The following is a 72,089-nucleotide window of genomic DNA, read 5'->3' on the forward strand; positions in this document are numbered from 1 at the left end:
AAGAAGATTATATATTGGATAACCACAGCAACTGCATAGAAGCGATGGAAAAAACAGTTGCCTATAAATATCTAGGATTCAGACAAAAAATAGGAATAGATAATACAAATATTAAGGAAGAACTAAAAGAAAAATATAGACAAAGACTAACAAAAATACCGAAAACAGAATTGACAGCAAGAAACAAGACAAATGCTATACCAATATTGACCTACTCATTTGGAGTAGTGAAATGGAGTAACACGGACCTAGAAGCACTCAATACACATACACGATCACAATGCCACAAATATAGAATACATCACATACATTCAGCAACAGAAAGATTCACATTAAGCAGAAAGGAAGGAGGAAGGGGATTTATTGACATAAAAAAAACCTACATTATGGACAGGTAGACAATTTAAGAAAATTCTTTATAGAACGAGCAGAAACTAGCAAAATACACAAAGCAATCACTCATATAAATACATTGGCTACACCATTGCAATTTCATAACCACTTCTACAACCCTTTAGATCACATAACATCAACAGATACGAAGAAAGTAAATTGGAAAAAGAAAACACTACATGGCAAGCACCCGTATCATCTAACACAGCCACACATCGATCATGATGCATCCAATACACGGCTAAGAAAAGGCAATATATACAGTGAGACAGAAGGATTCATGATTGCAATACAGGATCAAACAATAGACACCAGATATTACAGCAAGCATATTATTAAAGATCCCAATACCACAACAGATAAATGCAGACTTTGCAAACAACAAATAGAAACAGTAGATCTCATCACAAGTGGATGTACAATACTGACAAATACAGAATACCCCAGAAGACATGACAATGTAGCAAAAATAATACATCAACAACTTGCCACACAACACAAACTAATAAAACAACACGTTCCCACATACAAGTATGCACCACAAAATGCACTGGAGAATGATGAATACAAATTATACTGGAACAGAACCATTATAACAGATAAAACAACACCACATTACAAACCTGACATCATACTCTCCAATAAAAAGAAGAAATTAACACAACTAATCGAAATATCCATACCCAATACAACAAATATACAGAAGAAAACAGGAGAAAAAATTGAAAAATACATCCAACTGGCTGAGGAAGTCAAAGACATGTGGCATCAGGGTAAAGTTGACATCCTACCAATTATACTATCAACTACAGGAGTCATACCACACAATATCCACCAGTACATCAACGCAATACAGCTACATCCAAACGTATATATACAACTACAGAAATCTGTAATTATTGATACATGTTCCATTACCCAAAAGTTCCTAAATGCAATGTAACATATACTGTACAGTTAAAAGGAGGTCATGCTTGATCAAGGTCCACGTCACTTTCCATTTTTAACCAGACGTAACGTCTGAGACAGGAAAGAGAAATGATAATAATAATAATAATAATAATGAGTATTAGTATTTTATATATATATATATATATATATATATATATATATATATATATATATATATATATATATATATGTAGTTGGATTGCAACTTTGGAAACCTTACTAACTGTAGTCTTGTAAATCGGTACACATTTAAGATTGCTTGAATGCCATATATGATATAATTTATGAAAAACCGTGCTCTTCATTCTGATATTAAGCAATATCTATGTAAAGACACGTTTTGTAGAGAGCAATAGTAGAGTTTATGACTCTGAGTTTGGCTCTAGGTGTTATTAAGGGAATACGAGGGGAAGATGACCTTGAAGAGGCTTTAAGTAAATTCAGTGTGGTAGACAGACAAAGTTAGGCACCTCGTCATGTGGAAATATTACGTGACCCGGATAAGCAACGACTGTAGCTAGTAGCAATGGTCGGTCCAGATTTCAGCTACAACCAGAGAGGAAGATGCGGACAGGCTCCAATTAAAACAGCACCCAGCCAAGAAGACCCAGAAGCTGTAACGAGTTCGAGTGCAGAGCTTCACATAATTCCAGCTAGGGACGAAGCTTTAGCTTATGCAAATCAGTAATCGATAAAACAACAGCTAGGCAATAAACTCATGAAAGCTTGACAAAACACTCCAAAGGACTGAAAGTGGCTTCGGATTCAACACATGCTCCTGTAGAAATCGTTGATAACACAACAAATCCTGATGTCAAAAGAGCAAAAGCATATCTCCGCAATATTATTGGAGTGGTTCTTCAAAAAGATGAACAGAGTGTGCTCAAGACTGGAACGAAATACGGCTTATTTGACAATTTGTATTTTCTTGTATGTATTGTTGAATATAGTTCAATAATTAGGGACGAATGTCGTTCCAAACACTTCTAGTCGATGCATTGTTGAATAGATTTCAGTAATTAGGGATGAATGTCGTTGCAGACACTTTCAGTGTCTTTTTGATTCAAAGCATTGAAAATGCGCCACTGTTTAATGTTGCTAACTGTAAGAATAATTCGTTGATGTTGTAAGGTTTAATATTTTTATTGCAATATGCTTAGTGCATGTAAGTCCCTGTTAAATACCTAATCGCTTTTTAAGTAAGCTAACTAAAAGTGCTTTTTCATGTATAAATTAGACATGTATAAATTAAAATTCTTGCTAGTAGAAGATTTGCCAAGGATAAATTTATCTTGGATTTTTTTTGGATGTGAGGTCCACCAGTTACGCAAAGCACCATTTTTCTCAGTGCCCAAACATGTTTCGGCACCACTGTGCCATCATCAGTGGGTTTTCGTTTATATTTATTCTTTACATTTGGTATGCATGAATTTTCAGGAGCACTTTTGTGTTAATTACTACAGGTAGCTTGTCATGTTTTCGTGTGGCAAGCACTTTCATTCTCCGCATTATGCTGAGATGTTGTGATGAATACGTTAACTATAACAAGTATTTTCCACAAATAACGTAGTAAAACACTTTTCACTACACCAGAACACAATCACACTGTGTTCTGGTGTAATGAAAAGTGTCAATATTCTTGCATAATGTATTATTTTACTCTTGGCGGAGTATATGCAGCACTTTCTAGTAGAGACTGGACGTCAGTTGAGTGGCGACAGCTGGTCTTTACAGATCAATCACGTGTTATGCTCCATCGGACAGATAGCCGTTGGGGAGTACGACATGAAACGTATGAAAGTAAACACCCTGGAACCAGGAGGGAGCGTTATGGTCTGAGGAATGTTTTCGTGCAGTTCCCTGGGTGATCCCGTGATTCTAAAAAGCGCAAGGCGTCAACACATGTATGCATCTATCCTCGGGGACCATGTCCATCCCTACATCCAGTTTGTTTTTCCTTGGCGTCGTGGCATCTACCAGTACGGCAATGGAACGTGTCACACGGCTTGCAGCTTACGTGCGTGGTTCGAAGAACGTCAGGATAAGTTTACTGTACTCTCCTGGACAGGAAACTCCCCAAATTTAAATATAATAGAGTATCTGTGGATCACCGTGGATCGCAAACCGAGAAGTCCAGCACAGCTGGCCACTGCAGTTGAGTCAACACGACCCAACGTCTCTGTCGGTACCTTCCGGAACCTCATTCACTCTCCTCCTGCACGTATCGCTGCAGTCCGCACCGCAAAAGGTGGTTAATCTGGCAGGACAGGTGGGCACATTAAGGTGGCTGAACAGTGCATAATGCACAGACAATAAAATATGATTGTCACTGTTAAGGGTAACTCTGATGGATTTTCTTTTGCGCTGTTTAAGTGTTTCTCCTGATTCAAACAAAACAAACAGAAAAGTGACCAAGATTGCAGGAAGGAAATGAGACTCGTTTAAACACCAAAACTGAGAATACGACGTGGAACTGAAAACAAAGTCTCTGAGGCAAGACTACACAAAGATGCAAAACCAATAAGGTGCCACAGCACGTACGTGAAACTTGGATAGTGGGAAAACTAGAGAAAGAATGGCAACTGAAAGCACTTGTAATTTTCTATCATAAACCAAAGAAAATGTGTTCATTACAGTTAAGTGCAGAATGACAAGATTTTTGTTATAATGTTGTGAAACTTCACCATCAGAAGTGACAGCTCAATGGAATTCCACACCGCAACATTATGCTAAAGTTATGTTTCACATCCAATAATCGTTTGTCCCCTCAAACGGGGTGTTGCCACTCAAAATGTTCACTTGATAATTCATTAAAGCTGAAATTGGCCGGTCGTTGGGATAAAGTTACATAGTCGAATTTAGGGAAGATATTTTAATTCAAACAACTAGAAACAGTGTTACCTCACGATAAGGCCGAGAGACCGAACTAATCTGGTACAGCAGGTACTAAGATATTGGTGACAAAACTAAAGCAGTCATCAATGCGAGGATTTTTTTTTTAAGACACCAGGGCTTTTAATAGACATGGTCCTGTTGGAGGTAGTATACTGCAACCTTCCTTCGACCTTTGAACTTAACTTACAGATGGACCTACAGATTGATGTCGGTTATGGACCACTGTGTAACTTGGCATTTACACACGGACAAACACTGCATGAGGTGAATGAAGTGATAGGCGACGGATAAACGTTGTAGAACCAACCGGGTATCGAACCCGAAACCTTTGGATTTGTAGTTTGACACTCTAAAACCTTTTGTTTTTCTTTCTTTCTTCCGATCTGTTTCTTCGTCGTTATGGTGTCAGTAGTTCTTTGCGTGTGTTGAATGACATCTTTCAAGTTCTATCGATGAGCACTTCACACAGATTTTTAGTAAGTGAGGGTTTCCAGTATCCTGACCGAACACGCTCAGGTATCACAGACCCACAGAGACACTCATGAATGATTTATATAGTTTGTGCATAAACCTATGTATACATATTGTTATTCTTGCGGTTTTCTTCAGCCCAAAAACTGTTTGATGCAGCTCTTCTTGCTGCTCTATTCCATACAAGCCTCTTCATCTCCGAGTAACTACTGCAACCTTCATCCTACTAAATCTCCTTACTGTTACTATATTCATGTCTTAGTCTCCCAGGATTTTTACCCCCCTATCTCCACTTCCCTCCAGTACTGAACTGGTGATCCCATAATGTTTCAGAAAGTGTCCTATGAATCGATCCCCTCTTCTAGTCAGGTTATGGCTCAAATTTCTTTTCTCCTCAATTCTATTCAGCACTTCCTCGTTAGTTACGTGACGTACCCATCTAATCTTCAGCATTCCATTAAACTGGTGAACAACATGTATATATATCTGACAAAAAGGTATTTTTACATTTCGTAGCTACAAGAAGGATATAAAATGTAGACTGGCAATGGCAAGGAAAGCGTTTCTGAAGAATAGAAATCTGTTAACATCGAATATTGATTTAAGCGTCAGGAAGTCGTTTCTGAAACTATTCGTATGGAGTGTAGCCATGTATGGAAGTGAAACATGGACGATTAATAGTTTAGACAAGAAGAGAATAGAAGCTCTCGAAATGTGGTGCTACAGAAGAATGCTGAAGATTAGATGGGTAGATCACATAACTAATGAGGAGGTATTGAATAGGATTGGGGAGAAGAGAAGTTTGTGGCACAACTTGACAAAAAGAAGGGACCGGTTGGTAGGACATGTTCTGAGGCATCAAGGGATCACAAATTTAGCGTTGGAGGGCAGCGTGGAGGGTAAAAATCGTAGAGGGAGACCAAGATATGAATACACTAAGCAGATTCAGAAGGATGTAAGTTGCAGTAAGTACTGGGAGATGAAGAAGCTTGCACGGGATAGAGTAGCATGGAGAGCTGCATCAAACCAGTTTGAGGTCTGAAGACCACAACAACAACAACAGCTGCAAGAAGTATTATACTTACCAAGACATGACAGAAAGACTTTACTATAGATGCAATATGTTGTCACTTCCGACTAGACGTCACTTGATAATGGCAATAAGCCGATACAGACCTGCTGTGTAAAACATTATAACGGCATATTACCTTATTGCATCTAGTTTTGGAGTATTAATTTCTATTATATCTAATACTGACGTATACTATGTTGCGGGCCCAGAAGAACGTAAAATATCATAGAGAGTAACGATTTTTTGATCGGTACAGAGCTGTACGTTCCACGTGCTTCGCCGACTTTCTCAGCAGTCTTCATATCGAGTACTGCGAAAAGCGTAATTAGCGTAACAGGATATCTCACTGTACTGTTTTCCCGTGACGTCATCTTCTTGCGTAGCTTCTGCTCTCTACGTCGATAGCAAGCGGGGTGGAAGGAACTGTGGCAGCTGCGAGTCCTTGGCCGTGACAGAAGATTCCGGGTGAGGATAAGCGAGGTGACGCCCGCCCTGGCCGGTCAATGGGAGCGACTTATTGTGGTGGGAGGGGGATTCCCGAGGCCATCCGAAGTCCGGCTATATATACAGGTGGGCGGCAGCGCGCACGCCGGAGCGCAGTCAGCAGCCTGTGGTAGTCCTCGCAGCAGCAGCAGCAGCAGCCAGCAGCCAGCAAGCAGGAGCATGGCCAACGCCGCAGCCACCGCAGTCTTCGTCGCCGCTTGCCTGGGCTCCTGGTGGGCCCTGGCCGCAGGTACGTGTCCGCACACCAGTTTCAGCTTGAGATCCCCCCAATGCTGTCACTGTGCTATTAACGTTTCTCAGCCTCCCCATTGTCAGGTGACCTCTGACCTATTGGGCAAAGCGTGGTTTACTCTGCTCTCATGTTAATTTTTTATTGTTGCTCACATCTGGAGGTTGGCGATATTGAATGAAACGAGGTGTGTTTCATGTTCGGCATCCATAAGGAGAAATATGTAGATTTTCTTAGCTGTCTCACCCAAAACCTGATCATGATCATTTTGAGAAAGGATTGTGCCGGCCGAAGTGGCCGTGCGGTTAAAGGCACTGCAATCTGGAACCGCAAGATCGCTACGGTCGCAGGTTCGAATCCTGCCTCGGGCATGGATGTTCGTGATGTCCTTAGGTTAGTTAGGTGTAATTAGTTCTAAGTTCTAGGGGACTAATGACCTCAGAAGTTGAGTCCCATAGTGCTCAGAGCCATTTGAACCATTTTTTTTTTTTGAGAAAGGTTACGACCGAAACCGACAGCTTACATTCGCAGGATTTCTGCGATACCTTTCTCTGTGAATTACAGAAACCCGAAACCATTAGTACTTCCGACTCCAAGATTTTAAACATGGCTGAAACAGCAACTGTTGAAATTCTTCACGGTAAATGATGACAGCCAAAACAGTTGCAGGATAAAGATTTATTAAAATTCTTGACCTCGGTTTCGGTATATCTAAATATACCTTCATCAGAAGTAAAATATTCTCAAATCACATCCTGCAATGGAGATTCATAAAACAATTGCGCCAAAGGGTCGATGCGAACACAGCTTAGCATCAGTACTAATGCTAAGCGGTGTTCGCATCGACCCTCTGTCCATAATTATGTTGTATAAATGGAGATGATGTTTTAACTACTGACGACGCCTTTGGCACAGTTCTTTTATGAATCCCCATTGCAGGATGTGATTTTAGTATATTTTACTTCTGACGAAGGTATATTTAGATATACCGAAACCGTGGTCAAGAATTTTAATAAATCTTTATCCTGCAACAGTTTTGGCTGTCATCATTTACCGTGAAGAACTTCCGACTCTGTTAATCTCCCCACATCTCTTTATAATGATCTGGCATTTATACAATAAATTCCAATAATATGTTAGTATGACTGCATCGTAAAATGAATACAGTTACTCTTTATTTAAACACACTACTGAACGTACATTCCCATAGTAGTTTCATACACAGGATTGTCAGAAACAGTCTGAAAAACTTGCATTACTGTCGCAGGGTAGGCTGTATCGAGAAATAATTGTTAAGAGAAAAAAAATTCTATACGTCGCGCTGTTTCCGAATTAATTAACAAAGAGATTAGCCAATCAGGCCTTTGGGTGCTTAAATTGAAGCGGCCTGCCAAGGACTGTGCCCCCAAATGTGTTCTTCGTTTGTTTACCTAAAACCGAAGAAGACAGAAATATAAAAATTGGACATGGATCGTTAGTAAGAATCGAACGCGAGCCACAGGCTGAGCAGTCTTGCGTGCTATCGTGTACGCATTAGTCCGCCCCTGGTAGCTGAATGGTCAGCGTGACGGATTGTCAATCCTCTGGGCCCTGTCATCCTCATCGACTGCAGGTCGCCGAAACGGCTTCAAATTGAAAGACGGGCACCCGGCGAACGGCCTGCCCGACGGGGGGCCCTAGCCATACGAGTAAATAATAATAATAAAAAAAACGTACGCTATGTGAACAACCGACACCGAGTGTCTCTGGCGGGCCGCTTGAATTTGCGCGCGCAAGGGCCTGATGGGCCAACTTCAATTCTAATTAACTCGTAAACGGCGCAACGTATAGAATTTGTTTTCTAACAGTTATTTTCTAGCACATCTTACCTTGCAACACCCTTACAAGCTTTTTACACTTTTTCCTGACAACCCTGTGTATAAGCAGCGTTACGTCCAATTTTTTAGAACGATGGGCAATTTATGTGGGAAAAGATTTCAATCTTCTTACGTCAGTGTTGTGTTCTGCATGTAGTTCTTTGGTATTTTCCTCTTCTGGTTCGGATTTCATTAGTGTCTTACTGTGATACTATAGTATTATTGTGTTAAAGGTGGTTTTACATTTACTGCTAAGTGATTTTGTACTTGATATCTGCAACTTACTATGAATTTCCTATCGCTTGTCACTGTGGAATCAATGGCTTTTCAAGACAACACTATGTAATTAATAATCTTCCAATTTCGTTGCGGCTGCATCCAGTATCGGAGTATACACAGACCTTCACGGGTAAATTTTTAACATTGCAGAGCAGCAACGGACCCAGTTACTTACTGACTCTTCATGTCATATGAGGAACTAATAAAAATGTGATTTCATGTAGTAAAGTGTATTAACAAGACTTGTTTCGAATTTCATGAAAGAATTGCATCATGATGTCTGTAATTGAAGAACTATGTATGTGTGTGCGTGTGTTGGGGCTTACGGGCGCTCAACGTCGAGGTTATCAGCGCCCTGACACATATTAAAAGGAACGAATGTGGACAGACCTAATAAAACTGAAGCACATACGCAAAGAAAGCAGAAAAGAAGGAAAATGCTACATAAGAAATTAAAACGTAAGGAAAGGGAAAACGTAGCAGCAAGAAAGCCACAGGAAATTGTCAAAGGCTGGCCACTTACATAAAACATGGGCGAGCTTGTCACACAGTGAGCAAATTAAGACCCTCTCCCTAAAATCTCGGGAAAAACATTAGACAAGTCACAGAACTTTAAAACTTTAACCACAGTCGTTCGGGTATTTCCTAAAAGAGATGGCAGATCCGCCGGCAAGTCAGCCGCTGCCCGCTGCTGAGAACATAAAACGCAATCCAATAAAACGTGGCGCACAGTGACCTGGACGCCACAAGCACCACACATAGGAGGGTCCTCTCGCCGGACCAGGAAGCCGTGCGTCATACGACTGCGGCCTATCCGAAGTCGAGTGAGAAGAGCCACGTCCCGTCGACAGGGCTACAACGAAGTACACCATACACTCGTTGTGGGATTGACTAAACGGAGCTTATTGTCAGTCATTTCCAACCACTCATCCTCCCACAGATGGACGGCTCGTGAGCTGAACAGCCAGGTGAGTGCGTGCAGAAGACGGATGGCACACTGAAATACTTGAGGATCGAGACAGGCCTCCTTGGCTGTTGACTAGGTTTTTAGAAAAAAAGTACCGTGTCATCTAAGATCCATACAAGTAGACGGACGAAAATTAATCTGCTGTTTTCTTTCTCAGCATTATATAACACGTTCTGGCTGTTGAAGAAACTGCAATAAATGTTTGACTCTCGGCGTGGAAACAAAGTCTCCATACTGAGGTTCGGTAGTCATTCACTCCAACACAAAATTCAGTTCACGAAACACTATATTACTTAATGTTCTCGCAAATCTGTAGTTGTTGGTAAGTCCAGCGAGCGTGAAACCACGCCGATATGACCGGTCACGATTCGTGGAATGCCGCTATAGCATACCGTTCAACAAAGGATCTTCCACGACGTCTTGACATGTTTGTGGTTGGAAGACAGAGCCGGAATCAGTACGATTTTCACGAGTCGCCTTGACTGTCATACTGTCGTCATTTAACAGACTTTTTCTGACTTTCATACGTTCCTTCACCTCTCAAGATACCTCCAACTCGCAGAAGAGTCTAACTTGTCACTTTCAATCGTATACTTGTAACCGACAGTTAATCAACTACCTAACATAGTACTATGGCACCGGGTGTCAATATCCTCTGCTCTCGATAAGACTGTTCGAAATCCATTTGCAGTATGGTACTTCAGCCGGCCGTTGTGGCCGAGCGGTTCTAGGCGCTTCAGTCTGGAACCGCGCGACCGCTACGGTCGCAGGTTCGAATCCTGGCTCGGGTATGGATGTGTGTGATGTCCGTAGGTTAGTTAGGTTTAAGTAGTTCTAAGTTCTAGGGGACTGATGACCTCAGATGTTAAGTCTCATAGAGCTCAGAGACATTTGAACCATTTTTATGGTACCACAATTTTCATAATACTTGTGAAATTCCTAATATGGGACATTTTTTTCAGGTCAGTTGTCTCAGGAGTGCCTCGGTTGCATATGTGAGGCGGCGTCGGGATGCGACGTGAACTCCGGCTGCAACGGCGACGTGTGTGGTCCGTTCAAGATCACGTGGGCCTTCTGGGCGGACGCAGGCAAGCCCGTCATCTCCGGGGACAATGCCAACAGCGACGGAGGTCAGTCACGTCACTCACTCTCTGTGAAGGCAACGCACTAGCTAGTTTTAATTCGTCACTGTATTCATTTATGTAGAGTTCCTTCAGCGACAAGGAAGTAGTAATCTGAAAGATGCACACTGCCTTGCAATAAGCAACACTGCCCAAACTCCACCTCGGTCGCACAAGGCAAGAGACCCTCGCCTACACGTAATCTCTCCTTCTGAGATGCAGGCATGCTTATGGCGTAACTGTCCTCTGTCCCGCAGTTCCAGTTAATTAAACCGCATATTCCTGTAGTGTCAGTTCCGTGTTGGGCAATATATGTTACGATAAATTTTTCAGTTCTGCTATCTCTAATGTATTTTGTTAAAAACGAAATAATACTACAAAATCAAGTTATAGCGAATAGTTGAAATATATAAGAAATTTACACTATATGCTTAAAGACTTACTCGTTCTGTTGAGGTATACAGATTTATTATGCAGATTTACACTTCTGTGCCACTGTTACCTTAAAGAGCCGCTATTGCGCATAGCCACAGATATAGTCCTACAAAACAGGTTTATTTATCCCTACTGCACCCATCAAACTTGATATTTGCTAGAGGTAGTAACCTCAGATTGCTTTTCAGTTAATACAGCTTTCTTGGTTCATGAACAAAAATATATATTTGTATGTTCTATACGTCATGAAGAGAATCATCTCCTGTAGGTATCGCAGAGTGATGTCTCTCGGACGTGGAAAGAAGTCGAACATTTTATTTAAGTATGAGGCAATGTGATGACGTAATTATTTTTAATGTTTTGATATAGAACTAGTGCTGTGAACTGTATGGCAAATATCAGTACCAATATTTGATAAGCAACTCCAGAATACGATTTGGAAGCTAACGCTAATTTTAGTAAGTATAGCACAGATAGCGTGACAAACATGGATTAATGCCTGTCTGGGATCCATGTTTTTGAAGTAAAAGCAGGATAAAACTTTCTGTATGATAGCGAGTAAACTGAAAAGGATGCTCCAAATTTGAAATACCGACGAGGAGTAAAATGAAACGCTGAGACAGCCGCAAACGAAGTTACTACGCAAAGTTTCTGGCAGATTAAATTTGTCCGCCGTAAAGGACTCGCATTTGAGAAGTTTGTCTTTCGCCCGCAAGTATTCCATCGACTGTGCTATTCAAGTACAACTTAGGTCCCGTTCTTCCAGCTTTCCTTTAGCCAGTATGATGCCAGCTCCTTCCTTGTAAAATTCAGAGTTCTCCTGCACAATTTGCGGTACTACACTCCTAGAAGAAAGGTCATCACGGATACACGAATTATCCATGTTGTTTCCAGAAATAATTTCCACTCTGCAACGGAGTGTGTGCTGATTGGAAACTTCCTGGAGGATTAAAACTGCGTTCTGGACTGAGACTCGAAGCTGAAAACAATCTGCAAGGCTGTTGCTACGTCACACCTCGGTAATATCCATTCTCCCAATGTCCGGCAAGGTATTCATTAGAACTTAGGAGAAGTTTGAAAGTTAGGAGATATGGTTGGTGTAAGCGGGTAGCTCAATCGGTTGAGCATTTTCTTCTGAAAGGCTGAGGTTCGAGCTCTGGTCCGTTACACAGTTTTAATCTATTCCACTGCGGAGTGAAAATAAATTCTGGAAGCTGGAATTCAAAAATTTTAAGTTTTATATTCAACATAGTCGCGGTATCGAATTATAGCACATCTAGTGTGAACCTCTATCGTGATTCCCATGATTCACAGAAACAAGACTTAAACTCTAGTGTGAAAAATGACCCCTGACCATCATAAGACCGCTGTGCAGAATGAGCCGTCAAATGCATAATTTCAGTGAAATTCCTACAAAAATTCGAAGGTTACACTGTTCTAAATTGAGAGACAAAAACATAACACTCAAGCAGCGAAGACGCTGTACCATACACTGTGCAAGATTAAAGTAAGAAGATCATGTAAAGGAGAACCAAATCGGTGAGCAAGGAAAGGCAGCCATCTAGTTCCAGAAGCGCAGTAGCAGAAGAAGGAAGAACTCCATAAGTGTGTAACAATAACAGAACAATACCAAAATCTTAGCTTTAGTCGTTAATTGTGATTTAGTAATCAGGCTCTCTACTTACGGGTTGTATCCTACACTACCTCGTTTCCTGCAGCGTTCTTTTCATACCCAATACTCTTAATGTACTTAATTTAGCTCTGATAAGAATTCCACTTTTTATTTCACGTTGCATCACTGATATCGAAATTATTAGCCGCAGCTGAACAAGCATGCTGACGAACATTTGCTCTTCCCCAGTCATTGCGAAAGAACGCGCAGGAGTTGCTGTCGTAATATCCGACAAAAACAACGTTGCGTCATCACTTTAAAGTCAGTATTTATTTATAGAGACTGTGTACATAACGCTGCTGAAGAAACACCGCTATTAAGCAGAACCATTTTACCCCGAGGCCGGACAAAAAATCCTGTGTCTCGCTTCATTGTAAGCACCTACAACATTTAGTTTTACTTTCAAGTAAAGAGTAACCGCCGTTGGGTTCACAAAAAATAGGTCGAAAACTTCAGATCGTAGAGTGACACACGTCTGTTATGTGAAGCGTATTTTAATGTGTTTGATACATTAATGTTCCCACTGAGATTCTCGAATATTCTGGAATACTTTAAAACCATCTGCCTTTAAGGATTTTCGAATGTGGAAAATGTTAACAATACCCTACCAATAAGTAGATCAACGATTACTCGGAGACTAAACGAAAAGTCTGTATGGTTCAAATAACATTTTCCTACACACAGATTTACCAGTTTTCCTTGAAGTTTTGACCAACGGTTCAGACACCTTAAACTGTCTAAATTTTGGTGTTTAACTAAAACATGATGACGAACTTAAGTTACTTGCCAGAACCTTCTGTATTAGGATGACCTAAGTTATTCAAATTGCATAGGCTTAGAAATGGTTGGCTAAATACTTGTCGAACCCAAATCTGTTCGTTTCTCGTGTCTGCCATTTGTCACCAAAGCGTCTTCATTTTCGCAGATCTTTGTGTTCAAATGCAGTCAGGCTGTAGGTCTTCGGATATTCAGCCAAATGAAACATGCCAGCCACTGTGGCCGAGCCGTTCTAGGCGCTTCAGTCCGGAACTGTGCTGCTGCTACGGTCGCAGGTTCGGATCTTGCCTCGGGCATGGATGTGTGTGATGTCCATAGAAGTAATTTTAAGTCTAGGGGACTGATGACCTCAGATGGTAAGTCCCATGGTGCTTAGAGCCATTTTCTTTGAAACATGCCTGTATTATCAGTAGTGCCAACTTCCGGCACCTTCAGCTTGCCTTGATTTACTGTGTGAAACAAGTACCTTGGGATCACATAATCGACAGAGCCCAGTGTGCTCACATCGCCCACTCACTTACTTACCAGAGTTGCGTGTGCCACGTACTTCTTTGGCGTGTAGACTTTCCAATGGTCATAAATATCTGTCCGTAAGTACAGGGTGTAATGGATATAAGTGTGATATTTTTCAATGTTGTACTTTAATATGTGCACACATCGGTGTGTTGGTTGTTCTTGGTCTGCGTCAGTCATCCCACAAACACATCACAAACTTCATGATCTGATGTTTTCTGCATAGTCGTTACTGCACCACTAAGTGCACTACTCCTGTCAGTATAGACTAGCCGTCTTTCATCCATGTGTTCGCACTTGAACACCTGACCTGTGCCCTGGGGAAAATATTAATGGCTCGCTCTTGCCATATACACCCACTGAGGGGGGGGGGGGGGGGGGGGGGGGGGGAGGGGGGGGAAGCAGGGCACCACCAAGAAGTTGTCCGAATGAGATAGAAATCTACAGTTGTGATGTACTTGAGCAGTCAGACAAATGATTACAATTTTTAAAAAAATGTATGAGTTATTCAAGAAAAAGAGCTTTACAAATTGAGCAAGTCACTAACACATTGGGTTTTTATGCAAGCAAGTATTAGGCTTGCTAATGATTGATATAGTTTTTGGATGTCCTCCTGAGGAATATGATGTCAAATTTTGTCCAGCTGAAGCGTTAGATCGTCAAATTTCCGAACTTGTTGCAGGGCCCTGCCCACAATGATCCAAATGTTCTCAAACAGGGGAGACATCTGGTGCCCTTGCTGGCCAAGGATGGGTTTGGAAGCATAAAGACAAGCTGTAGAAACTTCAGCTGTGTGCGGACGGGCACTGTCTAGCTGAAATATAAGCCTAGGATGACCTGTCATGAAGGGCAACAAAACGGGGCGTAGAATATGTGGACGAACCGCTGTGCTGTAAGAGTGCTGCAGATGATAAGCAAAGGGATATTGCTGTGAAATGAAACGGTGTCCCAAATCATCAGTCCTCGTTGTCGGGCCATAAGGCGGGCGACATTCAGGCTGGTAACCCACTGCTGTCCTCTGCGTCTCCACGCACATCTTCGATGGTCATCGTGGCCCGGTTTAAAGGGATATCCATCACTGAAGCTTCTACTACGTGAACAATATTCCACGTCTGGTTTTGTTGCCCTTCATGGCAAACCACCCTGAGCTTACATTTCAGCAAGATAATGCCCGCTGCATATGGCGAGAGTTTAGAGTGCCTGTCTTTGTGCTTGCCAAACTCTGCCTTGGACAACAAGACCTCCAGATCGCTCCCCAAATGAGAACGTCTGAAGCAATTATGAGCAAGGCCTTCCAATCAGTTTGGAGCTCTGACGATCGAAACCTCCAATTGGGCATAATCTGGCATGATATCCCTCATGAGGACATCCTGCAACTCTGTCAATTAATGTCAAGCCGAATAACTATTTGCATAAGGGCTAGAGATGGACCAACACGTCATTGATTTGCTCACTCCGTGAAGCTCTTCTCTTAAATAAATCAGCCAATTTTCTAAAACTGTAATAATTTAGTTGTCTGTACTTGTATATCACAGGTACCGATTTCCGACCAGTTCGGAAAATTCTTTCGGCTTAGATTCCTTTTTCTTAGAGTGTATTTGGAGGTACTAACCAACATAAGATCATACGAATTGTAACAGGCTTAATTATTAGTCTGAAAATGACGTAAATACTAATGTAACGTTGTTCAGTACACGTCCTCAGTCACCACAGAATTATCTGCACTTATACCCGTTAAGCATGAATGTAACATGCAAAAACGTAAATCGTAACATTATAAAGTGCTTTCGCTTTCTCTTTAGAATAACAGTGTTTAGACGAAGTTGTTCTGTATTTCAAGCATTCGACTTCTCTGTCCCAAAATGTCAGAAAGGGCACACATTTTACGTAGTTCCAAAGTAAACTAATATCTTTTCTCCGTAAATAGTCGGAGCTCTGCCATTACTTCTCATCGACTGCATAGACAGAAACTTTGCAGTTCGATATTGTTAGACAAGAAGGACAAACACAAGAAGGACAAACTTTTCTCCTCCTTTTTTTCGTATTCAGAAGTTTTACTTATAGTAACACTGATAAATATTGAAGAAAGAACTCTCCATCAACTAATAACTGTTAGTATCTACAAATAAGCATCTTTAAGTTGTAAAATGGGCTGATGTAATATCGTAAAAGGAAATGAAGAAGAGAAAAAAGCTGAGACAGTTTTGCTATCATCATTAGCGTTAAGCACTTTTCCTTGAAGTACTCATTATTTTAATTGGAGTCCTGAATCCAAGTAAAGCAATCATCCTCATTTTTACGTAAACAGTCTTCAGTTTAACTGTTAGTGAAACTTTGTACCTAATAACTTACCAAAAATTACTTGGTCTCAAACGACCTATTCCTTCTAAGCTTTAAACATTTATTGCGGTAGAATCTGTCGACATTTTGTGTTGATTAATTAACTGTGATGCCTCGTTACAGCTTACGTGCGATGTTCGTCAGACGTGTACTGCGCAGCCTCAGCTGTGGGAGCCTACATGTCCAAGTACGCCACGGTAAGTGCTCCGTCTCATCAGTATGTATACGACTAGCATATATATCACTTATCTGGTAGGAGAGCACAATGCAGTGATACTTACACTTGCTCGGATATATATACAGGGTGGTCCATTGATCGCGACCGGGTCAAATATCTCACGAAATAAGCGTCAAACGAAAAAAACTACAAAGAACGAAACTTGTCTAGCTTGAAGGCGGAAACCAGATAGCGCTATGGTTGGCCCGCTAGATGGCGCTGCCATAGGTCAAACGGATATCAACTGCGTTTTTTTTAAAAATAGGAACCTCCATTTTTTATTATATATTCCTGTAGTACGTAAAGAAATATGAATGTTTCAGTTGGACAACTTTTTTCGCTTTGTGATAGATGGCGCTCTAATAGTGACAAACATATGGCTCACAATTTTAGACGAACAGTTGATAACAATAGGTTTTTTTAATTAAAATACAGAACGTAGGTAGGTTTGAACAATTTATTTCGGTTGTTCCAATGTGATACATGTGCCTTTGTGAACTTATCGTTTCTGAGAACGCATGCTGTTGCAGCGTGATTACCTGTAAATACCACATTAATGCAATAAATGCTCAAAATGATGTACGTCAACCTCAATGCATTTGGCAGTACGTGTAACGACATTCCTCTCAACAGCGAGTAGTTCGCCTTCCGTAATGTTCGCACATGCATTGACAATGCGCTGACGCATGTTGTCAGGCGTTGTCGGTGGATCACGATGGCAAATATCCTTCAACTTTCCCCACAGAAAGAAATACGGGGACGTCAGATCCGGTGAACGTGCAGGCCATGGTATGGTGCTTCGACCACCAATCCATCTGTCATGAAATATGCCATTCAATCACTCTTCAACCGCACGCGAGCTATGTGCTGGACATCCATCATGTTGGAAGTACATCCATGCTGTCATGCAGTGAAATATCTTGTAGTAACATCGGTAGAACATTACGTAGGAAATCAGCATACATTGCACCACTTAGATTGCCATGGATAAAATGGGGGCCAATTATCCTTCCTCCCATAATACCGCACCATACATTAACACGCCAAGATCGCTGATGTTCCAGTTGTCGCAGCCATCGTGGATTTTACGTTGCCCAGTAGTGCATATTATGCCAGTTTACGTTACCGTTGTTGGTGAATGACGCTTCGTCGCTAAATAGAACGCGTGCAAAAAATCTGTCATCGTCAGGTAATTTCTATTGTGCCCAGTGGCAGAACTGTACACGACGTTCAAAGTCGTTGCCATGCAATTCCTGGTGCATAGAAATATGGTACGGGTGCAATCGATGTTGATATAGCATTCTCAACACCGACGTTTTTGAGATTCCCGATTCTCGCGCAGTTTGTCTGCTACTGATGTGCGGATTAGCCGCGACAGTAGCTAAAACACTTATTTGAGCATCATCATTTGTTGCAGGTCGTGGTTAACGTTTCACATATGGCTGAACACTTCCTGTTTCCTTAAATAGCGTAACTATCCGGCGAACGGTCCGGACACTTGGATTATGCCGTTCAGGATACCGAGCAGCATACATAGCACACGCCCGTTGGGCATTTTGATCACAATAGCCATACATCAACACGATATCGACCTTTTCCACAATTGGTAAACGGTCCATTTTAACACGGGTAATGTATCACGAAGCAAATACCGTCCGCACTGGCGGAATGTTACGTGATACCACGTACTTATACATCTGTCACTATTACAGCACCATCTACCACAATGCGAAAAAAGTGGTCCACCAGAACATTCATATTTCTTTACGTATGTAATGAAAAATCGGGGTTCCTATTTAAAAAACGCAGTCCAAATCCGTTTGACCTATGGGAGCGCCATCTAGCGGGCCAACCATAGCGCCATCTGGTTTCCCCCTTCAAGGTAGACGAGTTTCGTTCTTTGCAGTTTTTTCGCTTAAAGAGAAAGAATGTATATGGAAGAAAAAATTTCTCTACTGGTTTACATGCCCTCCTGTCATAGCTGAAATTTGCAGCGAGAAAGAAATGGGAACCACACATTTTAACAGGACTATATTGCATTTTCTTTTTTGCAGCCAGTTTTAATAGAAAACCTTTACACGGTAGCTTATATATGTTTATTAGAGTATCGTGTAAAAATTTGAAGTTCATTGCTCAAACACTTTTCGAGAGTTTTGTAAACAACTTTTCCTCCTTAAAATATACATATCCGTCAGGATGTTCATTTGAGTATCGTGTAAAAATTTGAAAGTATATTGCTTAAAGGAAGGGGAAAGTGAAATGGATCGCAGAATGAGAACTGACGAGATGTTGAGCAGGGTCGAAGAGGAGAAGAACTGCATGAGGATGATACACAAGAGAAAAACATCTTGGGTGGGGCACATGTTACGTAGGAATTGTGTGCTATAATCTTGGAGAGAAAAGTAGAATGAAAGGAGGGAGAGAAACAAGAAGGTCTGGAATACTAACAGATGTGAAGAGAGGAAGAAGTTACAAACAATGAAAGAGGATACTCAGGACAGGAAGACATGGAGGGTGTCAACTTGGTTCATGTCTTAGGGCAGATTTATTGAAAGAGCGAGCCTGTGAAAATAAGTAAAAAAAAAAAAAAAACCAATTAATTGTAGCTACATGAGTAGAGTGCATTACTGTTACACCAATCACATATACATATCATGTAAACTGACTCGTTCTTCATCATTTCGATAAAAGTATCATTCAATTGATCTATGGAACATGCAACTAAATCTTGTAACTCTTAAATCGAAAATATAAAATTACACACGTTTACAATATGAACTTGTACTTTTAAGATATACAATAAATACTCAAAGGCGGGTGTGCATAAAAATAAAGTTCCACTTTCACGAAATAATTTTTGAAGTCATAACTGGTATAATCTAACAAAAACAAACAGCCTAGATCGAAAAAAGTGTTTATTTTTCTGGTAACCGGTTTCAGTCATAGAACGACCGTTTTCAAACCAGTACGTAACACTGCTGATGACGCGTGTAGCCAGTAAGTGGAACTGCTGTACGTGCTAAGAGGCACCAATCAACAACACCGTTGTCGGCTAGTGCTTCTTAGCACGTGCAGCAGCTCTTGTTGATTGGTGGTTCTTAGCACGTACAGCAGCTCCACTTACTGGCTCCACGCGTCATCAGTGGAGTTATGTACTGGTCTGAAAATGGTCGTTCTATGACTGAAACCAGTTACTGTATCGGAAAAATAAACACCTGTTTCGATCTAAACTAGCTGTTTTTTGGTTAGATTAACTGCACGAGATTTTACATAGTCCTCTGATGTCCACTTCAAAGAACATTGTAACGTAGATAACAATAAAACAGCTTTGGTTCTTATTTGAAAAAGTACAGTCCAGAAGCACAGGCACAGATTAAAGCTTTGATTTCTGTCTTTGTGTTCGTAAAAGAAGCCACAATATGAGATTGAAAATTTTACTATTTTTTTTAAAAAAGAAACAGCAACATCATTTGTTAAACGAAAAAGTGATTCCGGCAACAAAGCCATTTTCGAAGAATTTCCTGATTTGCTGCGATCTCTGTTTGCTTTTTTTTCCTTTTTTGAGGTTCCTTTTTTCTTTTGTTGAGGGTCCCTTCTTCGTCTATACGCATTTGTTCAGCGGTAGCAGATGTTCAACAGCAGATGTTTCATACTGGCTGTTTTGCTTGGTGTATTCTGGTAACAAGACGTGATCAGTATACCACTCGAGGATTGCAGTTCTAGACGGGCGCCATTTTTAGTAGTTTTTTCTTCATTGAGGAGGATATATCTTAAAATCAATTTTATATCCTAAATATTTTTAATCTCACACTCGCAATTTTAGAATTACAAGCTTCATACTTATGTGCAGTTATCTGTTGCCTCTAGTTCCACCAATCAAAGCGCAAATAAATTTACACTGCAGTCACAAAATAAGGAGCATACAGAATAGAAACTCGGCTGCAAGTCAAGCGTCAAAATTTAAGGCGCATGCGCGAAGTCTGCCATATTGATACCGAGTAAACAGCTACACTATGTGGTCAAAAGTATCCGGACACCAGGCTGAAAATGACTTACAAGTTCTTGGCGCCCTCCATTGTAGTGCTGGAATTCAATATGGTGTTGGCCCACCCTTAGCCTTGATGACAGCTTGCACTCTCGCAGCCATACGTTCAATCAGCTGCTGGAAGGTTTCTTGGAGAATGGCAACCCATTCTTCACGGATTGCTGCACTGAGGAGAGGTATCGATGTCGGTCAGTGAGGCCTGGCACGAAGTGGGCGTTCCAAAACATCCCAAAGGTATTCTATAGGATTCAGGTCAGGACTCTGTGCCGGACAGTCCATTACGGGGATGACGTTACTGTCGTGTAACCACTCCGCCATAGGCAGTGCATTATGAACAGGTGCTCGATCGTGTTCAAAGATGCAATCGCCATCCCCGAATTGCTCTTCAAGAGTGAGAAGCAAGAAGGTGCTTAAAACATCAATGTAGGCCTGTGCTGTAATAGTGCAACGCAAAACAACAAGGGATGCAAGACCCCTCCATGAAAAAACACGACCACGCCCTAACACCACCGCCTCCGAATTTTGATGTTGACACTACACACACTGACAGATGACGTTCTCCGGGCATTCGCCGTACGCACACCCTGCCATGGGGTCGCCACATTGTGTACCGTGATTCGTCATTCCACATAACGTTTTTCTACTGTTCAATGGTCCAATGTTTACGTTTCTTACACCAAGCGAGCCGTCTTTAGGCATTTATCGGCTTCTTGTGTGGCTTATGAGCAGCCGCTCGAGCATGAAATCCAAGTTTTCTCATCTCCCGCCTTACTGTCATAGTACGTGCAGTGGATCCTGATGAAATTCGGAATTCCTGCGTCATGGTCTGGATACATGTTTGTCTATTACGCATTACGACCCTCTTCAACTGTCGGCGATCTCTGTCAGTCAACAGACGAGGTCGTCCTCTACGCTTTTGTGCTGTACGAGTTCCTCCACGTTTCCACTTCACTATCACATCGGAAACTGTAGACCTAGGGATGTTTCGGAGTGTGTAAATCTCGCGTACACACGTATGACACAAGTGACACCCAATCACCTGACCACGTTCCGCGAAGCGCCCCGTTCTGCTGTTCTGCTCTCTCACGACGTCTAATGACTACTGACGTCGCTGATATGAAGTAACTGGTAGTAGGTGGCAGCACAATGAACGTAATAGGAAAAACGTATGTTTTTGGGGGTGCCCGGATACTTTTTCTTACATAGTGTGTCAGTCGCGATCAGATCACTGTTCTGCAAAGTTGTGTGTGCATTATGCCAGAGCCAACTGAATTCGAACGTGTGCAGATTGTTGGTGCTCACATGATGGGTGCTTCCATAACCAGGATAGACGAAGGGCTTCATGTTTCAAGAGGCGCCTTATCTGTGATTTATACCGTCTGCAAGGAAAGCGGAAAAACATCATCCACTAAGTCAAAAAGCGCAAGAAAGTATGTATTAAGTAATGGTGGCGGACTATGGAGCGATGGAAGGATGAGTATTGCTGCCCGCTGTTTCTAAGTTCTAGCCATGTTTACGTCCCAAGAGTGAAACATTGCGGAGGTTCGATGATGATTGGTGCAGTCATATTGTCATATTCCATGAGCCCCGTGGATACTCTGCACGGTCGCATAACTGCATAGGATTATGTGACCATTCTGGCTGTCAGGTCCATCCCATAGTACAATGTTTGTTCCCCAGTGATTATGGTGTGTTCCAAGCTAATACGACCTATGTTCGCAAAGCTGACATCGTTCGGGACTGGATTTGTGAGCACGAGGATGAACTGTCGCATCTCCTCTGGCCAGCAGGCACCAGATCTCAATATTTTTGAGCGTTTGTGGTCTGCTTTGGAGAGAAGGATTACTAAACACATCCATGATCTTTAGCTGAACTTGCCACTATTTTGCAGGTAGAATGGTGTAAGATTCCCTTGAAAACCATTCAGAGCCCGCATATATTCTTTCCCAGAGGCGTGGGAGCTGTTTTGAACGCCAACAGTTTTCCTGCCCTCTTTTAGGCATGCAAATGTGCTGCGCTTTCAGTGTTTCCATATTTTTGCTCATCCCCTGTGCACCGCATAATGATATATGTGTCGACCCGTATCCAGTTGTCTAAGAGAGGCGACGACAAATGATCTGCAGTAGGGCATTACAACGTCACTGTCAGACAGACTCACTGTCTCTCTTTCCCTCCCTTCCCCCCTCCTCTCTCTGTCTCTCTCTCTCTCTTTCTTTCTCTCTCACTCACTCACTCACTCACACACACACACACACACACACACACACACACAGTTACGCTCCACACAGCATCTGCACTTTTCCTATGATTGCCTATTGCTTGGCTAGTGAGTCTATAGCCTGCTGCTTGGTTACTGATTCTAGGTTATTGTCTTGAAGGTGAGGCGACGGATCAGTACTGTTCAGGTCATAGATGTTTGTCTTATACATTGTATGTCATTTACATATTGCAGTTACTCCTCCTAATAAGCATTTGGCATCACTTACGTTAGTTGACTTCGGAGAACTATGAACTTTTCACTCACGCCCTTGCATTCACTCGTGTCGCTGTGCTTGCCTACTTCCTTGAAGTGGAGATCCCTTCTTCTAACCAGTTTCCATTTCATAGCTCAACATAAAATGACTTCTTCGGCAGATTATGCTTATGTAATAGGTCGACATGTCTCGTCCATCCAAACTGGTTTCTCGGCACATGTTTCTCAAAAATTGGAAGGTTTACTTTCTAAATACTTTGAAAGTCCTCACATGGGTGCCAGTTAAATACGGAGAATCGGCCAGAGACATTTCAGATGGAAGAAGTTCTATTTCTCGACATTGCCCCGATGTCAGCACGAGGTGTCCGAGGAGTAGAAAAATGTAAGGAGGACGAGAGCTATGTTCACAGAGAGCTTCGTATGTAACAGCAAATCAAGGCACACCGTACAGAACTGGTATGAGTTTCTCAAAAATTTCTGAAATTTTATCCTTGTAAGGCAATCAGGTGACAGAATGTGGTACTCATTAATTCGAGCGAACTGTAACGGTATACTTGGAAGAACTGATATACGAGGGGCGGTCAATAAGTAATGCAATGTTTCTTTCTTCTCGGTCAATTTCCGTTTAAAAAACGTTGAATTTGTTGTGGGACATCGTGGAATATTCCCGCTTCAGTCCTATAGCTTCAGGAAGTTTCGACAGGTGGTAGCGCTATACGTTGCCTTCAAAATAGCGTCTGTAACGGAGGTGTATTCCAAGCAGGGAGCTCTCACTGAGTTTCTTTTGGGGAAAACAATAGCACGCAGATATTGATAGGTGCTTGCAGAATGTCCACAGAGATCTGGCAATGAACAAAAGGCCTCACACAAGTTTACGCACCCGAGAGGAGCCCACAAAACTTCACTGGATTGTTCTTCCTCATCCTTCGTACGGACTCGGATCTCGGACTTTTCGACTTCCATCTGTCTGGCCCAATGAAGGATGCACTCCCCTGGAGCAGTACGTGGATGACGGGGATGTTATTGATGCAGCGAGACGTTGGTGCCGACGTCGACCATAGAGTGGTACCACGGGGGCATACAGGCCGTCCCAGTAAGGTGGTGTGAGGCAATCGCATTGAATGGAGATAAAGTTGAAAAATAGGGGGTTGTAGCCAAAAGAGTGGGAAATAATATGGTGTATTGGAATACTGAATAAAACCAATCTGCTTTCAGAAAATATCTCTTGCCTTGGTTATTGAACCCCCTCTTGCTGGCAAAGGAAAGATCTGTGACATGTTTTAACAATTTTACTCCCCGATACAGCCACTCTCGTTTGCTCACAGCTGACTTTTCTTGGCCCTCTTCGGACACACTAAGCACTATGTTTCAACATCTTACGAATGAACTGGTTATCCGTTATCACTATCAGTGAAACACTTTAGATTTCTGAAGATTTAGATAACATTGGATGCACAGAAGAAACCCTGCCCGTAAGAGCTTTGCATCTTGGGGGAGGTCGTCAGGTAAGATATGCACTCCCTTGCGGACACGTCCGTACAAACGGCTGAATTGATTTCAGATAAACCATTCTAAACAAAAAACAGGATAACCGGATCGAAATTTGTGTTCTTCGTCTTTTGAACACGAGCTCTGAGGATTAAGTATTTCGCTCGGCGGGTAACTGAAGACAGGCCAGTAGCTACCGATCCCATGTCGTAGCAACTCGAAAACAGTAAGCGAAGATGCGCATCCAACTAAGTCAAATATATTTTATGTATGAACTTGGCCTTAATCAAGAATAACTTTCAGAATCTAGTTCGGAGTGTGTTTAGCTTTGTGTAATGTCCACGTGTAAAGTAAACACGAAGCGTAGAGAATTCCGCATGAATGTGACGGCTAAATTTTTCGAAGAATCAACACATCTCATTAACATGCCAGTGCTTGTACCATAAACAACAGATGAACAAGAGAGATTTCTTTCACATCTGTGACGTGCAGCAGATAACGTTTCCCAGAAGCCGGAGACCTCTGGTTCTTAACGACTACTCGTTCACTCACTAACGAGAGGCCATGTCAGATTAGTACGTTAAAACGCAGCAGCTCCACGTAGTTCCCAGAAGTTGCGGTAATGTATTTGTCCCCGGACTGGAAATGCCGGAAGAATGCTACTGTGATAATAGCTACGCATCATGCGTTGGATGCGTGAAGGCGGGAGATGGTCACGTAACGACCTGCTGCCTAAACACAGAGCTCAGAGGACGAGCACAGGGCTCAGGTGTTGCGAATAACGGCAGTCTGCTGGTGCTGCCTTGGAGGAACTATCGACAGACTGCATCGAATATAAAACATATGACACTACAGAAACCTACTGACTACAAAACAAGATCTCTGTAAGGAACGAAATCAACGTCCGTGCGCATTTCCCTTGAGTCGAAATGCGATGCATATCGCTGCATAAGGAAATATCAACGGCAAAGTTTATATGCCTACGGGACATATTATTCTCACCAGTCACTTGCAATATCTTTATCTTTTAGTGATGGTGTCTCGTTACAAAAACAAGAATAATATATCCCGTTAATTAAGCGGTACGACAGGTGTGAATATTAACGAATCATTACTTTAATACGTCGTGATTACAAAATACGAACATGAAAGATTTACACAATAGTGGTAAGAGTAAAGCAGAATCAGATCTGAAGGAGAGATCAGTTTGTGTTCCCGAGAAATGTAGGAATACGGAAGGCAATATTCGTCTACGACTTCTCTTTTTGGAAGAGATAGTGAAGAAAGGCAAACCTACGTTTATGGCATTTGTAGATTTAGAGAAAGCTTTTGACAGTGGTGACTAGAACACTCTGATCGTAATTCTGAAGGCAAGAGGGGTAAACTACAGGTAGCGGAAATTATCTGTTAGTTGTGTAGCAATTGACCTGCAGTTATAATCGTCGAATGGCATGAAATGGAAGCTGCAGTATAGAAGAGAGTGAGACGGTGTTTCAGTCTATCCCCGATGTTATTCAGACCGTACGCTGCGTGACCAGTAGCGGAAACGAAGTCGAAATTTCGATAGGGAACCAGAGTTCAATGAGATGGAATAAAAACTTCGAGCTTTACCAAAGACGATATAATTGATAATTGGAAGATCAGTTGAAAAGAATGGATGAAGTGTTGAAAAGCAGTCGTTAGATGAACTTTGACAAAGGTAAAACAAACATTAATGTGGTCGAATCAAATTTGGCGACGGTGAGAGTATTAGATTAGATATGAAAATGATTATGATGATGATTTATGGCGGAGGGCGCTAAACAGCAAGGCTATCAGCGCCCTTGCATTAATGATATACCGAAGAAGATGGTAAAAATCTATGGAAGACCACCAATAAAGTGGAAAATTACGTTTGATTCCACCACAGGAATCGTGAAGCAACCCCAAGAAGGTGTACTTCAGAAAAGCCCGTAATAAAATCCCAGAGAGACACAGCGGGATAACTAAATAAAATGGATAAAAACCTGGGAAGATCCTGTTGAAAAAGGGGACAGGTAGCCGTAGCTGGTTGACGACTTAGAAATAATACGTGACCCCGCCACTATGTGACACATTAAGATCTCACACCCAGTTTTTTGAGAAGAATTCCGAACACCACTCAAAATCTTACGACACGAACAACACTCTCCTCGCAGAACTTAAGGACCGAAAGTAGCATTCACATGATGTACCATTGCAAAATAACATGGTCCTATGAAACTTGGACCATGCACAGAAAGAACTGTTACCGTATGGTACATAAGGTAAACGAAATAAATATTCAATGAGACGACCAGAAATTGCACTTTTATTTGAAGACGGTATTTACACTACTGCCCATGAAAATTGCTACACCACGAAGATGACGTGCTACACACGCGAAATGTAGTGACAGGAAAAAGAGGTTGTGATATGCAAATGATTAGCTTTTCAGAGCATTCACACAAGGTTGGCGCCGGTGGCGACACCTACAACGTGCTGACATGAGGAAAGTTTCCAACCGATTTCTCATTCAGAAACAGCAGTTGACCGGCGTTGCCTGGTGAAACGTTGTTGTGATGCCTCGTGTAAGGAGGAGAAATGCGTACCATCACGTTTCCGACTTTGATAAAGGTCGGATTGGAGCCTATCGCGATTGCGATTTATCGTATCGCGACATTGCTGCACGCTTTGCTCGAGATCGAATGACTGTTAGCAGAATATGGAATCGGTGGGTTCAGGAGGGTAATACGGAACGCCGTGCTGGATCCCAACGGCCTCGTATCACTAGCAGTCGAGATGAGACAGGCATCTTATCCGCATGGCTGTAACGGATCGTGCAGCCACGTCTCGATCCCTGAGTCAACAGATGGAGACGTTGGCAAGACAACAACCATCTGCAAGAACAGTTCGACGACGTTTGCAGCAGCATGGACTAGCAGCTCGGAGACCACGGCTGCGGTTACCCTTGACGCTGCATCACAGACAGGAGCACCTGCGATGGTGTACTCAAAGACGAACCTGGGTGCACGAATGGCAAAACGTCATTTTTTCGGGTGAATCCAGGTTCTGTTTACAGCATCATGATGGTCGCATCAGTGTTTGGCGACATCGCGGTGAACGCACATTGGAAGCGTGTATTCGTCATCGCCATACTGGCGTATCACCCGGCGTGATGGTATTGGGTGCCATTAGTTACACGTCTCGGTCACCTCTTGTTCGCATTGACGGCACTTTGAAGAGTGGACGTTACATTACAGATTTGTTACGACCCGTGGCTCTACCCTTCATTCGATCCCTGCGAAACCCTAAATTTCAGCAGGATAATGCACGACCGCATGTTGCAGGTCCTGTACGGGCCTTTCTGGATACAGAAGGTGTTCGACTGCTGCCCTCGCCAGCACATTCTCCAGATCTCTTACCAATTGAAAACGTCTGGTCAATGGTGGCCGAGCAACTGGCTCGTCACAATACGCCAGTCACTACTCTTGATGAACTGTGGTATCGTGTTGAAGCTGCATGGGCATCTGTACCTGTACACGCCATCCAAGCTCTGTTTGACTCAATGCCCAGGCTTATCAGGGCCGTTATTACGGCCAGAGGTGGTTGTTCTGGGTACTGATTTCTCAGGATCTATGCACCCAAATTGCGTGAAAATGTAATCACATGTCAGTTCTAGTGTAATATATTTGTCCAATGAATACCAGTTTATCATCTGCATTTCTTCTTGGTGTAGCAATTTTAATGGCCAGTAGTGTACACTGAAGCCACTGCGATTTCTAATGGTTCCCTGAACATTAAAAGGGGGGGGGGGGGGGGGGAACACCGTTCTTAATAGGGCGTGTGATCGCCATGGACGGCAGCGCATGCTGTGCAACATGCTCCCACGCTGGGCACAAGGTTGGTAAGAAGTTCTTCTGGTAGAGCGTTCCATTCCTCCACCTGCGCAGTTAACGACTGTTGGATGGTCATTGCCGCATGTGAAATTGCTGCAATGTGTTTGAAATTGCACCTGCCGTTTGACGTGTGTGTCCCTTCTTGTCTGTTACACAATGCAGCCGTTATGTGCTCCTGTAACTGACGGTGGGGACCTCCCTCTCTCCTTCTAGCAACAGTGCCTCTGATTCGGAACGCTCATCGCGCACGGGAAACAAATCTGTAAACAATACTAAACTCCTTCTTCCAGTTTCCCGACGATTCTTCCCCATGTAAAGTCACCCAAATACGTCTCCGCACCATGCTGTAAAGACGAACACCGCCATAGTGCATCGTAACCGCTCGCTGATTGACACAGTGTCTTTTCCCATTTCTTCGACTGCATCGCGTTGCACGGCTAGCTTCATTTGGCGCTGTAGTCGTGCTAACCTCTCGTAATGTGGCGTTCAACTCTCTGTGCATGGCTGGGACACCTCTGGAAACGAGCTCCCGCACTTTCATTAATTCTGACCGAGTTGTTAATATTTTATGTTACTTTACTTATCTCGTCCTTAGGTTTTGTAGAGTAGTGTTTTATGACATTATGTAGTTTGTTGTACCATATTCTGGCGTTGTATTCACAAATCCGAGAATTCCCGAGCATCATTCTAACAAAATATCTCACCTCAGCTCAATTATTTCTAATATTACACTTGCATATTCCCTTCATCGGTCCTCTCTTGTGCGAGTTTGTGCAACATCTCTTACTGACTTCTACGCTGACGGGACGTTAAACTTCCTCCTGTACTTTTATTACACATTTTAATAGTTAATTAACATCTCAATTTTGTGATTCTCTTTCTTCGTTAAAATATGTTGTTGCATGGGTTGTGCAATCCATGTATGCGTATTATACCATCAGTATTCACAAGAGCAGTCTGCTGTAAATCTTTGCTCTTTTTTTTACTCTTTGTCTTACAAAAGATCAAATGTCACTGGAGGTCGTCTGTCATCAAAGTATAAATTATGATGGGATTAAAAACCATACAGGAGCAATGAATGTCAAAAAAGTTTCAGCAGTCTATATTAATGCAGAGTACTTTATCAGGATAAAATTAAAGAAGGCATAAAGCTCTTGCAGTTCCCTTCGTTGTTAAAGATGTTCTGTATATTGATGAGACAGTTAAAAACTGGAGAAGAAATCGCTAAAGTATGGGTATGCGAGCAGAAAATGAAAATATGTATGGTTTACTGCTTGCAGACGAATAAGTCATCGATGCCGAGGATGAGGAAGAATACAGAAATTTAGTGGAAGAAAACAGAGGGTTAAGTATGGGAATAATTGTTTTAAAACACAGAGTACGGTCGTAAGAGACGAAGGGCGTGACTTGAAAACCGAGAAGGGTGTTATTGAAAGTGCAACATTTAAGTACTTGAATGTCACACTGACAGCAGATGGAAGGGTTGTTCAGTGTACAGTACCTGCAAAACTACGAAGAAGCGACTACTCAAGATCTTTCCGGGCTAAAGTGCGGACACTAACAAAAAAAATGAAAGAAACGCTCCACATAATCGACTTCGGTTCTGAAAAAGGTGTCGTCAGATCACAAAAGTGAGTAGGATAAGGAAGAAGATACTTCACAAATTATGAAAATAGTATCAGCTTTGGATAGAGTGGAAACTATTGGAGTTGTATGGCTAAATTATACACATGAATAGCAACAGAATACATGCAAAAGTGTGTCCATGGAGACCTCCAGGAAGGATGAGAGGAGATAGACAGAGAAAGGACTGGAAGGCAGAAATTACAAAGGCCACGCAGGAGAGACGTTTGACAGATAGTTGTATCTGCACAGCTCGCTATTTTAAGTTTTAAAATTTAGTTTGTATGGAAAATCATGCAAAAGAAAAACAGCAGCTTGTTCTAAGGAATTATGCAAGAATTGCCCAAGACTAATTACGGGAACTTATAGAACAGCCGTATATGGATTGCGGGATGGAGAATTCCACCTAGTTTTTTCCGATCTATGTTACTTTTGTGATGCTGAAGGTGCTCTTTACACGATTTGTTAATTCATGTGGAGCCTCATGATGCATGGGGAACATCAAATCTGAAGTGAATAGGAGGCAATACGTTTCCTAAATATTGCTTGCACACTTCCGAAATTAATATATATTTTACAGATTATTAATGTAGAGTGCCTTCGAACATGGATTGATAATATTTGTCTTCATTTATTTCAGGACTGTAACGGTGATGGGCAGGTTGATTGCTTCGACTATGCAGCCATTCATCGACTCGGCAGGAACGCCTGCAATGGCCAGATAGATCTGGGCTTCCAGAACCGGTTCCTGCAGTGCCAGAACGCATTGGGATAAGCCTTTAGGATGGTGTCAGAGAACGTCTTGTTTCCTTCCGCGACACTACACTGACGGCGTAATTTCCCAGCAATACTGAGGTGCCTCGAATTTCGGCAACACATGAATCGTACCTAGCATAATGAAATGTGTGGTATTCACCCTGTGGACATAAACTTGCATTTCACATTCATTTTCTGTTCAATCGAACAAGAATCTTTTGTGACCTCAGACAGCAATTTATAGTTCTCTTTTAAAGACAATCACATCTGATAATTACTCCACATAGTATTCATCGTATCCATTCAAGCTCATATTGGGTAATCAGTGTATCTGTGTCACACAATATAATGTCGCAATAAACTAAAGAGCCAAAAAGTTTGAATGAAGTAATGATTATTTTTATTAATTGATTACTTTATTATAATACAACCTATCTACTGTCAGGTTAATGTTAACAGGCAAAAGGTATTTTTCCATTCTGAACATTGAGGGTACATCCGGACTTATCAAACAAAACTTTCTAGCAGCTTTCCGGTTATTGTGTGTTTATATCGCAGTTTGAACACAAAGTACATAATAGTACTCAGCATATTAAATTTCACTTTTTAAGGCTGAGAAATATAAAAACAGACACTGTTAATAAGTGATTTCAAATGAAATAACTTCTGTACAAGGAAAAGGAATGAATATTATGAGATAAAATCTGAATTAGTTTCTCTCGATCACAGTCATATCATATGAACATGACCCAATCCGCTCTTTTAAAATGAAAGAAGAAAGATGTTTGAGAGAGCGAGCCATGACAAAACAACTCAACATGGCGTGCAGGATATTTTTGACAAGTAAAATTCCTTCAGAGTCCAAGTGATAATTCCGAATCCAAAAAAGGTAGGTGTTGACATGCGTGAGTACTACCGAAACATTGTTTAATAAGTCATGATTGTACAATACTGGCACAAATTATTTACAAGAAAATGAAAGAAACTGGTAGAAGCTGATATCTCGGGATATCAGTTTGGATTATGATGAAATTTAGGAACGTGCAAGGCAGTACTGATCTTAGAATACAGCTTGTAGAAATGCAAATGACCGATTATCCTTTTGTAGGTTTAGAAAAACTCCTGACAACGTTGAATGAACTACGCTCCCCAAAACTTTGAAGACAGTTGGGTTAAAAAACAGGAAGTAAATGTTTATTTACAGATTCAAAAACCACATGGCAGTTACAATAACCGATAGTGATGAATGGGAGCAGTGGTTGAGAAGGGAGGAATATGGGGTTAAAGACTACTTCCAATGTTATTTGTGATTTTTACATATAGCAAGCACTAAAGGAAAGAAAATACAATATAGAATCGGAATTAAAGTTTAGGGAGGAGAAACAGACATTTTGAGGTTTGCTGATCACACTGTAATTCTGTCAGAGATGGTAAAGAGCAGTTAAAAGGAATGCACAGTGTTTGCAAAACAGATTAAGATGAACATGAACAAAGTAAAACAAAGATAAAGGAGTTTAGTAGATCCATATTGAGAATAAGAGAAAATATGTAACATATAGTGGGATATAATTAAACTTTCGTTCCTTGAGAGGCCCCTCATGAAAAACGACAATTGTATGACAATGAAACTTTGTGGAAATATTTGTAAGGACATTCGCAAAAGAAATACCGAAGAAACTATCGACAGTAACACAATTTCCACGTTAGAGGGTAACGTTTGTTAATTCCGTACATGTTTACATTCTGAGTAAAATACTTTGCTCAATGTGACGACCACCCTCATCCACGACAGTCTGAAACTGCACTACATATACCATTCTATAATCTTTCATAGCACATTTAGAATCGTGGACCATGGAATGCAATCTCAGCCATGGCAACAGTAACTTCAACAATTTGTGGCGCAACTGACTGTCAGCTGTTACCAGCAGCAATTCCCAAATGTTATTCAATCCCAGTGTGGAAAGAGGACCTCTCCATATTACATTAATATGCCGATCCTGTGAATAGCACAAACACTGTTGCTTTACACGTAAAGCCCTGCTCGCCTTTAGCAGACCCGTGTCAGCCATCTGTAACTGTAATACATACTGATGTTTCTGTTTCGATCTTACATTGCTCTATAATAGCAAGTCATGCTCTATAATAGCAAGTAATGGCAAGATCTCTACTGACAACAGAAACGCTGCAGTGCACTATCTGAACATCTTTCCCTTGGGTATTGAACTGTATGGTAAGTAACTGGGGTCCTAGAAAAGACAGGCTTCGTCCCCGCCGTAGCCCTCAGTGGGACACAACCCCAGAACAGACTACAGCAGCCCACTCACCCCACCGCCGCCCCACACCGAACACAGGGTTATTGTGCGATTCGGCCCCCAGTGGACCCCTCGGGAACATCTCACACCACCAGATGAGTGTAACCCTTGCTTGTGTGGTAGTGTAACTATGGTGTATGCGTATGTGGAGAAAGTGTTTGCGCAGCAATCGCCGACATAGTGTAACTGAGGCGGAATAAGAGGAACCAGCTCGCATTCGCCGAAGCAGATAGGAAACCGCCTTAAAAACCATCCACAGACTGGCCAGCACACCAGACCTTGACATTAATCCGCCAGACGGATTCATGCCGGGGATTGGCACATCTTCCCACCTGGAAAGCAGTGCGTTAGACCACACGGCTAACCGTTTGGGTATTCCCTTGGGTTATCATATGGTAAATAGTTTTCGATCTACACTGGCTCAAGTAGCGAAAGTTTAATCGTAACCAACCAGTATAAGTAGTTATAAAAGTACAGAGAAATTAATACCTAACATCTAAACGAAGGTCAAGACATGATTATGTTTAATAAACTTAATTCACCTACCACAGCTACTTTTGATCGTCTTATAAGGAATCAGTGTCATATTTGGCATAAGATTAAGTGTAGTCTTCTCAATTAATAATCTTCACTTTCCTAAATGTTCTCAAATAATAAGCCAGGAAAACATAAAACATGAACAAGTATTAAAGCAACACCATACAATCCTTTCAGTTTCTAGTTATTGAACCACCAATACAAGTTCTTATATGAGCAACAAACGATTAAGTAAATAAAGTCTTTAAATAAGCTTGACAAAAAAAACAAAAACATCTGATAAACCTATAGACAATAAAAAATAATTTTATTGTAAACCAAAAGAGGAAATAACGTTTGCTGCACAAAAAACGCCAAATCACCTTCTGTCAATAAAACACTAGCTAGAAGTATTCCAACACAAGTTGGAGCCTCTACATGAGCTTAGGGAACTCAAATGTGGTACAAAAACGTTGGTACGTTAAATAAAGAAGCTAAAACTGTGAAAATGATTAGAATTAAATAATAAGAAACAGTAATAGCAAAACCATAAATTGTCAACAAAACTAATTAAAAACTGTCAACTAGCAATAAAAGTAAAAAACTCAAATAAATGGCAGGTTGAAAACGCTCAGGTTTAGCTAGCAAATGAAAAATACTGTATAATCATCAAAATTAAAACCATATCAATAACTAACAGACTGATAACAATATATATGAATTGAACTTGTAGCAGTAGTTATTAAAAAATAAATTGCAAACAAACAATAAAAAAGAATAAGGAAAAAATAATCAGTGTCAAAATAATATCTAATTGTATTGAAATTAGCATGACTATAAACACAAATAATAAAAAGAAAACTGAGAAGAAATATTAAAGAACGAACCAATCATCAATAACTATTCACGCTACGGTTGCAGGTTTGAATCCTGCCTCAGGCATGGATGTGTGTGATGTCCTTAGGTTAGTTAAGTTTAAGTAGTTTTAAGTTATAGAGGGCTGATGACCTCAGAAGTTAAGTCCCATAGTGCTCAGAGCCATTTGAACAGCTAGTCAATAAAAAAGACAACCAAGAAAATAGTTAGAAACAAATATTTTAACACTGAGACAATCCAGTAGAATTAGAGGAATCATTATCATGAGAACTAACTACAGAAACTAAAATGGAAAGACCTAAAGCATCTTCTCTAGCACAAAAAGCTAAACAACTAACAAAAAAATAAACACACTCAAACTGAATAATAAAAATGATAAATAATGAAAACAAAGAAAAAACAATATATTCTAATTAATGAAATAATTCATAAATGTTTTCTTAATGAAGGCAAACACCAGCAAATAAACCAATAAAATAAAAATAAGAAATATATACATCAGTTTTAAAAGCTAGAAGGAACTCAAGTCTTGTAAACAGGAAATAAGATTAATTACACTTTTATAACACTAGGGACAGAAAAATGTCATATCTTCAGTCTCTAATATCGATATTGTATTTCAAAAAGAAAACAATCTTACTTAATAATATATTTCACCCTTTTGCAGCATCATTAGATTGTCTATAAAGAAAGGGCAGAAAAGGAAAATATTAGAAAGAAAAAAGCATATGGTCCAGTCATGAAGTTCTTTAATGAGTAAATAAGTAATTTAAAAATGTGTTTAGGGAAAAAGTTATGTACTAATCTGAAAATAAGCTTTCATCAAAAACGTGTGAGATAGGGAGTGGACCTATAAGGCAAATATAGTAGTAAGAAATTTGAACGAAATAGGCAAATGAGCAAACAAACCAGAGCAGTAATCGCGAACTTTATCTTAAACACATTAGCAACCACAAACCAAAAAGTGTAGCTATTGGATCATGCTTACAAATCTAAAAAAATGTGACGCCATGTATACACACAACAGTAGTTTCCTCAAAACAGACATGTCAGCATATGTATCGAATTAGAGGAAAACAGTATGCTGTATGAAGTTTAGTAGGTGAAACCTTTATGTGGATGGCAGAGATGTATGTAAGATAGAAATTAAAGCATTATAGATATGATGAACAGTTATAATAGAGAGCAACGTCAGTAATGCAAACGTTTAAAATGAATTACAAAGAAGACAGGAAAGATAAGAAAATACAAAACATACTGATGTGCTATTTGGACATATTGAAGGAGCACTGCCATAGAATTAATAGCCAGCATCCTGTGGACTAACACTAGCTGCCAGGTAAGGTAAGATGTAATTATCTGATAAGAAAATATCTGTAATGGGGATTACAAGTAAATAAACAGATATTCAAAATTCAGAATTGAAATATACGTCCCCCAAATGTGGCATTGACGAGCCGAGAAAATAGCATTTATCCAAATACGAATGTAAGACAAAAGATTTAAGCACAGATAACTGTGAAAAGCACATGTGTTCACTGTAGCAGTCAAAAAGTATTTGAAAGCCACAAAATATAAGGAAGAAAAATCAATAAAAGTATAGCTAAGTGAACATTTTAAAAACTGTCAATACTGAATTGTAATGACATTTAGCGATCATCTGGCCATTGTGAAGCAGTTCTTTTATGGGATACGAATGTTTAACTATCTCCATTTCTTCAATGAGATTTAGTTATTTGCCTTTCTGATCATCATAAAAAATCTATGGATTGTCAAGCACAGGCAAATGGTGACCTCTCAAATTAAGATGCTCAACCAAAGTCAAAGTGCCGTTTGACCAGATTTCTGTTAGTTAGCAAATGTTAATAAAAACTAGTTCTGAACATTCTATAGGTTTGTCCTATGTAAGTCATGTGACAATCATTCCATTCCATTTATAGACACCAGCACTAGCGTATTTCTACTTTTATATGAATGTTGTTTTCTTGCATACCCATTCCCAGTGTTGTGGGCTTTGTGTTTCACTTCCGAATTCTGCATATTTAGTTATTTACTTGTAATCTTCATTACAGTGATTATTTTCCTGTCAGAAAATTATATCTTATCTTACCTGGCAGCTTATGTTAGCTGCCTGCCGCTAATTCTATTGCAGCATTCTTTCCAAATTTCCAAAGTGCGCATCAGCTATGTATTGCATTTACTTACCTTTTCTGCCTGCCGTTGTAATTCCTATCAAACATAGTGAGCCATGACGCCATTGAATACGTTGAGTGCTCTGTCTGGCGCCACTGGCTCAGATGGACAACTGTCACCAGGACTTCAGTCAAAACAAGATTGACAGAAAGGACAGATTGGAATCCAGAAACACCTTGGTTGCCGATTGAAAGTAACCCTTATCATTGTCATATTGCTTCCTAATCTGTTAAACTTTTAAGCACAGGTGCGCATCTTAACCCTGAACCTTTTGACATACAGCTTTCAAATTAAAAGTTACGTAATCTGTACTGAGTAATTGAATCCCTATCGACATCAGTGGTGCTTATATAGTTTTCAAGTGTCGCATAAGGGAATTTAATAAGAGAGACTGTGTCCAGCGCGGTAGTAAACACCGCTGTTTGATCTGACAACAGGCGGGCTGCAGGGCCAGACATCTTGTTATCATTGTCATATAGTTTGCTGTTCTGATTTCTTTTGCAAACGTTTATTCATCTTTAGGTTTAAGGTAAAAAATTGCAGATTTTTTTTCATTTTGTGAAGAAAACAAAGTTATCGTTATACATTGTTAAAGAAACAGGTTGCATGAAAAGGTCGTTATACTGGTGGGTCCTCCCTTCCACGGTTTCCTTAATTCCAATAAGTTTCGCATATCACTTAGTTTTCATTGTTGTTCTCTATCATAACTGTTCATCATATCTTAAATACTGTAATTTCTATGTTACATATATCAATGCTACCTAGAAGAAGTTTTGCCTTACTAAACTTCACTTGCAGTACAGTTTGTCGTCATTTGTTTTGAGAAAACTACTGCTGTTTATACAATGACACATATCTAAACGTGCCCCTATTCCTAAGCTTCTATGTCTCTGGATGCTGGCGTGTTTCAGGTAAAGTTTACGGTTGCTGCTCTAGCTTCTTTGCATTTACTGCTGCTTTTACCTATCACGTTCGAACATCTTACCACCATATATGCCTTATAATCCTCTCCCTATGTTACACGTTTCTCGACGAATGCTGATTTGCAGAATACCATGAACGTTTCTCCTTACAATTTTTTTTTAAATTACTTGTTTATTGATTGTAAAGGTGTATGATAGGATCATGGCCCCTTTTCTTATCAACACTTCCCTTCTTTCTTCTTACATTGCAAATAATATAATGCCCCAAAGGGGTGAAATGCATTATTAAATAGTCATTATTTTCCAAACAAGACCGATTGCTTTTGGAAATAAATTGTAACAGTTGCTATACCAGCCAGCCAATGAACTGGTAAAGATTTTAGGAATGTTTTGATAAACCTTCTTCTGAAATAAACTTATTATGTCACTATCAAATTAAACAAATATTGATTTTACTAAATTACCCATATGAATAATGCTTTTTATTACTTTTCAAACCTCTTTTAGTGATTTAATAGCAGGAACAATAAAAGAAAATATGCTTATCATACACTTCATTTTTAACATTTCATGTTAGTTTTATGTATTTCTGTTACAAGACTCCAACTAATGTGCATCTCAACCTAAATTAGTTACTGTAATCATTACTTTAACAATACTAATTATTATTCTACTTACATTAATTGTTTTAGATTAAGTGTTATCAATTTTTGATATTTACATTAATGGTTATATTTTAGACTACTTTAAAAATACACAAACATTTTTTAGTCATCAGTCTTGTGACTGGTTTGATGCAACCCAGCACAACTTCCTCTCCTTTTCCAATTTTTCATCTCAGAATAGCACTTGCAACTTACATCCTCATTTATTTGGTGGATTTATTCCAACCTCTATGCTCCACTGCAATTTGTACCCTCTACAGTTCCTCTACGACCATGGAGGTTATTCCCCAATGTCTTAAGAGATGTCTTACGATCCTGTCCCTTCTTCTTGTCAGTATTTTCCATACATTCCTTTCCTCGCCGATTCGGTGAACATTTTCGTCATTCCTTACTGTACAAGTTCACCTAATTTCCTACATTATTCTGTAGCACCTCTTCTCAATTGCTTTGAGCTCTTCTTTCCTGGTTTTTCCACAGTCCACTATCCACTATCATAAATTGCTGTGCCCCTTTTCAGAAATGTCTTCTTCAAATTGAGGACTATATTTGATACCAGCACATTTCTCTTGGCCAGGAAGGCCCTCTTGGCAGCGCTACTCTTTTATATGAAGTTTCTGCGTCTGTTATGAGTCATTTTGCCGCCTATGTAGCTGGTTTCCATAACTGCGTCCACTTCATGATCACAAATTCTGAAGTTAAGTTCCTCAGAATTCTCACTTCAGCTACTTCTAATTACTTTTGTCTTTCTTCGATATACTCTTAATCCATATTATGTATTCATTAGACACTTCAGTCCATTCAACAGATCCTGTAATCTTCATTTTTACTCAGGATAGCAAAGTCATCAGTGATTGTTATCACTGTCTTACAGCCTTCTTAATACCAGCACTTCATTCTTGGGCTTCCACTTCTATTGTTCCCTCTTGATTCTTATACATATTATATATTATCCGTCGTTCTCTATAGCTTAGGCCTTATTTCTCTCAGGATTTATGTTGTCGAACGCTTTATCCTGGTTGACAAATCCCGTTAATGTTTTGTGACATGCGGAATTATTGCACCCGTGCTGTGTTGTACAAATTCAGCAAGTTTACAATAAAATTAATTATTCACTATTAATGTAACATAATGTTTTATTTAATCACTGCTTTTCCCAGCTAATGAATGTTATTTTGTTAAGGAAATTTCCACCTGGGAATGTTAGCAATGTTGTCTGTCCAGCAGTGTAAATGTCACTAAGTTCATTCGCAAAAGTAATCGTTTATAACCAACAAATAAGCTATATGCATGATAAGAAATCTCAATTAATCAAGAATAATGATGTTTAGTAATTTCAGCGCTGTTATTTAAAAGACTCTTCGCTACTTGCAGATCGTTTATCAAAATTAACTCTGTTACCTCGTGGTGGCAACACTTTTCTTTAAGAAAAATGAACAGTTGTCATACAATATCACACATACACAACATTAATTTTTTTCCTGTCAATACATTTCATAAAAGTTAAGAAATTACCAGGCTTCATACATCAGCAGATCATAATTTATATTATGTAAGATGCTGTTGGCAGTCATAGAAATCCCATGTATTCAGTCTAACTGGAGTTTATTTCCTGAGAGTGGGTCCTCGGCCACTTACACACAACTATTACTGATAATAACCAACAACATTTAAGTATGTATTGAAAATCAATTTAAAACTGCCACTGCAATATTTCACTAAGATGGCGGCTAACATTAGACAATCACTTATCGATTCTGCTTCAGGCTGTGTTTTACTTGTAATCTATAATATATATTAAAATATTTCTCACCTTCAATATTGCACTAAGATTCAAAAATATTTGTGTTACAGAACACATTAATATTCACCATTTACCAATAAATTGTGCTGTAGATCAATAGCGCTAAAGGCTGCACTCTTTGGTAGCTCAGCAGAGTACTTAACATTTATATAGAACGAGAATTACAATGAAATAAAACTCCAAACAAAGAAGATTCACTTCAATAACACAAACTCTATTATCAACTATCGGTTAGCAACAAGTTTTGTTACAGTTTTTTACAGACCTCTGTGTTATGAGACATCAATCACGTCCAATGAGTACAATAGTTCGAACAAGGATTTTTCTACAAAATCATAGCTAAAAAAAGATAAAGATTTTCATTATCTTTTTACATGGGTTATTATCTGAGATACAATTTTTTACAAAGTATTAAATCACTGACAATAATTATTTTATTACCGATGAAGTTATTTCTATTAGTATTACGAGAACAGGATCAAAGTTGTCACATTCCACGTTCAAAGCTGTTTGAATATTACTTTGAACAAAATACTGGCGTGTATATTCCTTTCAGAATTGCCTTATTGGTGTCTTCCCTAAAACCAAACTGATTGTCATCTAACAGATCTTCAATGTTCTTTCCCATTCTTTTGTTGATTATTCTCATCAGCAACTTTGATGCATGAACTACTCTGCTGACCGTGTGATAATTATCGAGCTTCTGGCTCTTGCAACGTTGGGAGTTGTGTGGATGTTGTTTTTCCAAAAGTCTGAAGATGTATCGCCAGTCTCATACATACTACACATCAATGTAAATAGTTGTTTTGTTGCCACATCCCCAAGTGATTGCAGAAATTTTATCTATCCTTTCTGCATTACTTGATCTTACGTCTTCCAAAGATCTTTTAAATTCCGAGTTCAATACTAGAGCCACCACCACTTCTGTATCAACTCCTGTTTCTTCTTCTATCACGTCATTAGACAAGTCCCCCTCACAGTGGCCTTCAATATGCTTTTTCCACTTATCTGCTCTGTCGTTTGCATTTAACAGAGGAATACCCATTGCATTCTCAATGTTAATGCCCTTGCTTTTAATCTCACCAAGAGTTGGTTTCACTTTTGTATATGCTGAGTCAGTCCTTCTGACAGTCATGACTATTACTTTTTTCCCCCTTTATGAACTGAATTACCCTTTCAGTATCATCATGTAGTTTCTGTCTCTTCATCTTTTGCTTGCAATGTTGGCATGCATTTTTGAAATATAATTGTCAATGTGGGTTTGCTGCCACCTCTGATGTGAACCACCCTACTACACAGGTATTCACAGTTATTCACTCTCTCCTCTACATTCTTATTCATAATGAACCCTACTCGTGTTATCCAATTTTCTGCTGCTGTTGATACTACCCAATACTCATCTGACCAGAAATCCTGGTTTTCTTTCCACTTAGCTTCACTGATACCACTGTATCTAGACTGAGAAACTTTAAACGGTAGTAAGTCAGTTAATAGAGAGAAAAGGCAATATCTTTAAAAATTGTATGAGCATTCAATTTTAATAATAATAATTATTATTATTTCTGTTAATTTGTTTCTAACACTATTGGCAATAGCTAAATTACCAATGTTAATCAAAGAGATATTTATGCAATAATATAACTATGGTAATGAATAACATACAATTTCATTATAATTTCTTAACAAGTCTCTAGTTCCTAGCACCAAAAAAATATTTCACTTTGGTAAAATTTTTAATTGTTACTAGGATTGTATTTAGTGATTCAAATTATAACTAGATTATTTTAAGCTGTACATCACACTTGATGTATATAACAATTATATTTATAGGACATAGTCTATCTTGAGGTCAAATGTCATTTTGAGGGGCAACAGTAATTACAAATCTATTATTACCAACCACATATTTAAAAACTATTTTGGTTCAGTGAGACTGAGGATTTGCTGTAGATAACAATTCTGCTTTTACATTCCACTTCGTATGGACATTTATAATAGCAGTTATAATGGCAGTTTATATTCTTTTCTTACAACAGTTAGAAATATATATTTACCATACAACTAGAACATATTTGATCATAATTTATATTAAATGAATGTTACATTTGTATATTATAACATTATTAATGATATTATGCTTAATACATCGCATTCTTGTGGAAGATAGGGATCATTTTGTACCAGTAATTCCTTTTGTTACGGCACTTCATAGTCAACCAGAATGATACTGTTTATTTGCATATGCTATTTTACAATCCACTCCAAATAAATTAGTTCCTATTACTTTATATCAATCAATTAGAACTCTTATATTTTAAAATTTTATAGTAAAAGTCAATTGTCCCATTAGTCAAATCTTCTTTTGAATTATTGTAGTTTTTTCATTTACTAACATGGATTGGAAAACAACCAGTTGAACAATGTTATATTATAACACGACAAATTCTAATAATAATTTATAGTACCTATTTCCTGATGTTCATTTAAAAATGTGTGACATAAATTAAGGAATAAATTTTAAATATATTAATCATTCTAGAGAAAGCATATGTTTTGAAACCATAAGACTAGGAGCTTAAATCTTTTATTAAGTTTGGTTCTGTCTGATCGGAACTCAGATCATGTAAGGCTTGAAGGATGAACAGACCTAATTATTGCGTTTCTGCAACCAAAATTTTCTTAATCCATCATCGATTATGTAATCTTCTCTGGATATGAGCGCTCAAAAAGAATAATGGTCTTATCCCTACAGTAACTCAATATTATGATCATAAATTTTGGTTCATGATAAAAATAAATTAATGATTTATGTTTATTATATGTCCTATATACTTTGTACTTCCTGCTTAGTCTTCCAGTCTTCCAGTTCTTACATATATTGAGTATTATATCTTTCCTATTTTGCTGAGTATTTTGAACATTGTGTACAATTTTACCACTTAGAACACTACTGCTGTGGTGACAAATCCTCTGAATATACGTATCTTATTCTTCTTAAGTTTACCTTCCATTATCGAATGGGACATCAGAACTGCCTCAGCAGAGCCTTTGACTTTCCTAAAACAAAACTAAGTCGTCTACCAGATACTCAGCTGTTTTTTCCGTTGTTTTTCCTGTATTATTCTTCCTAACAACTTGTATGCATGGCCTACTAACTGATTGTGTGATAGATCTCACATTTACTGCCCTCGCTCTCTTCGAGATTGTGAGTGTGACTTTTTCCTGGAAGTCTGCTGATATATTCTTTTAGTTGTAGAAATACTAGTACTTCCTTCTTTCATTGATCAATTGATGAATTTGGTCTCTTACTAAGATTCCTTCGCAGTTACCTTCCTTGTATCTATATTTGTCTGCTTTTGTTCTGTGATTAACCTTTTTATAACTTTCCACTCCTCATCAAGAGAACTGCCGATTGTGGCATTCATTATCGCCGTACCTGCTGCATTAAAGACATTCAAACGCTCATCATATATGAGTAGTAACGTAGCATTCTTTTTCCAGTATAGATTTTCTGGACGATTCTCTTAAACTTTTGTCTATTTTTAATTATTGGTAGATTATGATCGGAATCTGTTGCTGCTCCTTGTAACATTTCAGAATCCAGTATCTTATTGCGCAATCTGAGCCTAACAATGATGTAATGCAGCTGGAGTCTTCCCATGTCTTCAGGCCATTTTGCATTATACCTCCTGCTCTAGTAATGGTTGAATAATGTATTAACTGTTACTAGCTGAAATTTATGTCTCAGCTCAGTCTTTCTTAGCTCTCATTCCTACTTCTGAGCACTTATTCTCCTATTACTCCGTCTTTCGTTCCTGTCAAACTACATGAGTTCCAAGCACTCATAAGATTTTCGTAGCCCTTTACATACTGAACTAGTATACTTTCTCCAGCCGTTGATCTTCTGCCTGTGAAGTCGGTATCTATACCTGAACTATTGTTGCTGATTTTTTTCCTGTCTACTCTGATGAGAATAATCTTAATATTGAACTATTCGCAGCAACTCACTGTTTGCCCTACTTTCCTACTCGTGCCGAATTCTATTCCCATGCCGGGCGATCGCTAAGGTCGCAGGTTCGAATCCTGCCTCGGGCATGGATGTGTGTGATGTCCTTAGGTTAGTTAGGTCTAAGTAGTTCTAAGTTCTAGGGGACTGATGACCTCAATCTGACCAGGTATGTTTATCTTCCGTCCGTTCAGTGGGTTCCACTACATTCTTAATTCGCATTTCGCCTTTCAGACATGTAGCCTCCTTATCCCACTCAATTTCGAAAATCCACGCTGCCACTCCAAAAATTTTACCATTTAATTCGTTATTCAGTATTTTTCTCACCGTTTCCTCCTCATCAGCTGACTCCTCTGGGTGTGTCCCAACGGTTGAGTAATCTGATATCTTTTGCCAAATTTCTGCTTCGGAGAGCAGCTGTGAAAGACTCAGCGTGACTGATGCCTAGAGACCCTATGGTCTAGAAAATACGGGGTTTCGTAAGCTACCCCAATAGTGGGGTTGGCCAATCACAAGTAACAAATTTCGGAAAGTATCGAGGAGGCAGCCGAAGTGTGCTCGCCTCACTTCGTACATGGTCGTTAGTGAGGGTTGTCTGCCTTGTTTGGTATAAATAATTTGTCAACTGTACGGCAATTGATGGGGCAGGGCTGATCGTTGCTACATTACGTTGCTAGAATGGGGGCTTCCTCTGTTCGAAGGGATTCCTTCAGTTTTCTCACGCGTGGCATACACTCTGAGCTCAGAATTCACTATACACCTCAGCGTGACCGTCAAGGTCCCTCAGGTAGTGTAACCACCGCCTTCTGTGGTGCCAGTTGGGCCAGCAGTACTGTCAGCTGAAAGAGGTAATTGTATCCTGTGGGACTCAGAGGAGTTGCATCTGTATTTAGGCTGCATGTGGTGAACATCGGGGATTTTCGAAAAAACATCGTCCATACAGTTACCAAAATTTCAAGAGTCAACAAGTCCGATAATTATAGCGCAATCAGCTTAATAGTTGACGCATCCAAGTTGCTGACAAGAATAATATACATAACAATGCAAAAGAAAATTGAGGGCCTGTTAGATGACGATCAGTTTGGTTTTACGAAAGGTAAAGGCATCAGAAAGACAGTTCTGATGTTACGCTTGATAATGGAAGCAAGACTGCAGAAGAATCAAGACACGTTCATACGATTTGTCGACCTGGAAAAGCGTTCGAAAATAGAATACGGTGTAAGATGTACGAAATCCCCATAAAAATACAGGTAAGCTATACTGAAAGATGGGTAATATACAGTATGAGCAAGAACAAAGAGGGAACAATAAAAGTGGAAGACCAAAAACGAAGTGCTCTGCTTATGAAAGGGTATACGACAGGGATGTAATCTTTCACCTCTGCTGTTTAATCTATACATCGAAGGAGCAATGACGGAAGTAGAAGGAAGGTTATGGAGTGGGATTAAAATTCAAGGTGAAAAGACATCAATGAAAATTCGCTGATGAAATTGCTATCCTCACTGAAAGTGGAAAAGAATTACACAATTTCCTGAAAGGAATGAATAATCTGAGTACAGAATAAGGATGGAGAGGAAGCCGTAGAAAGACAAAATTAATGAGAAGTAGCAGAAATGAGAACAGTTAGAAACTTAACATCACAATTGGTGATCACGAAGTGGGCAACAAAGTAATCCGTGATGGACTGAACAAGAACATAAAATACACAGTAGCACTTGCAAAAAGGCCATTCTGACCAAGAGAAGTCAGCTAGTGTAAAACATAGGTTCAATCTGAGGAAGAAATATCTGAGAATCTACTCGTACATTTGGAGCACAGCATTGCGTGATAGTTACACATTCACTGTGGGAAAACCGTAACAGGAGAGAACAGAAGCATTTGAGATGTGGTGCTACAGAAGAATGTTGAATATTAGGTAGATTGGGACGTAGGTTGCAATTAGTAGTCTGAGATGAAAACTTTGGCACAGGAGAGGTATTCGTGGCGGGCAACATCGAATCAGTCAGGAGACTAAGGACGCAAAAAACACATCAGCCAGTACCTTTCATTTCGACTGTCGGCTTCCCCTACTTTGCACTGGAAGCTGTTGTCGTAGATCAGAACACAGAACACTTGCTTCACTATACGGATGTTTTAAAATGTTGCTTAGTTAAATTTTATGATAACAGGGTACAAATCTTAATTCATTGTTACAAGTATGACAAAATTGGCGTCCTCCATTTGCTAAAAGTATGTTCACATATGTGTTGTGCTACCAATTATACTAAAAAGCGGCTACATGCTTTGTATTTGCACACATCTTTTTTCCGTTCTTTCTTTTTTCTTTAATATTCCCTTATCTTTGGCCACTTCATGAAACCAAATGTCACATGTTTTTCAAGAGCGTGTACCGAGAATGTTATAAAGATTTATTAAACACTCTTTTACAATCGCTACAGAATAATACAAAAGAAATACACACAAACACCTACAAGTATATAACTTATGTGCACTCGCAGAGTTGATTAACTATATTTTCTCTTTGTACTTATTTTTTATTTATGCCGTATTCACTTTTGGTTGCATTTTATCTTCCGTTCCTTTTGGTGGCTATCTTAAGTTCTGCACTTTTAGTTTCCATTGTATAAAACGTATGGCTGCACTCGTTTCAGATGGGGGTGGCTCACGCGCACGTGACTCTGTATACAAGGTCATCTATACCGAATATGTATCCTCTTGTTTGTTTCGTATTGCTCACTATAGTGGTGTGAACACTTATTTTGCCACTTTAGTCGTCTGGCGCAATAATAAATCTTAACAGTATCTAGGGTACTTGCAGCACTTACATGAACAACATGTAAACCAGAGAACAACAAATAAGATCCTAATATAGGTGGCAAAACAGGATGGCAAGTGAAAACCAATAAAATTGTGCTTTTATTGGAAAGCTGTTTACTCGTCAGTTTCACTTAGTTTATACCCCGCTACACTGAGACTATGTGTCTTACAATTGGCTCTATTGGCAGTTGCAGTTTAAGCTCGTAAATATTCCATTTTTCCTATTGTATGATACAACAATCGATATCCATGTTCAAGTCAGGCGACGTCTCATTTTTTGTTAGGACTGAATGAAAACACGTGCTTGTGAAATAATGAGTGATTGTTAAGTCCCTAACAAGTACCTAACTTCGGGCTGAACCTACAAATGCTACACTGCGCAACAAAGTTAAAGGATCTCTTTTTTGAAACCGCATAGTTGTGTTCCGCTGCGACGACTAAGTTTGAAATTTGGCTCAAAAGTGGCTAACACCTTCCTCTGTAATCGTGCAAAAGTGTGGTGCCCTGAGACGTCACCCTTTTGCTCGACGATTCTTCAGACAGCAAGGTGTCGACACGTGCGAAAGAAATGCCATAATCCAGAAGTTCATGTGAGCTGTAAGGAGTCACATTGGCACCAAATTTCACTACAGTTCTGCCCAATGGCACCGTGCTCGTGTCACACGATGGGAAGGTCTTCACACCACCTCTTACCCACTTATCAACCCTTCTTTTGAAGCCTTGTGATGCAGGTGAGAGCCGCGACACCTAGCGTTGAAATCACGCGATTTTCGTATCGGTGGCCGAGGAAAACATTTATGAGGTCGCTCAGAATGGATTTGTAAACGCCTTAGTGGATGGTATAAAGGGCGTCAGTGAAACCACTCCGTCCCTTGGGACGATGATCCCCACACATTTCGCGGTCGAAAAGATAGTTTGTAGTGCGATGAGCAAGAGGGTGACGTTGTTGATAGTGTTGGACACTGTCGCCACCCCCTGGACATTTCAACCCTACTCTAACGACATCGTGGACCTGCAACGCCGCTGAACATGAACTGTCCCCCTTTGGAATTTTTGTACTGACATATAGACTGGAACCACTAGGGTTCGTTCAAAACCATCAGATAAAATTTGAACGTGATGCGAAGCAACAAAAGGTACTTACGGTTTTTCAGCCCTCCTGCTTTGTTTCCTCCTGTGACGTGATCACGGGGATCACATTAACATGTGCGTGAACAAAACGGCAAACGGTCCCTCTAAGTTTCCCTAGTTCTGCAACACCCTGGATCCTACCTGTACCTCTCCGAAACTTAGACGCCAATTTAGTCTCGCGGTTGCTCTGGCACTTGATGTAGAGGATCCCCACCTAAGGGGTGTCGAAGGGGTTTCCTAACCTTCGGGTGCTTGAACAGCCACGATGCCGAAATGGTGTCGAAGTTTCTAGCACAAGCATTTGCGACGTGCTCAACAAAGTTGGATGAGTGACACCAAGGCTGTTGTCGAACTGGAGATCTTAGAGGGACCCTTTGTCGTATTCACGCACGTGTTTCTGTTGCACTCTCTCATAACGCCGCAAGCAGACATAAAACAGGAGGGCTGGAAAAACATAAGCACCCTTTGCTGCTTCGGATCACTATATTGCATAGAAAGGTGCCGAGCGGAGTGGCCGAGCGGTTCTAGGCGCTAAGGTCTGAAACCGCGTGACCGCTACTGTCGCAGGTTCGAATCCTGCCTCGGGCATGGATGTGTGTGACGTCCTTAGGTTAGTTAGGTTTAAGTAGTTCTAAGTTCTATGAGACTGATGATCTCAGCTGTTAAGTCCCATAGTGCTCAGAGCCATTTGAACCTTTTGAATCATGGAATGGCTTTGAAGAGGCCCTACTAGTGCCAATGTGTATGACACAGCAAAAATTGGGATCGCACTACACTCCAAAGGGGTCAGATCACGTTTAGTGAGGCTTCATCCTCGCGAAATCCTTAGAGTAGGGCTGAAATGCTCAGGGGGTGACAGCAGTGTCGAATGTAGTCAAGGAAGTCGTCCTTTTGTTCATCGCGTTACGGCAGAGATTCAAGCGGCGGCACTCCAGTCGAGAAAGATACAGAGGGGATGGTTGTGATAAGACATCAGCCAATCGCACTCTGACCGACCCCCCTCCAGGACAACGCGACAGCAGCGGTCCCTACGTGAAGAGGACATAAGCGGCGCGACAGACTGTCGACGCCCCAGTTCAACAGTAGCCTCAACTCTATTCACACCGCTTTTACACTATGTAGCACAGACTTGGTATTGTTTATACTGAAGAAGCTAGATTATTTCGTATGTCGCCCTTTGCTTGCGACACATCTGCATAGTTGACAAAGTTAGGCATTGGATCTTTTCTTTTTGTAATAAAACTCACTGATTTGTCTGAATTTTTTCTCTAGCGAACCGAGCACGCAGGCTTCCTAGACACCACATATTTGACGGGCATGGAGACACAATACATCGCTTTGCTATCTGTCGTTTTCTACCGCGAACTGGGTGGAAATCAACGCCCCAGGAAAAGCAGTTCTTTTATAGACCCGCCTTCATGTCACCCCATGAGGCCTCTTCGTGCCGATTCAGAGCTGCGACCTGTCTGGAATGTTTTCCTCGACCACTAGAAAGAAAATAGCGTCATTTCAAGACAAGTCGTCGCAGTTCTGACCTCCACCGTAGGGGCATCAAAAGAAAGGGTGAATTGCGAATAAGAGGGGCTGTGCCGATTTCCCATCTTGTGCACGTCCACTGTGGTGTTGGTCAGAATTTTGGTGAAGTTTGTTACCAGTATGACGCCACTAACCCATCTTAAAGCCCACAGGGATTTATGAGCTGTGGCCTTTTTTCCATATATGTCGACACCTTGCTGTTTGCAGAGTCGTCGAGTCCGAGGGTGACGTCACAGGGCACCTGCTTTCGCACCATTACAGTGGAAGGTCGTACGCATCTTTGATCCAAATTTCACACTTGTGCGTCGCAATGGGAGGCAATTACGGGATTTTAAAAAACTGACCCTTTCCTTCTGCTGCACAGTGTGTGCCTGACAAACTTCAGGTGGACATCATGCCCTAAGGGCTTTTGTAGTAGTGATAAACTGCCTAGGCTGTCCTATGGCGTCGGTAACTGCTTCATTAGTCCGTGCCGTTTTGCTTACTCACCGTGATCTGTTGTGACGACTTGCTGTGGCAATAGCGATGGTGATGGAGGCAGAGGAGGCGGGGGCGGCGGCGGGTGTCAATGACGATGATAGAGGCTTCAGTTGAGACAGTTGTGTCTCCAGTTGTACTGGCGTAGGCAGGTTCCACGTAACAGCTGCTCTCCGGCTCAGCTGTCTTGGCCGAGGTCATTGGCTGTCTCCTCTCTTGCCCTCGTGTCTCTTTTGCTTCACCTCACGGAAGCACAAGTTTGATTCAAGGAGAATAGCATCTCAAGCCTTAGTTGTAGTCTGATATCGTGCCAGTTGCTTCCGAAAGTTCAAAAATGGGCTATTGGCCTGTCACAACTACAATAAACACAACCACCCCACACCTGCCACCACCTTCCGAAGGGTTATTCTATTGTGACTGAGACGTCTGTGCATCACATTTAGGGGTCATGAGCTGTCAACTTCCGTTGCCGCTAAGGTTAATGCTGGAAATTCAAGTGGATATGTGTTCTGCAGTGGGGACACCTGTATTGGACTCGGCTATAAAAGGAGAAAGGAAATCCAAAGGGACTAGCTCCGAAATTTAACGGATATCTGTTTTCTATCGTTCAGCAACTAACACGAAATACGTAGCAGGTGCAGAGGAACTGCACAAAAGATTCTAGTTCTACAATAGATAAAGTTGCTACCAGAGATCGACCGTCACTGGTTCGGCATCCATGTAATTGGCGCCGAGAGACCCTCTGGTCTAGAAAACGTAGAGTTTTATAGTCTATGATCTCTGTTCTACATCTTCCCATGTGCTGGGGAAGGTCGGCCAACGCCGCGTGACAGATTTCTGACAGCATCGTGGAGGTAGTCAGTTCGCTCGTCTGTTTTCGAGTACGGTCGTGAGCAGGGGTTGCTTGCCTTCTTTCGTATAAATGACTATCTTAGCGCCCGCTGCTTCGCTCGCTTAGACGGTATGGCATCTGGAGGCTTTTACTTCTTATGTAATCGAATTTTTATATTGTTCACAAATTGCAACACCTTCTAAGCTATGCATGCTAATTAAGGCCGTATAAGCATGGTCTTTTCCGAATGTACTTATGACCAAAAAACGATTATGATAGCTAGACTCCAAAGTTTTTTTTAATCATTCCTGTTGCGTTCTTGTGGAGATATTTCCATAGCAACTTTCATCCCCAATAAATATTTTCTTTAGCTAACTGAGAAGAATACCAATTTTCTCAAATTAAGTTTTAAAGTTTTTTCAATGTAATGAAATATTTTCTTAAAAATTTTCATCCCCTATTGCACTCGCTTAGAGGTTGAATTCCCAGAAACACTGAAACACGTACTTTTTTAATTTCTAACCGAGTTATCAAATACCAATTGTCGTAGATGTAGCCTTAAAAATCGTTTAGTATTTCCTTAGTAACATTTATTTTCAAAACAATTTCACCCACTATATCACCCCATTAATGGGTGAATTTCCAAAAATGCTGAAACACGTATTTTTTATTTTCTGACTGAGAAACCAAATACGAGTTTTCGTAGTTCTAGCTTCAAAATTCCTTTAATACTGACACAATTTCAAAAAGCTTATCATCCCCTGTCTCATCCCCTTAGGGGTGGAAATACAGATAATTCATTCTTAAACGATGCCTACAGTATAAAATTCACACCCTCTCCAAACTTCAAGTTTTTATCCTTACTGGTTAGGGGTGGACGATGACGAGTCAGTAAATCAGTCTGACCCTATTTCACCTCCTTTGGGGCTGAATTTCCAAAAACAAATAGACACACATTTTTTTATCCCTAACTAAGAAGCCAAACACCAATTTCAAAAGATTTTGCTTTAACGATGCTTTCGCAATGAAATATTTTCATAAAACGATTCACTCTTGTTTAACCCTCTTAGGGATTGCATTTCAAAAGATAGTGGAATGCGTACATTTTATTTTTAACAGAAAAGCTAAATACAAATTTCCATAACTTTAGCTTCAAAAATCCTTGCACAGTGAATTATTTCCATAAAAACTTCCATCCCCCATTTCATGCCCATAGAGGTTGAATTTTCAGAAACGATGAAGAACGAATTTTTTTTTTGTTTTTAACTGAGAAACCAAACTTAAATGTTCATAGGTTCAGCTTTAAAAATACTTTCATAATAAAATATTTTCATAAAAAGTCTCCTCCCCTATTTCACCCCCTTAAGCGTTCAATTTCCAAAAACACTGAAAAACGTATTATTTTATTTGTAACCGAGATGTCAAATACCAACGTTCTTAGATGTAGCTTTAAAAAAACTTTAGTAGTTCTTTAATTTTGACATATTTTAAAAAAAAAAAAAGGTTTCACCCACTATTCACCTCCGAAGTTTTAAATTTCGAAAAATGCTGAAAGATGTACTTCTTCATTTCTGACGGAGAAACCAAATACCAATTTTCGTAAGTCTAGCTTCATGACTGCCTTAATAGCGACATTTTTTTTAAAAAAAACCTTCATCCCCTATTTCACCTCCTTAGGATTGAAATTTCGAAAAATCTGTTCTTAAATGAGGTCTACAGAATAAGATCCTCACCGTCTCCAAATTCCAAGTTTCTATGCTTACCGGTTTGGGCTGGGCAGTGATGAATCAGTCAGTTAGTCAGTCAAGACATTGCCTTTCATGTATAGATAACAACAGTAGTCGCCTGAACGGAATATGGTGGGGGCTGGGCTGGGCGTTGCTACTTTACATTGCTGGAATGAAGGCCACTCTGCTGAAAGCCTTCTTTCAGCAATGTCCCGCATACAATACATTCTGTGAGCTATGAATTCATACGAGGGCGAATTATCAACCACGTGCCCGCCCGGATAGCCGTACGGTCTAATGCACCGCTTTCCTGGCGGGAAGACATGCCGGTCCCCGGCACGAATCCGCTAGGCGGCGTGGGCCGGCGGTGAGGTGGGTGGACTGCTGTACCCTGTTGTGGGGTTGTGAACCACTGACGGCTACTAAGGGGACGAAGTCTCTCTGTCGTTTCTAGGTCCTCAGTTCCACACAGTACAATACCATTCAAACAATCACGTGCTGACGGCAGGTCTGATACAAATGTGTTTTCACACACCTCAGTTTTACCATCAGAGATCAGTCGGGTAACGTAACCGCTGTCATCAGTGGCGCCGACAGGCGACCGGCACAGTCAATTCTAAGGAGGGAATTGTAGGCTTTGGGACATAGACGGGATGTATTTACGTTTCTACTGTATGATCACTGCGTCAGCTAGCGTTTGTGATGTCGGTTTTCGGTTGCTACTACGTTAGAACTTGTGCTGTCGTAGATCACGACAACTCTTGTTCCTTGGCAGCAGACGACCGTTCCGTTAGTAAACACTAATCATTTTCATTTTGTCTCCTGTGGACAAACTAAAGCACCATGTGAACGGTTGTTAATATACGCCTTAAAATAAGCTTTAAGGTAATATTAAGAAGAAAAAGAAAAGTAGCAATGGCAGCTAACTAGGTTGAAGAGAGGTAATAGGAAAGAATGCAGATGGAATAAACCAATACAAACGACATCTCTGGCTTATCACAGAACGCAGTGATTAATATGTGGACCACGTACCTGGCACTGGCGCCGCGCGCGCGCGCGCACGCGCGCGCGCGCGCGCGCGTGTGTGTGTGTGTGTCTGTGTGTGTGTGTGTGTGTGTGTGTGTGTGTGAGTGTGTGTGTGCTAGAGGTGGGGGGGGGGGGGTGTTGTTATGGGGGATTTTTTTCTGCGAACACGTCGAAATCCCAACCATCACAGACCAAAAAATGCTCACTTCAGATGTACTGTAAAGTGCAGATCTTAAAATTATACATCCAAATCAAGCTCCTCTGCATTTACCTATCTGCTACCTGACACTACTATGCTGTTTACGCACCAGATCCTCATTTTACTGGAAAGATGAGTGACGGAAAGAAGAAATAATGTTGTATAGTAGTAGTGCCGTGAAAAGAGAACTCACCGACATGTACAGCAGTCCGAAAACATAGTACCATAGGATTACAAGAGAATAAATTGAAACACACTGGACGTTAGACGCTGGTTCACCCAAACGAATGAAAGTAAACGCATATAATAAAAGAAATACTGGTGGGAAACCATTGTTAAGCACAGTGGCTGGAGCAGACAGGTAAGAAGCTATACATTTAAAGCAAGAACTATCCACTGGTATGACATACAAAAGGAAAGATTCATTTACGAGTTTCAAAAAAGTCTGTGTCAGAAGCAAGAAGTGGAATGTTATTCAGTATGAAAGTTAGAGGACATTACAGATGGAATGGAGGAAGATACGGAATGAAAACGACAGTGGTTTTGTTGGATGGTTTATCACACCATTTAGCTGAAGGGCGACGTGGTATATAAGTTCTGGTTCTCTGGAATTCACATAGATCATTTGGACTACCGTGACACTTATTTCAGTGAGAAATAGCAACGAAATATGGGTTTTACAGCATCTAGTACTATCTTGAACCCATTAACATCGAATCTTAGTATCCGAGAAACATTAGCCTCAGCGCGTGCCGGAGGTAGGGGGCACATTCTCGAAGAAGCCGATAATATACGATAAAAAGGTTTGTGGCGATTACCTGGAGCGTGTCATATCTTTTAAATATGACTAAAAAATGGTTCAAATGGCTCTGAGCACAATGGGACTTAACTTCTGAGGTCATCAGTCCCCTACAACTTAGAACTACTTTTAAATATTAAAAAGGTAATATGAAATGAGACGAACATATAACATCTAATGGGCAAGATGAATGGAGGAATCGTATTTGTGAAAACGATTCTGGGAAGACTGATAGAATCACGGGCTAGCACGTGGGCGAGATTTTTTTATACAGAATAGAAAAACACCCGTGTTAACATTTCCGGTACGTACAAAGAGACTAAATTTAGTAATTTGCATCTGCGAATCCTTCTGGCAAAATCTAAGTTACTAAACTGACTAGTTTTCCAATATATGGTACTCACACCTCATCTTCGCAGTAATAAAATCTTTCAATCACTGCACAACACGTATTTTTCACTCAACGCTGATTTACACTATAGAGAACACACAGTCTCGTTCTTCTCCTGTCCGTTGTTTGATGGAAGAATTACGACATTTAATTTCTACCGTTCTGTCGTTACTAACTTCACTAAAAAACACAGGACATCAATGTGGATGCTGTTTCTTTTTTAAAACACATCCTACTCTCGATGACCTCTCTGGCTTCAGCAACCTCTCTCGATGTCGCTTCCAGATTCATCTCAGTTACTAGACATAACAAATTAATAACACAATGAATTAATTTCCATGGGTGAGGCTAATTCAGATCTACACAGGAAAGCTTTCTATTTCGTACAAATTACAGATTTATAAACATAATTTACATAACTGCTAATATGTAGCAAAATTACACGAATCCCTAGCAATTCTTCTTTTATGGAACACAGTTGCACAAATTTAAATGACCTAAAAGTGATCTACGTCAAAACATTGCTTTTTCTCATACAAAAAAGAAAACTACAGTACCTTATTGTCAGAGACTGTTAAACTTCGCCCGCTTGGCAGTGTGTTAGTGCTCGTAGTTATCACATTCCACACTGATGTTGCTTGTTCTCCAGCCGAGCAGACAGCAGCTGCAACATTTTCCACATTTGCCAGTACTGAGAATGTTACGCAACAGTTATCAAACATGTGATGCACGGTACACTGAAGAGCCAAAGAAACTGGTAAACTTGCCTAAAATCACGTATGATCTCCGCAAGCACGAAGAAGTACCGAAACACGACGTGGCATGTACTCGACTAATGTCTGAAGTAGTGCTGGAGGGAACTGACACCATGAATCCTGCAGGGCTGTCCATAAATCCGTAAGAGTACGAGCGGGTAGGGAGACCTCTTCTGAACAGCACGTTGCAAGGCAGCGGAAGTGTTCCTGGAACCACTCTGTAGCAATTCTGGACGTGTCGGGTGTCACATTGACCTGCTGGAATTGCCTGAGTCCGTCGGAATGCGTAATGGACAAGAATGGATGCAGGTGATCAGACAGGATGCTTACGTACGTGTCACCTGTTGGAGTCGTATCTAGAAGCATCACGGGTCCCGTACACTCCAACTGCAACCGTCCCACACCATTACTGAGCCTCCTCCAGCCTGTGCAGTCCCCTGCTGACATGCATGGTCCATGGATTCTTGAGGTTGTCTCCATACCTGTACACGTCCATCCGCTCAATACTATTTGAAACGAGACTCGTCCGACCAGGGAACATGTTTCAACTCATCAACAGTCCAATGCCGGTGTTGACGGTCCCAGGCGAGGCGTAAAGCTTTGTGTCGTGCAGTCATGTAGGGTACAAGAATAGCTCTTCGGCTCCGAAAGCCCATATCGATAATGTTTCGTTAAATCGTTCGCACACTGACGGTTTCTGAGGGACCAGCATTAAAATCTGCAGCAATTTGCGGAAAGGTTGCACTTCTGTCACGTTGAACGATTCTTTTCAGTCGTCGTTGGTTCCGTTCTTGTAGGATCTTCTTACGTCCGCAGCGATGTCGGAGATGTGATGTTTCACCGGATGCCTGATATTCACGGTACATTCGTGAAATGGTCATACGGGAAAATCTCCACTTCATTCCTACCGCGGAGATGCTGTGTCCCATTGCTCGTGCGCCGACTATAACGCCACGTTCAAACTCACTTAAATCTAGATAACCTGCGATTGTAGCAGTGGTAACCTATCTAACAACTGCGCCAGACACTTGTTGTCTTATATAGGTCTTGCCGACAGCAGCATCATATTCTTCTTGCTTACGTATCTCTGAATTTGAATTCTCATGCCTATGCCAGTTTCTCTGGCGCTTCAGTGTGTAAATATATCGCACAATTCACAGCTTCTGCGTAATGTTCTCAGTACTGACTGAAGAGACAGTTGTACAATGGCTTCACAACATATTATATATTTGCATTAGCCGCTAAGAAACTCCTGTAGATTTGAAAGTTAGTTACAACTAATGAATGTTCACATAGTATTTTATATTTTATACACATATATAAACAGTTAAAAACCTCACATCTTCCTGTATAATTTTTTCATGTGTGAACTGAGTTCGTTGTCACGGCTACTATAGTTTGTTCCCGTGTAATTCCTTTATCAAAGGGAACGCAGAGAACATCAGATCTCCCCGCGCAACATTTAGCGTCGCGTTTGTCTTATGACTGACGGCATGATTACAGTGCGTATATCACTTACAAGGACGACAGTAATTGCGGCTGTTAGCGCTTCAAGCGGATCTGCCCGGCCTTGATATTATCCACAAAGCATGAAACAGCGCAGCGCTACCGTGTATAAATTCGGGGAAGCTGCATTTACGTCAGTTTCGAGTCTAAAGGTGCTACGCTTCCCATCGATAAATTTCCTATCTGGAAAAGCGGAGAAACGCTATCTTTTCACACATAGAAATAATTTAACGCGTGTCTCCAAACCCGTACACGTAGATTGTAGGAGCCAGAGAATATTGGTAGTTCTTGAAAGTTTTTATACGGGATGCAACGAAATAAATTGCCTCTTCGCGTATCCACCAGCAAGAAATTTTCAGTACTCTTGAAGTCTGAGATAGTTCATACTGCCCTTCATTGTATATTATCAGTGCTCCTTCATATTGCAGTCTAAAAGGAAGACAAGTATGCAGGAAAGAGTCGTACATCTGTTCGCAAAGTATTGTGTGCTTCGCATAAAATTCATCACAAGCTATACAGAAGCTTTTTATGTCATCGTTGTTTTTGTGATAAATCCTTGATAAAAGGATATCAGCGATCTTGACATATCATAGTTAGCAGAATTTTAGCAACGAGTGAGTATTTTGAAACTGGAAGAACAAGTCCTGTTTGAAGGAGAAGCAGAAACACTCACGTGATTTGCAATTTCACCTACATCTCGATTTGCGCGTATGATAGTTTCGAGCGCAGTGGTAAATTTCAGAAATTCGGAAGTATAATAATTTTTATGCCACATAGAAGGTAATTGAAATCTAGCGTAAAAACTTTGTTTAAGTAATATAATGCGCATTGAATACTGCACAATTTGTGTCGTATTCTTTAAGTATTTCGGAAAGTCTATACGCAGTGCGATAACTTTTAACGTATTGTGTTGTCGTCGTATTCACTGTACACAAATCAGAACGTCAGTCAGAGGCAAATGACAAGTTGTAAGATTCGTCACATCTGCTGAAGGGATGTTTACGCTTTTTGAAATTTAAATATTCTTTTACAAAAAATGGTTCAAATGGCTCTGAGCACTATGGAACTTAACTGCTGAGGTCATCAGTCCCCTAGAACGTAGAAATACTTAAACCTAACTAACCTAAGGACATCACACACATCCATGCCCGAGGCAGGATTCGAACCTGCAACGGTAGTGGTAGCGCAGTTCCAGACTGTAGCGCCTAGAACTGCTCGGCCACTCCGGCCGGCCTATTCATTTAAAAGCAAAGTGGTTGGAAACTGGCAACTCGATTATACACATAGCATATTTCCCAAAGTAGTTAAGCCATGGTATTTACGAATATTAATGGTTAAATTTAGGTGTATTATGTTGAAGGAGTCTTATAAGTACGCACACACACACACACACACACACACACACACACACACACACACACACACACACACACGTTACAAATCTCACGTGTCCAACAAGTGCTAAATACCCTTATGAAACTTTCGAACACCGATACACTTCCCATCGCCAAGTGCAACACTTTTTGTGTCGAGAAGCAATCCAACAAATTCTTTCTCCCTTTCTTCCTTTCTGTGAAATGTGTCTAGCGCTGTTGTTCTTATTAGGGTGTTCATAAATGCACCTCGCTAACCTTCTATGAGTCCAATCAATAAGCATCATCTGACTCACATATTTATAAAACTAAGCTTATGCACTACGGATGTGTAAGAACCCGTGACTATTTCTTCAATATAAATACAAATAACTGCAACCAATCACTTTCGTGAAATACTTATTTACTTCATCAACAGGTTTACAAAACTTTTCAGGTGGTGCTCAGGACGTTAAAAGACTATTTCAAAGATTAATGCTGACTCTTGGCTCTGTGACAACAAGGCGGAACATGCTTTACTCTATCGCCGTGCGTATTGTTAACAAGATGATTTGGATCGAAAAACGAATAATGTGCTTACTGCTACAGTACGGGCGTCTTGTTATTAGTATCCATATATCAGCATCCATTTTGATTGATAGTTGGTAACACATCGCTCACTTTACACACGATGTATATATAAACTTTGGTAGCATCTAGCATGTGTAGTGCAACTGTTGCTTGTTACAAAGCTCTTCATACGAAGATATAACCTACTTTGTTCAGAGACATTATTTGTTTTTACTTAGGAAAAGAAGAGCTTCTTAGCCGAGATCACTAAAAAGTTCTTCTTCTCCCAAGCAATTGTTACAGGTCGCTCCTTCGAGCACAACACGAATAAACTAATTATTTGTTTTTGTTTGCCCTTACACCGACTGTCCTACATGCAAGAAACAGAAATAATGTCTATGGGCAAAGTAGATTATATCTTCGTACGAAGATCTTTGTAACAAGCAACAGTTGTACAGCACAAGCTGGATGCTGGCAAAGTTTCGTAACTATCGATAAGTTATGTATATACCTAGCATCCCACTCTCAGAAGTATTAATCTAAACTTATCCATTATAAATTTTTAAGATTCCGTGAAAGTTTTGAAGGTTTTTTCAATATAAATACAAAAAACTGCAACTATTCACTTTTGAGCAGTCACTCCTGTGAAAAGCGAGTAATGTGTTGCCAACTGTCAATCAGAATTGGAGCTTTCAGATGGATATTAACAACAAGACCGCCCAAACTGTCGCAGTTAGGCCAGAACTCATTTTTGGATGCAAAATCGCCATGTTAACAATAATCACGACAATACATTAAAGCATATTCCACCTTCTTGTTACAGAACCGGAAGCCAGCGTTACAGTCTGAAATGGTCATGTAATCTTCTGTGCAGCATCTGAAGATGAGACTGAAAAGATTCGGAAACCGGTTTATCGAATAAATAACTATTTAAAAAAGTGACTGGTTGTATTTATGTTCACATAAGTATGTTAGTAAAAAGTGTAGGCATACGATTAGAGGTATTTGGACTGGTGTCTGCTGTCGGAGGTCTATTTCTACATATATTACATAATTTCTGGCATTCTTTTCTGTCGCTCTGAAGGATACATTCATCAACATCACCCGTGAAACCCGCATCGATGCTCTACGCAGTACATGAAGCGGTGACCTCCACTTCACATACCAATGACATTACCGCATAACTACTGAGGCCGGCTCGTGTTGAAATACTTTCAACATCGACATATAGTTCTAATGATACAAGTGTGCTTCCAAGTGTACATTGTCGTATAATAATGAAAATGCTATTTGCAATATACTTGCCGAAATTTTTCTCTTATACATAATTCCTCTCAAAACGGATTTGGCTGTTTAGTCGTTTTATGGATAGCATAATTTTCTTCCTGGTGACTCCACTCATAGCATGCTTAAGTCCGGTGCCATTATCGGTGATACTGCTTGCTCGTATGCAGAGAAGGTTTTGCACCCTTCTGATAACAGCAGATTTCAGCATCGCGTCCCATAGTCCTGTGCTGCTGTGGTTTCCCCTCTAGCCTCTGACTAATTTGGAGGTCATTTTCCCGTGAAATAATCCTCAAGAAGACTTTCTCTGAAGAGGAGATTCTCACAAGAGAGCGTAGCTTGCGAAATTCGGAAATAAAATAACTCGTCTCGGCTGCCGGAAGCAATCATTTTAGCTCAGTGGTCTTACGTAAACTATTACACAATGGTGGAAATGAGCCGTTTAAGTTCCATCGATGAGTATAATAAAGGGAAATCAGAAAAGTAATTTCCATTTACGTGCTAGTTTATCACAATATTTCTGGTATCGTCAACAACATGATTATTCGACCAAACGGAAACGTGAAGTTCTTTTCCACGAGAACAAACTTGTGCCGCTTCTAGACGTTCAAATATAACATAATCATATTTACCTCACATGAAGGTACTTCAACACTGCTTTTCCATAATTCCAATAGGATCGCAACTCTACGTGCAGGGATACCCGATACGGTCGCCACAACATGGCGGAAAGTGATCGGAGTTCTCTGTGTACTGTTGTACGAAGGATTCGAAGCTTTTACGAGACTGTTGGAACAGGCCTCGTCCGTGAACTCCGGAAATACACTCGTAGATGGTCTGTGTTTTCATTTGTTCACGGACAGCCAGTACGACGTTTCGTACCCGCTCTTAGTCTTCAAATGTTCAAATCTGTGTGAAATCTTATGGGATTTAACTGTTAAGGTCATCAGTCCCTAAGCTTACACACTAAACCTAAATTATCCTAAGGACAAACCCACACACACCCATGCCCGAGGGATGACTCGAACCTCCGCCGGGACCAGCCGCACAGTCCATGACTGCAGTGACTTCGACCGCTCGGCTAACCCCGCACGGCGCGCTGTTAGTCTCCAAGAAGTTGTGCCAATGGTGTAATTACATCTGGTAAGAAGGTTCTTTGTTGTAAATTGTTCTGTGTCTCTGATCTAACTTCACTATGACTCTTCATTCGTTGCCCATTTCCACAATTGTACTCAATTGCAGTTAGCTAAAGTAGATACACATTCTGAGCTCATGCTTCACAAAGATTGTATTTCTGTTTCCTACACTTTTTGGACGTTATGTTACTGCACACACTGTATCAGCACCATGCTATGCATTGTCTGTGTGTTCCTTAATTTTTCCTACAGACGTTACTGATTCCGGCCTTTATGTCATAGCAATGTTAGTACCAAAATTACTAATGACACTGAAGAAATTGCGAAAAGGTACGAAATGAGGGAGGCGGAACCTGGATAAGTTAAAAGAGTCAGAGGTTGTTGACAGTTTTATAGAGAGCATTAGGCAACGATTGTCTGAAACAGGAGAAAGAAATGCAGCGGAAGGTTGGGTTATTCATTCCTCTTCAACTGGACAGCCGACTGGGCTATTCCTTACCGTACTATCTGTAGTGCTGGAGAACGTCAAGGGTATCCCATTTCTTTGATCTTTACTTCTTCCTGACTCGTCTTTTAAACTTCAGCATACTCTTTATCAGTACTAAATTGTGACCTGAGTCTGTATCTGCCGCTGTGTACGCCTCACAATCCAATATCAAATTTCGGAATTTCTGCCTGACCATGACGTAATCTAACTGAAATCTTACCGTATCTCCCGAACTATTCCCAGTATACAACCCCCTGTTGTCATTCTTGAACAGCGTATTTGCTGTTACTAGCTGTAATTTATTACAAAACTAAAATTACTATCTCTCCTCACTCACTCCTTCTTCCAAGACCATATTATCTTGTAACATTATCTTCTACTGCTTCCCCTACAACTGCATTCCAGCCTCCGTGACTATTACAGCCTTTTGTGTACTGAATTACCTCTTCAGTGTCCTCATATACTCTGTCTCTTCATCTTCGGTTTGCGACGTCGACATATATACCTGAAATATTATTGTCGGTGTTGGTTTGCTGTCGGTTCTGATGAAAACTACCCTATCACTGAACTGTTCACAGTAACTAATTCTCTGCTCTAACTTCCTATTTAGAATGCTCCAGAATACGAACGACAAGGATACCTCGTAAGGGTGAAAGAGCTGGGCACTAGTTAGATGTCATCCATTCCTTCAACAATTTATTATCAATTACTAGAATGTTAACAATCTGAAACAACTTATTCACACATATCTGCAAACTTGCTTTAAGGTAAAGAAGCAATCTTTAAACGATCAGTAAACACAATGAATAAAACTTGTTACGAGGCAATATAATCACATAATTAGAACTTCCGGAACAATAAAAGGATAGGACAAGCAGACAGATTTTCAGAAAAGCTCTAGTTTAACAGTAGTTTAAGTGCTCAGTGTTTCTATCAAACGGCGAGTAAGACGCCCTAAAAACATATCGTTAACAATAAGTAGATGAGTCCTCGGACCAGTTACACAATAATTACTGAAACCCAATTTGTTTAAGGCCAAAAAAGAAGTTACTGACAATTACAATAACTCGAGTGAATAATTCAATTTACCCCGACGTTGAAATAATTGACAAAGAAGCACAATCAATTATAGTAAGTTACTAGGTTAAACTGGATGATAATAGTAAAATAATTGCAGTGTAAGTAATGTAAGAACCTTTTAAAAACGTAAGCATAAAACATTGTCCCTTAAAATCCAAGCTTTCTCTGATGGTAGTTACAGATTTCTCAGAGAAGTATGGGCACTCCCCCCGCCAGCACCAAGATTACACAGGAAACTGCAACAAGGGAGTAAGCCAACAGAGAGCAATGTAGACCGGAGCAACACTCTGTTACGTAGGGGGAGGCTGGCCTACAGACGAACAGCCACAAGGTTTACCCAACAGTCATGCACCGAGCGAGGTGGCGCAGTGATCAGCATTCTGGACTCGTATTCGGGAGGACGACGGTTCAAACCTGGGTCCGGCCATTCTGATTTCGGTTTTCCGTGATATCCTTAAATCGATTCAGGCAAATGCCAGTATCGTCCCTTTGAAAGGGCACGGCAGATTTCCTTCCCCATCCTTCCTTAATCCGAGCTTGTGCTCCGTCTCTAATGACTTCGTTGTCGACCGGACGTTAAACACTATTCTCCTCCTAGTCTCCTCCTCCAAAGTCATACATCAGCGATACAAGCAAGCCAGCAAGAACAGGTAACATATGCAATGCGGGAATAGCCCTCGAAAAGCACGCAGGTGAGTAACCCACAAACTGTCCCCAAACAGGAAATAGCAAGCACGGCAAGACATAGGAAGCATAACGTGCTGAACGCTGGTTGCTCACTGCCACATTCCGCCTGCCCAGTTCAGCTCATCTACTCCCGCCACACCATTTTCCGCTGCTGTTGATATTACCTTATACTCATCCGACCAGAAATCCTTGCCTTCTTTCCATTTCATTTCACTGGCCCCTTGTATGTTTAGATTGAGTTCCCTTTTCAGATTTTCACCTTCTCTACCACCATCAAACTTGTGACATTCCACGCCCCGAATCATAGAACTTTATCTTACCGTTGGTTATGCAATCTTTTTCTCATGGTCACCTCCCCCTTGGCAGTCCAATCCCACAGATCCAAGTGGGGGACTAGTCCTCAATATTTTGCCAATGGAGAGACTATCACGACACTTTTTCAATTACAGGCTAAATGTCCTATGGATAAACGTCATGTGTCTTTAATGCAGTTGTTTTCATTGACTTGTTCATCCTCATGGCGTTAATCATTGCTGATTCTTCTTTCGCTTTTAGGGGCAGTTTCCCACCCTAAGGGCAAGAGAGTGCCCTGAAACTTTGTCAGCTCCTCTGGCCTCCTTGACAAGGTCGTTGGCAGAATAAGGGTGACCGGAACTCTTCCGCCGCCAAAGCTGATAGTTTTTACTCAACACTTAAGCGGTGACAGGGGTCGAACAGGGGACCGAGGACTTTTTGATCAGTATTCAAAGACGCTGCCCCTAGACCATTTGAACCAACCATATATCGCACTCAAAGGCTGTTCTCAAACATTCGGGCCGGCCACACCACAGAACGTTGTGTTTTCAAAAATGTTCAAATGTGTGTGAAATCTTATGGGACTTCACTGCTAAGGTTATCAGTCCCTAAGCTTACACACTACCTAACCTAAATTATCCTAAGGACAAACACACACACACACACACACACACACACACACACACACACCCACACACACACACACACACACACACACCCATGCCCGAGGGAGGACTCGAACCTCCGCCGGGACCAGCCGCACAGTCCAGGACTGCAGCGCCTCAGACCGCTCGGCTAATCCCGCGCGGCGTTGTGTTTTGATGCGAGATAATACAGGGTTCCAAGTTCTGCTAAGAGGAAAACTCTGGCCTTCATTAATCAAACTGTCTACCAACATAATTTCAATTCGCTCTTTATAAATACTGTTCCAAAACCCAGCGGTACTGCAGCTTTCATGCCGAGTCCGGCGTTTAATCAGTGTTCCACTACTGCCGATTTTTCAGGCTGTTGTACCCTCGTGTCGGCGATGTCCCACTAATCTGTCCTGAACTTTGCGAATTGAACTGCCCATCTAAGTCGTCCCACAATGACACGGAATTGTTTATATGCCAGGTTTCCTAAGTGCCAAATCATCTTTGACAGAGCCGAGTATTGCCCACATCTTGGAAGGTGGACTCTTCATGTTAAAAATCCTTAAAAATCTTCCAGTCTTAAAGGATTTGTCCCCAGCTTAACGAATAAAGGACTCAGATTTAAGCTTTTCTTCAAACACCTCCGGGGTGTGAAACTTCCTGGCAGATTAAAACTGTGTGCCCGACCGAGACTCGAACTCGGGGCTTTGCCTTTCGCGGGCTAGTGCTCTACCATCTGAGCTACCGAAGCACGACTCACGCCCAGTCCCCAGAGCTTTACTTCTGCCAGTATCTCGCCTCCTACCTTCCATTGCTTCTCATTGTATTCATTTAACCATAAACACAGCCGTCAAATGTGCAAGTTCCTCGGTGAAACTGTGTTCGTCGGAAATAGCATTTGCTATCTTACCAGAGTCCTAAGGAGGCCATTGCACTGGTACGGTGGATGGCAACTCATAGCTATTGCACTGTTACGATGGATGGCAACTCATAGTATGCAGATACCGATTGCTATGTAACGACTTTCGGTTAACACTATGTCCCACACTAGCATCACGTTTTCTGTAAACCATGCCGTCGAAAAATGGAAATCTCCCATCACTTTCGTACTCCGTGGTAAATAAAATAATGGAAAAAATATCGCAGCATCAAAAAACACTTAGAGTAGAGCAATGAAATTTTGGGAGTACATTTCTAACATATTTAAGTGATTAACATTGCAAGATCACAGATAAATGTATGTGTGAGATAAGCCATCACAAAACAGAAATGCTGGTACCTTAATAACCTGGCTAACCACCAGAATGTTGAATGCAAGCATGCAAAGTGCTTGAGTGTTGTTGCACAAGCGACGGATGTCAGTTTGTGGGATGGAGTTCATGCCTGTTGCACATGGTCGGTCAATACATGAACAATTAGCGCTGTTCGCGGATGACGCGTGGATGATGTTCCATATGTGCTCTACTGGAGAAGGATCTGGTGATCGAGCACGTCAAGGTAACATGTCGACACTCTGTACAGCATATCGCCTTTCAAAGGCGCTTTGTGGGCGAGCGTTATCCTGTTGGGAAACACCCCTTGGAATACTGTTCATGAATGGCAGCAAAATAAGTCGAATCACCAGACTCAGCCGGTCGCTGTGTCTGATCGGTTCTAGTCGCTTCAGTCTGGAACTGCGCGACCGCTACAGTCGCAGGTTCGTATCCTGCCTCCGGCCTGGATGTGTGTGATGTCCTTAGGTTAGTTAGGTTTAAGTAGTTCTAAGTTCTACGGGACTGGTGACTTCAGATGTTAAGTCCAACAGTGCTCAGAGCCATTTGAGCCATTTGTGTTACAGCGCGTATTTAAAAAAAACCTGATTTGCTTCCTCGTAGTGAAGCTAATAGCACCACTCTTATGCAGCCCGCGCGTAATTTGAACAGTCGTCATCTTTCAGATATAGAACCACGCGTACCAGCTTTCGTTTATGTCGCATAACTTTTTCTTGGCGTTGCGACTTTTTTTCCGGCAGTCTTCAATGCTGGATTGAAGACAGTTGAAGTCGTCCAAAATGCGGTTAAGAGCATCAGTCCATGAAGCCCGACAAAAAAGTGTTGTAACGTATCTGCTCGTTGCAAAGCTGGAGTCCTCGGGCCACTCCGTCATTCTGTTAAAAAATGTTGTCATTAACTGAAAAATCCGTGGACGTCAGCATATAACGACAAAGCTTCAGCATTTCCTCGTCCATTTTTTCACTAGTCAAACACATGAACCATTCCAGAGGCACTAGTGAATAGAGATAGCATACCAAAATTCACAACAAAATGCAATGGATCCAGCCTCAAAGATTTCAGCCGTTGAATAAAATCCATCGATTTAGGGATACAGCGTTCACACTTGCCAACATAATGGGCTAAGAATAAGGGTTGAGCACTTCACCAGATTACTAACTATAGAATGTAAGAGTACCGCTTCATCATGCATTTTTGGAGGCCCTACAACCTTGGGGGAACGGCATTACCAGCATGAAATTTCTTACACAAATCTTCCAACAACTTGGTCGTTTTCAAACGTGAAACAGTCTTGCCATTAATCCTGTCCTTGAGATCTCTATGTAATCTTCTATAAGCTGAGTCGTTGAGTAACGACTTCTTTTAAAGGCTATAGTCATCCAGTGTTACAACAACCGTGTGATTCCCCTTGTCAGCTGGTAGAACGAGTAGTTTATCACCATTCCTAAGGTAGCAAACAGCTGCTCTCTCTGTAGAAGAGATGTCATCCTGTGGTGACATCAGGCTCGGCCACCACGGCATAACATGTGTTCATAGTCGACTGTTACGTGACGCAAAGGTCCTGGGAAACATCTGCAGAACTGTTTTTGCAAGAGTTTAAAACTGGAGTTGTTAGGCAGAACCTCCAGAAAACCTCTGCAATGCAACACTTAGTGGCAAAATGTCGAGAAACGGGCTCTGCCGCGAATGAAAACATTTATCGACTGAAAGAAAGTCTGGAGCAAAGCCCGACGAAATCTCAGTGTCGTTTGTCGATGAGAGTGGGAATCAAGAGATTGTAGCGTCGAAACATTATCAAAAAGACCTGCATCTGCATCCTTACAAGTTTACTGTTGTGCATGAATTAAAGCACCGAGATAAACTATCGGGTTTTGAATTTTACCCGTGATTTCTGAGTGAAGTGCAGTCCGGAGTTTTCATTCGTTCAGATGAGGCCTGGTTCAGCCTGTCAGGGTGTGTGAACGCACAGAACATAACCAGTATGTCCATAAACTGTTTAATCATTTTGTAGACAACATCACAGAAGATAAACGACCGAATGGATATTTTTATCAAGACGGAAGAGCAGCACAGACTATCTTGACAATTTCGTCACGACTTCATGAGGTGAGAGAACGAATAGCAGTTGCACTTCAGTGTCCTTGCTACCTCGATCATCTGATCTACCTCGTGTGATTTTCAGTCGTGGGGCCAACTGAAGGGTCAGGTGCACATAGTAATCCTCACACGCTGGGAGAGCTGCAGCAGGCCACTGAAAACGCTATTGCTGCCATCCCTCAGGCAGAACTGCTTTGCGTGTCTCACAGTTTCATAATAAATCGAGCATATCGTGGCGTCGACATCAACGTCAACGGTACTTGCTTCCTGCATGTTGTGTGATGGTCGTAACGAGGATCAATCCTGCATCTTTCTTATAACAAATATTTTCCTGGCCACTTTTATTTCGCCCATCCTATACATGAAAATTTGTCTATAAACATTGTGTACACAGGGTGAAGCCGAACTCCACTGACAAAACTTCTGTGTTTGTTGGGTAATATTTTCTGAGTAATTTGGCAAAAGGGACTCGTGGGCCACTATGTCTCTCTTTTCTTCCTTTTTAGTCATCAAACTTCTGGGTGGTTTGAAGTGACCGGTCACGAGTTCCTCTCTTGTGCCAACCTCTTCATTTCAGAGTAACACTTACAACCCACGTACTCAGTTACATGCTGGATGTATCCCAGTCTCCGTCTTCCTCTACACCTTTTACCCTTTACAGCTCCCTCTAGTACCATGGCAGCTATTCCTTGATGTTTTAACAGATATCCTATCATCCTGTCCCTTCTTCTTATTAGTGTTTTCCATATATTTTTTCCTCGCCGATTCTACGGAGAACCTCCTCATTCCTTACCTTATCTGTCCACGTAATTTTCAACATTCTTCTGTAGCCCACATCTGATTTGCTTTCCATTCCGGTTTTCTCACAGTCCATGTATGACTGCCATACAACACTGTGCTCCAAACGTACATTCTTAGAAATTTCTTCCAAAATTAAGACCTGTGTTTGATACGAGTAGACTTCTCTTGGACAGGAATGTAGTTTTAGCCACTCTCAGTCGGCTTTTTAATGTCCTCCTTGATCCGTCCGTCATGGGTTGTTTCGCTGCCGAGGTATCAAAATTTATTAATTTCGTCTACTTTGTGATCACAAATTATGATGTTTAGTTTCCCACTGTTCTTATTTCTGCTACTTTTCATCACTTTCGCGTTTTTTCGACTTACTCCCAATCCATATTCTACATTCATTACCCTGTTCAATCCATTCAGCAGATCCCATATCCCGTAATTCTTCTTCATTTTCACTGAGGATCCTTTCACTCTGAATTTTAATGCCACTTTTATTTTCGTCAGTGCTTCTTCGATATATAGATTGAACAGGAGGGGCGAAAGACTATGTCGCTGTCTTACATCATTTTTAATCCGAGCACATCATTCTTGATCTCCCACTCTTATTGTTCCGCTTCGGCTCTTGTAGATATTGGATATTACGCGTCTTTCCTCATAGCTTGCGCCTACTTCTAATATATATTGCACCATTTGACACTGTCGAACGCTTCTTCCAGATCGACAATACCTATGAACGTGTCTTGATTTTTCTTTAGTCTAGCTTCCATTATCAGTCACGTTAGAACTGCCTCTCTCGTGCCTTTAGCTTTCCTTTTCCATTCTTCTGTATATTATTCTTGTTAGAAACTTGGATGCATCAGCTGTTAAGCTGACTGTGCTATAATTCTCGCACTTTTCGGCTCTTGTGGATGATGTTTTTTCTGAAAGTAAGGTGGTATATCGACAGACTCATACATTCTACACACCAACGACGCTTCCCGCCCCCCCCCCCCCTCCCCCCTGATGTTAGAAATTCTGATGGACTTTATCTCTCCTTCTGTCTTATTCGATCGTAAGTGTTCCGAAGCTCCTTTAAATTGTGATTCTAATATTGGGTCCCGTACCTCTTATATATCGACTACTGATTCTTCGTCTATCTCATCGGACAAGTATTCTCCCCCACATAGGGGCCTTCAAAGTACTCTTTCCACCTACGCGCACTCCGCTCTTCAATTAACAGTGGAATTCCCGTTGCACCCTTGCTTTTAATTTCATCAAAGGCTGATTTGACTTTTGTGTACTCTGAATCAGTCCTTCCGTCAATTTTCGATTTGTCGAGGTTCTTTATGCAGCCATTTGGCCTCAGGTTCCCTGCACCTCCTAGTTTTTCATTCCTAAGTCACTTGCATTTCTGTATTCCTGAATTTTCCGGAAAAAAATTGTGCTTCTTTCTTTCGTCGATCAACTGAAAATTTCTACTGTTACCCATGGTTACTTTGCAGTAACGTTCTTTGTAGCAGTGTTTCCATTCCAGTTTCTGTGAGTGTCCTTTTTAGGATTATCCATTGCTCTTCAGTTGAACTGTCTACTGACAGCGTTAGTACGTCCGTATCCCCACTTCTTTGCGCATTGTCTTTTCTTGAATAATCTTTTACTTCAGCCTACTCGTCATCACGACCGGTTTGCGACATCGGCATATATATTTTGGTGTTGGTTTGCTGTCGGTTCTGATAACTACCCCATCCATGAACTGTTTATAGTAACTAGTTCTCCGCCCTACATTCCTATTCATAACGAATCCTATCTCATTATACCATTTTCTGCTGCTATTGATTTTACGCTATTCTCATCTGACCAGAAATCTTTGCCTTCTTTCCATTTCACTTCACTGACCCGCGCTGTGCCTAGATTAAGCCTTAACATTTCCCTTTTCAGATTGTCTAGCTTCACTACCACGTTCAAACTTCTGACATTCCACGCCCCGACTCGTGGAACGTTATCTTTTAGTTTGTTATTCAGTCTTTCTCTGACGGTCATCTCCCTCTTCGTAGTACCTCCCAGAAATCCGAATGGGGGATTATTCTGGAACTTTTGCTAATGGAGAGATCATCATGACACGTTTCAATTACAGGCCACGTATCCTGTGGATGCACGTTAAGTGTCATTAAAGCAGTGGTTTGTAATGCTTTCTGCACCCTTATGTCGTTGATCATTACTGATCCTTCCGCCTTTTAGGGACAGTTTCCCACCCCATGGGCAAGAGAGTACCCTAAACCTCTATCCGCCTCTACGCCATCACTAACAAGGCCTTTTGGCAGAAAGAGGATGACTTCTTATGCTGGAAGTATTTAGGGAGTTTCTTTCTTTCTTTCTTTCTTGGGTCTTTGTCCCGCTCCAACGCGGGATTGGCTTTGGTATGACAGATTGGGCAGTGTTAATTGCAGAGGGTGGGCGGATGCCCTTCCTGCCACCACGCCGAATCGCCTGCGACGGAAGTAGTGTACCCCAGCTGTCTATGTCTAGTGTAAGACATGAAATAGTGCGAACGTATTCACATGTCTGTGAGTCGTGTAACTGAGGTGGAACTTGGGGACCAGCCCGGTATTCACCTATCGGGATGTGGAAAACCACCTAAAAAGCATATCCAGGCTGGCCAGCATACCGGCCCTTGTCGTTAATCCGCCTACGTGAGTCCACGAAGCAGCACATTAGCGCTCTTGGCTACCCTGCCGGGTCCGGAAGTCATTATGGAGTAGTGATGCAATTATTACTGATTCGCTTTCTTATCTCAGTGATATTTGTTTCTGTGGAAATATCTTCAGAACTGACAAAAATCGTGTGATTCATTATCACCAAAACGTACGCACCAAAACACAGAGCAATTCAACATCCCTCAGACGAAACACTTACTTTGTGATGTGGTTGCCCTCACTGATGAAACAGCTCAGCGTAGCGTTCTTCCGTTGC

General features: G+C 40.9%; 1 protein-coding gene across 1 annotated transcript; it reads left to right on the top strand.

Moving 5' to 3' along the window:
• The first annotated feature begins 6,382 nt into the window (after nucleotides 1–6,382).
• On the top strand, nucleotides 6,383–31,360 carry LOC124776864 (invertebrate-type lysozyme 3-like). Its single transcript, XM_047252042.1, has 4 exons — nucleotides 6,383–6,515; nucleotides 10,580–10,747; nucleotides 16,599–16,672; nucleotides 30,858–31,360. The coding sequence occupies exons 1-4, from the start codon at nucleotides 6,446–6,448 to the stop codon at nucleotides 30,990–30,992; spliced, it is 447 nt and encodes a 148-aa protein (XP_047107998.1). The 5' UTR covers nucleotides 6,383–6,445; the 3' UTR covers nucleotides 30,993–31,360.
• Nucleotides 31,361–72,089: the final 40,729 nt, after the last annotated feature.

The sequence above is a fragment of the Schistocerca piceifrons genome, chromosome 2 (assembly GCF_021461385.2).
Source record: "Schistocerca piceifrons isolate TAMUIC-IGC-003096 chromosome 2, iqSchPice1.1, whole genome shotgun sequence".
Lineage (NCBI taxonomy): Eukaryota > Metazoa > Arthropoda > Insecta > Orthoptera > Acrididae > Schistocerca > Schistocerca piceifrons.

Excerpts from the sequence above, each read along its gene's own strand:
- LOC124776864 (XM_047252042.1), top strand. The coding sequence starts at position 6,446 with ATGGCCAACGCCGCAGCCACCGCAGTCTTCGTCGCCGCTTGCCTGGGC. Across the intron at positions 10,748-16,598 it reads CAATGCCAACAGCGACGGAG|CTTACGTGCGATGTTCGTCA; the intron begins GTCAGTCACGTC and ends GCCTCGTTACAG. Across the intron at positions 16,673-30,857 it reads ACATGTCCAAGTACGCCACG|GACTGTAACGGTGATGGGCA; the intron begins GTAAGTGCTCCG and ends CATTTATTTCAG.